The following is a 71,932-nucleotide window of genomic DNA, read 5'->3' as shown; positions in this document are numbered from 1 at the left end:
GATCGTGTAGTTCATCTGCTAAAGCTTTTCTAATGTCAAGTATCTTTTTACTTAGACCATGAGATTGTGCAACTCCCGGATACCGTAGGAGTATTTTGGGTGTGCCAAACGTCACAACGTAACTGGGTGGCTATAAAGGTACACTGCGGGTATCCCCGAAAGTATCTGTTGGGTTGGCACGAATCGAGACTGGGATTTGTCACTCCGTATGACGGAGAGGTATCTCTGGGCCCACTCGGTAGGACATCATCATAATGAGCTCAGTGTGATCAAGGAGTTGATCACGGGATGATGTGTTACGGAACGAGTAAAGAGATTTGCCGTAACGAGATTGAACAAGGTATCGGTATAACGACGATCGAATCTCGGGCAAGTGCTATACCGGTAGACAAAGGGAATCGTATACGGGATTGATTGAATCCTTGACATCGTGGTTCATCCGATGAGATCATCGTGGAGCATGTGGGAGCCAACATGGGTATCCAGATCCCGCTGTTGGCTATTGGCCGGAGAGATGTCTCAGTCATGTCTGCATGCCTCCCGAACACGTAGGGTCTGCACACTTAAGGTTCGATGACGCTAGGGTTATAGGGAATAGATGTACGTGGTCACCGAATGTTGTTCGGAGTCTCGGATGAGATCCCGGACATCACGAGGAGTTCCGGAATGGTCCGGAGGTAAAGATTTATATATGGGAAGTCCAATTTCAGTCACCGGAAAGGTTTCGGGCTTTATCGATATTGTATCGGGACCACCGAAGGGGTTCCGGGGGTCCACCGGGAGGGTCCACCTGCCCCGAAGGACCGAATGGGCTGTAGTTGGGTGGGAACCAGCCCCTTAGTGGGCTGGTGCGCCCCCCCCCCCAAGGACCCAAGGCGCCTAGGGTTGGAAACCCTAGGGGCCGCTGCCCCCCCGAGGGCCCCCCCCCTCTAGATGGATCTAGGGGGGTGGCCCCCTCTCCACTTCCCCCTATAAATAGTGGGGGGTGGGAGGGCAACCGCACCCCTTCTCCTGGTGCAGCCCTACCCCTCTCCCTCCTCATCTCTCGCAGTGCTTGGCGAAGCCCTGCTGGAGTGCCACGCTCCTCCACCACCACCACGCCGTCGTGCTGCTGCTGGACGGAGTCTTCCCCAACCTCTCCCTCTCTCCTTGCTGGATCAAGGCGCGGGAGACGTCACCGGGATGCACGTGTGTTGAACACGGAGGCACCGTTGTTCGGTGCTTAGATCGGAATCGGCCGCGATCTGAATCGCTTCGTGTACGACTCCACCGACCGCGTTCTTGCAACGCTTCCGCATCGCGATCTTCAAAGGTATGAAGATGCACTCCCCTCTCATTGCTAGTAAACTCCATAGATTGATCTTGGTGATGCGTAGAATTTTTTAATTTCTGCAACGATCCCCAATAGTGGCATCATGAGCTAGGTCTATGCGTAGTTTCTATGCATGAGTAGAACACAAATTGTTGTGGGCGTCGATTTTGCCAATTTACTTGTCGTTACTAGTTTTATATTGATTCGGCGACATCGTGGGATGAAGCGGCCCGGACCGACCTTACACGTACGCTTACGTGAGACAGGTTCCACCGACTGACATGCACTAGTTGCATAAGGTGGCTAGCGGGTGTCTGTCTCTCCCACTTTAGTCGGATCGGATTTGATGAAAAGGGTCCTTATGAAGGGTAAATAGAAATTGGCATATCACGTTGTGGTTTTGGCATAGGTAAGAAATGTTCTTGCTAGAAACCTATAGCAGCCACGAAAAAATTTGCAACAACAATTAGAGGACGTCTAACTTGTTCTTGCAGCATATGCCGTGTGGTGTGATATGGCCAAAAGGATGTGATGAATGATATATGTGATGTATGAGATTGATCATGTTCTTGTAATAGGAATCACGACTTGCATGTCGATGAGTATGACAACCGGCAGGAGCCATAGGAGTTGTCTTGATTTATTGTATGACCTGCGTGTCAATGAAAACGCCATGTAATTACTTTACTTTATTGCTAACCGTTAGCTATAGTAGTAGAAGTAATAGTTGGCGAGACAACTTCATGAAGACACGATGATGGAGATCATGGTGTCATGCCGATGACGATGATGATCATGGCGCCCCGAAGATGGAGATCAAAAGGAGCAAAATGATATTGGCCATATCATGTCACTATTTGATTGCATGTGATGTTTATCATGTTTTTACATCTTATTTGCTTAGAACGACGGTAGCATAAATAAAATGATCCCTCATTAAAATATCAAGAATTGTGTTCCCCCTAACTGTGCACCGTTGCTAAGGTCTGTTGTTCCGAAGCACCACGTGATGATCGGGTGTGATAGGTTCTAACGTTCGCATACAACGGGTGTAAGCCAGATTTACACACGCAATACACTTAGGTTGACTTGACGAGCCTAGCATGTACAGACATGGCCTCGGAACACGGAAGACCGAATGGTCGAACATGAGTCGTATAGAAGATACGATCAACATGAAGATGTTCACCGATGATGACTAGTCCCTCTCATGTGATGATCAGACACAGCCTAGTTGACTCGGATCATGTATCACTTAGATGACTAGAGGGATGTCTATCTGAGTGGGATTTCATTAAATAATTTGATTAGATGAACTTAATTATCATGAACATAGTCTAAAACTTTGCAATATGTCTTGTACATCAAATGGCCCACGCTAATGTTGCCCTCAACTTCAACACGTTCCTAGAGAAAACCAAGCTGAAAGACGATGGTAGCAACTACACGGACTGGGTCCATAACCTGAGGATTATCCTCATAGCTGCCAAGAAAGCATATATCCGTGAAGCACCGCTAGGTGATGCACCTGTTTTACCAGCAACTGAAGACGTTATGAACGTCGGGCAGTCGCGTAGTGATGATTACTTCCTGGTTCAGTGCGGCATGCTTTACAGCTTAGAACCGGGGCTCCAAAAGTGTTTTGAGCAGCACGGAGCATATGAGATGTTCCAAGAGCTAAAAATGGTTTTCCAAGCTCATGCCCGGGTCGAGAGATATGAAGTCTCCGACAAGTTCTACAGTTGTAAGATGGAGGAGAATAGTTCTGTCAGTGAGCACATACTCAAAATGTCTGGGTTGCACAACCGCTTATCTCAGCTAGGAGTTAATCTCCCGGATGATGCGGTCGTTGAGAGAATCCTTTAGTTGCTCCCACCTAGCTACAAGAGCTTTGTGATGAACTTCAATATGCAGGGGATGGAAAAGACCATTCCTAAGGTATATTCAATGCTGAAATCAGCGGGGGTGGGGATCAAAAAGGAACATCAAGTGTTGATGGTGAATAAAACCACTAAGTTCAAGAAAGGCAATGGTAAGAAGAACTTCAAGAAGGATGGCAAGGGAGTTGCTGCGCCTCGTAAGCCAGTTGCCGGGAAGAAGCCAAAGCATGGACCCAAGCCTGAGACTGAGTGCTTTTATTGCAAGGGAAACAGTCATTGGAAGCGGAACTGCCCCAAGTACTTAGCAGATAAGAAGGCCGGCAATACCAAAGGTATATGTGATATACATGTTATTGATGTGTAACTAACCAGCGCTCGTAGTAGCTCCTGGGTATTTGATACCGGTGCGGTTGCTCATATTTGTAACTCAAAACAGGAGCTACGGAATAAGCGGAGACTGACGAAGGACGAGGTGATGATGCGCGTCGGGAATGGTTCCAAGGTCGATGTGATCGCCGTCGGCATGCTACCTCTACATTTACCTACGGGATTAGTTTTAAACCTCAATAATTGTTATTTAGTACCAGCTTTAAGCATGAACATTGTATCTGGATCTCGTTTAATGCGAGATGGCTACTCATTTAAATCTGAGAATAATGGTTGTTCTATTTATATAGGAGATATGTTTTATGGTCATGCCCCGCTGGTCAATTGTTTATTCTTATTGAATCTCGAACGTGATGTTACACATATTCATAGTGTGAATGCCAAAAGATGTAAGGTTGATAATGATATTCCCACATACTTGTGGCACTGCCGCCTTGGTCACATTGGTGTCAAACGCATGAAGGAACTCCATGCAGATGGACTTTTGGAGTCTCTTGATTATGAATCATTTGACACGTGTGAACCATGCCTCATGGGCAAAATGACCAAGACTCCGTTCTCTGGAACAATGGAGCGAGCAACCAATTTATTGGAAATCATACATACTGATGTGTGCGGTCCAATGAGCGTTGAGGCTCGCGGTGGATATCATTATGTTCTCACTCTCACTGATGACTTAAGTAGATATGGGTATATCCACTTAATGAAACACAAGTCTGAGACCTTTGAAAAGTTCAAGGAATTTCAGAGTGAGGTTGAGAATCAACGTGACAGGAAAAATCAAGTTCTTACGATCAGATCGTGGGGGAGAATATTTGAGTCACGAATTTGGCACGCACTTAAGGAAATGTGTAATTGTTTCACAACTCACGCCGCCTGGAACACCTCAGCGTAATGTTGTGTCCGAACGTCGAAATCACACTCTATTGGATATGGTGCGATCCATGATGTCTCTTACCGACCTACCGCTATCATTTTGGGGTTATGCTTTAGAGACTGCCGCATTCACTTTAAATAGGGTTCCGTCGAAATCCGTTGATAGGACACCGTATGAATTATGGTTTGGGAAGAAACCTAAGCTGTCGTTTCTAAAAGTTTGGGGATGCGATGCTTATGTCAAGAAACTTCAACCTAAAAATCTTGAACCCAAATCGGAAAAATGCGTCTTCATAGGATACCCTAAGGAAACTATTGGGTATACCTTCTACCTCAGATCCGAAGGCAAGATCTTTGTTGCCAAGAATGGATCCTTTCTATAGAAAGAGTTTCTCTCGAAAGAAGTAAGTGGGAGGAAAGTAGAACTTGCTGAAGTATTGCCTCTTGAACCGGAGAGTAGCGCAGCTAAAGAAAATGTTTCTGTGGTGCCTGCACCGACTAGAGAAGAAGTTAATGATGATGATCATGAAACTTCAGATCAAGTTGCTACTGAACTTCGTAGGTCCACCAGGACACGTTCCGCACCAGAGTGGTACGACAACCCTGTCTTGGAAATCATGTTGTTAGACAATGGTGAACCATCGAACTATGAAGAAGCGATGGCGGGCCCGGATTCCGACAAATGGCTTGAATCCATGAAATCCGAGATAGGATCCATGTATGAAAACGAAGTATGGAATTTGACTGACTTGCCCGATGATCGGTGAGCCATAGAAAATAAATGAATCTTTAAGAAGAAGATAGACACGGATGGTAATGTAACCATCTATAAGGCTCGGCTTGTCGCTAAGGGTTATCGACAAGTTCAAGGGGTTGACTACGATGAGACCTTCTCACCCGTAGCGAAGCTGAAGTCTGTCCGAATCATGTTAGCAATTGCCGCATTCTATGATTATGAGATATGGCAAATGGATGTCAAAATGGCATTCCTTAATGGTTTCCTTAAGGAAGAATTGTATATGATGCAGTCGGAAGGTTTTGTCGATCCTAAGAATGCTGACAAGGTATGCAAGCTCCAACGCTCGATCTATGGGCTGGTGCAAGCATCTCGGAGTTGGAACATTCGTTTTGATGAGATGATCAAAGCGTTTGGGTTTACGCAGGTCTATGGAGAAGCATGTGTTTACAAGAAAGTGAGTGGGAGCTCTCTGGCATTTCTCATATTATATGAGGATGACATACTATTGATGGGAAATGATATAGAACTCTTGGAAAGCATAAAGGCCTACTTGAATAAGTGTTTTTCAATGAAGGACCTTGGAGAAGCTGCTTACATATTAGGCATCAAGATCTATAGAGATAGATCGAGACGCCTCATTGGTCTTTCACAAAGCACGTACCTTGACAAGATATTGAAGAAGTTCAATATGGAAGTTCAATATGGATCAGTCCAAGAAGGGGTTCTTGCATGTATTGCAAGGTGTGAGATTGAGCACGGCTCAATGTCCGACCACGGCAGAAGATAGAGAAAAGATGAGTGTCATCCCCTATGCCTCGGCCATAGGGTCTATTATGCATGCCATGCTGTGTTACGTCGATGCTAGTTTCGACACAGATCTGGATGTCTCCAAGTCACAAACCGGATACGTGTATATTTTGAATGGTGGGGCAGTCAGCTGGTGCAGTTGCAAGCAAAGTGTCGTGGCGGGATCCACATGTGAAGCGGAGTACATGGCAGCCTCGGAGGCAGCACATGAAGCAATCTGGATGAAGGAGTTCATTACCGACCTAGGAGTTATTCCCAATGTGTCGGGCCCGATGACTCTCTTCTGTGACAACACTGGAGCTATTGCCCTTGCCAAGGAGCCCAGGTTTCACAAGAAGACCAGGCATATCAAGCGTTGCTTCAACTCCATTCGTGAAAATGTTCAAGATGGAGACATAGAGATTTGTAAAGTGCATACGGACCTGAATGTCGCAGATCCGTTGACTAAACCTCTTCCACGTGCAAAACATGATCAACACCAGAACTCTATGGGTGTTCGATTCATCACAATGTAACTAGGTTATTGACTCTAGTGCAAGTGGGAGACTGTTGGAAATATGCCCTAGAGGCAATAATAAAATGGTTATTATTATATTTCCTTGTTCATGATAATTGTCTATTGTTCATGCTATAATTGTGTTATCCGGAAATCGTAATACATGTGTGAATACATACACCACAACATGTCCCTAGTGAGCCTCTAGTTGACTAGCTCGTTTATCAATAGATGGTTACAGTTTCCTAACCATGGACATTGGATGTCATTGATAACGGGATCACATCATTAGGAGAAAGATGTGATGGACAAGACCCAATCCTAAGCATAGCACAAGATCGTGTAGTTCGTCTGCTAAAGCTTTTCTAATGTCAAGTATCTTTTTCCTTAGACCATGAGATTATGCAACTCCCGGATACCGTAGGAGTACTTTGGGTGTGCCAAATGTCACAACGTAACTGGGTGGCTATAAAGGTACACTGCGGGTATCCCCGAAAGTATCTATTGGGTTGGCACGAATCGAGACTGGGATTTGTCACTCCGTATGACGGAGAGGTATCACTGGGCCCACTCGGTGGGACATCATCATAACGAGCTCAGTGTGATCAAGTAGTTGATCACGGGATGATGTGTTACGGAACGAGTAAAGAGATTTGCCGTAACGAGATAGAACAATGTATCGGTATACCGATGATCGAATCTCGGGCAAGTGCTATACCGGTAGACAAAGGGAATCGTATACGGGATTGATTGAATCCTCGACATCGTGGTTCATCCGATGAGATCATCGTGGAGCATGTGGGAGCCAACATGGGTATCCAGATCCCGTTGTTGGCTATTGGCCGGAGAGATGTCTCAGTCATGTCTGCATGCCTCCCGAACCCGTAGGGTCTGCACACTTAAGGTTCAATGACGCTAGGGTTACAGGGAATAGATGTACGTGGTTACCAAATGTTGTTCGGAGTCCCGGATGAGATCCCAGACGTCACGAGGAGTTCCGGAATGGTCCGGAGGTAAAGATTTATATATGGGAAGTCCAATTTCAGTCATCGGAAAGGTTTCGGGGTTTATCGGTGTTGTACCGGGACCACCGAAGGGGTTCTGGGGGTCCACCTGCCCCGAAGGACCTAATGGGCTGTAGTTGGGTGGGAACCAGCCCCTTAGTGGGCTGGTGCGCCCCTCCCCCCCAAGGGCCCAAGGCGCCTAGGGTTGGAAACCCTAGGGGGGCGCTGCCCCTCCCCGGGGGGCGGGCGCCCCCCTAGTTGGAAAACCTAAGGGGTCCGCTGCCCCCCCCCCGAGGGGCCGCCGCCTTCCCCCTCCCTATATGGATCTAGGGGGCCAGCCGCCTCTCCCGTTCCCCCTATAAATAGTGGGGGGTGGGAGGGCAATCGCACCCCTTCCCCTGGCGCAGCCCTACCCCTCTCCCTCCGCGTCTCTCGCAGTGCTTGGCGAAGCCCTGCTGGAGTGTCACGCTCCTCCACCACCACCACGCCGTCGTGCTGCTGCTGGACGGAGTCTTCCCCAACCTCTCCCTCTCTCCTTGCTGGATCAAGGCGCGGGAGACGTCACCGGGCTGCACGTGTGTTGAACGCGGAGGCACCGTTGTTCGGTGCTTAGATCGGAATCGACCGCGATCTGAATCGCTTCGTGTACGACTCCACCGACTGCGTTCTTGAAACGCTTCCGCATGGCGATTTTCAAAGGTATGAAGATGCACTCCCCTCTCATTGCTAGTAAACTCCATAGATTGATCTTGGTGATGCGTAGAATTTTTTTAATTTCTGCAACGATCCCCAACAGCCGCGGCGCCTAACAGCGAGTAGAGCGTGCTGTGGCACCTAACGGCGGGATAGACCTTCATTCAACCAATCAAAATAAGACTGGAACGGACATGTCTGTATTGAGCAAAGGGATCGCACATGTCTGGATTGACTGGAACGAGAATGCAGTAGCAAAATAAGAATTAAGGCCACGATGATGCGATTGCAGTGGTGATTACAGGAGGCAAGAAGAAAGATGCATCCATCAACGTACGACCTCCTCCTCCTCAACTCAGTGCACCGGCCGGGCTACCGACCGGCGGCTAAGGAGCGGCGGCTTTTGTGGCGAGGTCAAGGTGCTTCTCAACAAAGGCATCCAAGGCTTCCAGCCGGTTAAAGAAGGCCAACGTCGTAGCGTCCTCACTGGCCTTGTAGATACCTATGCACACGATTCGCTCATACACATGGATGTGTAGGTCGACGGTTTCTTGCAGGGCGAGGCTCCTCGCGGCTAGCGCGACCTCCAGGTGGATATTCTTCATGGCGTCGGCGAGCAGTCGCAGGGCCACCAGTGCTTGAAAGAGGTTCCGACCACGGAGGCCGATTAGGGTGGTAGGCAATGAGGAGCCCGGGCGCGCGGGCTAGAGGAGTATGGGGAGGTCGTCCGCGAGCTTCTTGATGACGGCGAACCTGTTGGTGGTGTGAACGATTATCTGGTCCAACTTAGAGTCGTAGCTGGCGTCGACGGTGGCCATCCACCAGCCGGTCGCCAACACCGTATGGAGACGATCCACGGTGCCATGCCGCAGGCCGGCATCGTGGACCATCTGGCACAACTGTTGTCTGCTCGCGCGCATCGCCGCCATGGGTCTGGAGTGGGCACTTTTGCCCTTATTAGTGTAGGTGCTTAGGCAAATGCTTAGGCGCGTACGATGTGGTAGATGCATTGGAATGGAGGGGCACCTTTATATGAGTGCAAACTATGTTGCATTCACATCGTGTTGCCTCTCCTTTCCCGGTCCTCCCATTACTTCCCTCATGCATTTACACGATGCTAATTGAAGGAGGATGCATCATTGGCCGTTCAACATTTTGGGAACAGCTACCCTCTCCCTCGTATGCATTAAAGCCGTATCGAGTACTGCATCGCCCGCTGTCAAATCGAATAGTACTGCGCCGTCTGCTGCACGCCTGGTTGAACACGCCTCCTCGCCTCCATCTATGCTTAATTACTGAATTTTAGTTGCAAAAATTAGATACTGGTAGTGATTTTTAGCTTCATATTTTGACAAACGCAGTGTTACAAGGTTGGCAAATGGCAATGTTACTAGATCAACAAATGTCAATCTTTCTAGTTTGACAAATGGCAACATACCCAATATGACAGATGCAAATCGCACCAAATTTTTTGTAAGTGGTTCACACGGGTCATCCAAAAGAACCATTAGTGTTTAAGAGATGCACAAATCCTGCTCTCACTTTGCATACGGGTGTTCTATCTGAAACCATCATGCTTGTTGTGAGAAGCTCTGCATTGTGAGAAGCATAGACCCAAACCTGCCCCAAATGGGACAAAAAATTTACTATGGCATGTTGATGCCGCTCCATGATAGCATGCCAAGTTTCATGAATTTCAGACGAGTTTTGGATTTACTAGAATTTAAAAACCAGGCATCTCAATGTTTGCGGCTGAGTGACGATGGTAGGGTGTTTGACATTCATTCTCATTTCTTGCATGGGATCTAAGCATGCACCCAAAGAAAAAGATTTGATTTTTCAACCAATTTATATGCACCGCAGCATATGCATGTAGTTCAAATTTGAATTATGCACATAAATGCATTGAAAACTCACTTAATGCATAAAAATGTCCAAACGAACCCCGAAAAATCACAAAAAATAACACAACACTCCAGTTGTTCTATGTTGACACGACAAAAATTTTGAAAGCAATAAGAGGCAATGGATATCGTTTCGCCCTCAAAGTTGGGGCGTTCCCTACCGAAACCATCATGCTTGTTGTGAGAAGCTCTGGATTGTGAGAAGCATATACCCAAACCTGCCCCAAATGGGACAAAAAAATTACCATGGCATGTTGATGCCGCTCCATGATAGCATGCCAAGTTTCATGAATTTCAGACGAGTTTTGGATTTACTAGAATTTAAAAACCAGGCATCTCAATGTTTGCGGCCGAGTGACGGTGGCAGGGTGTTTGACATTCATTCTCATTTCTTGCATGGGACCTAAGCATGCACCCAAGGACAAAACATTTGATTTTTCAACAAATTTATATGCACCGGAGCATGTGCATGTAGTTCAAATTGGAATTATGCACATAAATGCATTGAAAACTCACTTAATGCATAAAAATGTCCAAACGAACCGCGAAAAACCACAAAAAATAACACAACACTCCTGTTGTTCTATGTGGACACCAGAAAAAATTTGAAAGCAATAAGAGGCAATGGATATCGTTTCGCCCCCAAAGTTGAGGCGTTCCCTACCGAAACCATCATGCTTGTTGTGAGAAGGTCTGGATTGTGAGAACCATATACCCAAACCAACCCCAAATGGGACAAAAAAATTACCACGACATGTTGATGCCGCTCCATGATAGCATGCCAAGTTTCATGAATTTCAGACGAGATTTGGATTTACTAGAATTTAAAAACCAGGCATCTCAATGTTTGCGGCCGAGTGACGGTGGTAGGGTATTTGACATTCATTCCCATTTCTTGCATGGGACCTAAGCATGCATCCAAGGACAAAAGATTTGATTTTTCAACCAATTTATATGCGTCGGAGCATGTGCATGTAGTTCAAATTGGAATTATGCACATAAATGCATTGAAAACTCACATAATGCATAAAAATGTCCAAACGAACCCCGAAAAATCACAAAAAATAACACAACACTCCTGTTGTTCTATGTTGAGACGAGAAAAAAAATTGAAAGTAATAAGAGGCAATGGATATCGTTTCGCCCCCAAAGCTCGGGCGTTCCCTACCGAAACCATCGTGCTTGTTGTGAGAAGCATATACCCAAACCTGCCCCAAATGGGACAAAAAATTTACAACGGCATATTGATGCCACTCCATGATAGCATGCCAAGTTTCATGAATTTCAGACGAGTTTTGGATTTACTAGAATTGAAAAACCAAGCATCTCAATGTTTTGCCGACAATCAACGGTGCCCTGGTGTTTGAAATTCATTCCCATTTCTTGCATGGGACCTAAGCATGCACCCAAGGACAAAGATTTGATTTTGCAACCAATTTATATGCATCGGAGCATGTGCATGTAGTTCAAATTTGAATTATGCACATAAATGCATTGAAAACTCACTTAATGCATACAAATGTCCAAACGAACCCCGAAAAATCACAAAAAATTAACACAACACTCCTGTTGTTCTATGTTAACACGAGAATTTTTTTGAAAGCAATAAGAGGCAATGGATATTGTTTCGTCCCCAAAGGTGGGGCGTTCCCTGCCGAAACCATCATGCTTGTCGTGAGAAGCTCTGGTTTGTGAGAAGCATATACCCAAACCTGCCCCAAATGGGACAAAAAATTTACCACGGCATGTTGATGCCCCTCCATGATAGCATGCCAAATTTCATGAATTTCAAACGAGTTTTGGATTTACTAGGATTTAAAAACCAGGTATCTCAAATTTCTCAATGTTTGGCCGGCAATAAATGGTGCCTGGTGTTTGAAATTCATTCCCATTTCTTGCATGGGACCTAAGCATGCACCCAAGGACAAAGATTTGATTTTTCAACCAATTTATATGCACCAGAGCATTTGCATGTAGTTCAAATTTGAATTATGCACATAGATGCATTGAAAACTCACTTAATGCATAAAAATGTCCAAATGAACCTTGAATAATTCCTATTCTTTTATGACACACATATACTTGCATGATCACTACAGATAAAAGGTCTAGCCATTCAAACACCGTCCATGGGTGTTGTGACCCCATTATGTAATTCAAATCAAGACGAAAAATCAAGTAGATCCCACACAATTTATTATGACCAACCATGTGAGATGCAGCACAAAATATCTTCGGACCGTGTCTGAATAAGGGACCGTGTCTGATGACACATTGCGCGCCAGTTTTTGGCTGAAGCGATTCCAAATTTTCGGCTTCCGCGGAAATATCTACCTCCCCGCCCCCTCCCCCTTAATAAAAGCCACATTTCCCCTGTTTCCGCCTTCCTTTCCAAGTTGAAACCTTCACTCCTTGCTTGCAGTGCCTTCGCCTCCTCGCCGGCGACCCTCCTTCATGCTGCTCGGCCTCGCCTATCCAGGCAGGTAATCCACACCCGACCCCCATCCTCCTCCTCCTTCCACATCCCACATGCCCCAACCGCCGGCGCGAGTGCAACACCTTCCACCCAAATCCCCAACCCCTCCACCAAATAAGCGTCGGCCTAAGTCATGGTGCACGTAGTATAGCCAGGACCTCAAGGAGCATTTGGCAGCGGAGAAGCAAATCGCGTCCGCACGCGCGGATGAGGTCGTGATGGCTTCCATTCGTGCCGACCCCTAGATCTGAGAGGAGCACCTCGCCATCGAGGCCATCGTTGATGCCTCGCGCGCCGACATCACGATGTGGTTGGCTGCTTTAAATGATAGTTTGGGCGTTTTCTCGAGGCCACCGTTGGTGCCTTCGACGAAGACTACGAGGTGTTTTCTCAGCGTGCACGTGCTTACCTCATCTCAAGAGCCAGCAGGTTGGTGCCCGGAGCGGCTCAGGCAACTCACCACTATAACGAGGGCACCCATGATGCGGAGGCCTAGCCCTCTTCCATGTCCAAGGAGCCAATCATCATCGACATCTCCGACAATGAGGAGCAGCTTGTCTTATTAGCTCACTATAAGGACCCATGTTTAGTTTGCTAGCTACTGCCTTTCCTTAACAAATTCTAATGAATTGTGCTATCTACTTTTACCATGCAATCTTATGCTATAGTGTATATGTTCTATATGTCGTGCAATGTGGTGTTCAATTAATTGTTTGGTTCAATTCTGCAAATGTGATGTTCAATTCTTCAGGGTGCAATATTTCCAAGTTGTTAAGCATGCTTGGTTTGGTTAATTGTCTAATCTTCTATTAGGAGTATGTTATATTGTTCAATTGGTGTTTAGTTAACTGCTTGGTTCATTTGTTGTGGCTTGGTTCACTTGTTGTGGTGTTTAGTTAACTTCTTGGTTCAATTCTGCAATGCGATGTTCAATTGTTGTGGCCGCATTCTTTTATTGTATACCATGTGAGGAATAAATCGAATTTGGCTATACTAAATACATGAGAAAAAAATACAATTGCTATATTTCCAAGTTGTTAAGCATGCTTGGTTTGGTTAACTGTCTGATCTTCTATTAGGAGTATGTTATATTGTGCAATGTGGTGCTCAGTTAACGTTTGGTTCATTTGTTGTGGTGTTTAGTTAACTGCTTGGTTCAATTCTGCAATGCGATGTTCAATTGTTGTGGCTGCATTCTGTTATTGTATATCATGTGAGGAATAAATCGAATTGGGCTGCACTTAATACATGAGAAACATATACAAGTGCTATATTTCCTAACTCTTAATCATGCTTGGTTTGGATGAATGGGTTTTCCACGTGGCTTGAATTAATCTGATGAATCTGCAATGTGCTTATTTATCATCAACATATTTTAGTGATAGCATGCGAACCCTTACTTAACCTGATTACTAACTACCTTATATGTGTTGCAGGGAAACAATGGGAAGCACTGAGGTTTACAAGATGGTACTAACTATTATACCTTGCATTTTTGTATTCCTTTGCCTCATTTCCAATATAGAGAAGATATTTATGCGCATCCTTGTTTTCAGGCTTCACTGATGATTACCTCTCAAACCACCTCTGTGGTCAGGAGGCGAGGAAAGTTTTCATACAACACCCATGGTTCAATATTTAAGTGTTCCTGAAGAGGTTGAAGGATGGACGGTCAATCATCCACAGACACTGGCCTAAAGTTGCAAAGTCCTTCAACATGAATGAAGGCTCAATATTCGCCTTCCACTTCAACAGTTTTCCAGATGCGATGCATCTCTCTATGTACCGTCTATGATGCTAATTTTGAAAGGTTCTAGATGTTGCATGTGAAACTTGCTGCTGGTGCAGTTGTGTAATGGGGTAGCTGAGTGCTGAAGCTATATCATGTTGTACTCCGATGTATTTCAATTATGAAATCATGCTTCCTTAATATGGAAATGGAATATGTTATGTGCTTAATATGAATGTCAATTAGATTAGTAAATGGATTATTAATAATAGGGCAATTAGCCAGCTAATTGGATTTTTCTATTGCAAATGGTTAATGAGAAAACACCGTGAGCGATGACCTCAGGCAACGCACACAGTTTCTAGGAATAAACCGTGTTGGATCAATGAACAATCACACACGACATTCTTTTTAAAACTGTTTGTGTTACGCCACCTTGCGCAAACGTTTTCCTTGTAGCGACTGTGTGGGATGTATATACGAATAGAAACGTTTAGCGGGGACTGACTGTGGGATGTACTTGCGACCGGAAACAATTTTGCCGTATAATTGTATTTTTTAGCACTATTGTACGTATTTCCATATTTGAGCGCTCGCCGGTCGCACACGACCTCATTTTGTCAAGCGTGTGTGCCAGGAGGGCATATCCCCAACGGTTTCTGGGTCGTGTGGGAAGGACCCCCCTATCGCCCACACTCACTTGGCGAAGGTTCCGAATGCCGTTGGGGAAAGGCATTAAAAACCGTTTGTTTAGGACCGACGAAGTGGTTAGTTATAATGTTGGCTGAAAACATCGGTGTTGTTTAAGCTTATTTATGCAAACAAGAGCAAAAGAGTTCGTAAAAGTTTTTCTTTTTCACTTTTAGTTTATCAACTGAATTGCTTGAGGACAAGCAAAGGTTTGAGCTTGGGGGAGTTGATACGTCTCCAACGTATCTACTTTTCCTAACGCTTTTCCTCTTGTTTTGGACTCTAATTTGCATGATTTGAATGAAACTAACCCCGGACTGATGTTGTTTTCAGCAGAACTACCATGGTGTTGTTTTTGTGCAGATATAAAAGTTCTCAAAATGGAGCGAAACTTTGTGAGGAATTTTTATGCAATAAATAAAAATTTCTAGAGCCAAGATCCACCGGAGAGGGGCACCTGGGTGGGCACAACCCACCAGGGCGCACCCCCCTCTCCTGGCGTGCCCAGGTGGGTTGTCCCCACCTGGTGGCCCCGCAGACCCTGAAACTGACACTATAAAATCCTATTTTCCCAGAAAAAATCAGGGAGAAAGAATTATCGCGATCCATGAGACGGAGCTGCCGTCACCTCATGTTCTTCACCCAGAGGCCAGATCTGGAGTCCGTTTGGGGCTCCGGAGAGGGGGATCTTCGTTCTTCGTCATCACCAACCCTTCTCCATCGCCAATTTCATGCTGCTCCCCACCGGGAGTGAGTAATTCCTTCGTAGGCTCGCTGGTCAAAGATGAGTTGGATGAGATTCGTCATGTAATCGAGTTAGTTTTGTTAGGGCTTGATCCCTAGTATCCACTATGTTCTTAGATTGATGTTGCTATGACTTTGCCATGCTTAATGCTTGTCACTTTGTGCCCGGGTGCCATGATTTCAAATCTGAACCGTTTATGTTATCACCATTATATCCATGTTCTAGATCCGATCTTGCAAGTTATAGTCACCTACTACGTGTTATGATCCGGCAACCCCGGAGTGACAATAGTCGGGACCACTCCCGGTGATGACCGTAGTTTGAGGAGTTCATGTATTCACTATGTGTTAATGATTTGTTCCGGTTCTCTATTAAAAGGAGGCCTTAATATCCATTAGTTTTCAATATGGACCCCGCTGCCACGGGAGGGTAAGACAAAAGATGTCATGCAAGTTCTTTCCATAAGCGCATATGACTATTTATGGAATACATGCCTACATTATATTGACGAACTGGAGCTAGTGTCATATCGCCCTAGGTTACAACTGTCTCATGGTGAATATCATCCAACAAGTCACCGATCCAATGCCTACGAATTTATCTTATATTGTTCTTGCTAAGTTACTACTGTTATCATCACTGTTACACTTGCTACAAAATTATTGTTATCACTGTTACTATCGTGGAATTGTCACGGCAGATGTCCTAGTGAAAGGACTTAGTCGTGGAGCCATCGCCTTGAGGTTAGCTTAAAGGGGTTAATCAGGACAAAGGACACGATGAGTTTATACTGGTTCGGCCCCTTACGATGAAGGTAAAAGCCTAATCTAGTTTGAGGTTGGTATTGCTAGGGTTTCGATGAGCGGGGAGCGAATACGCTTGACCCAGCTCTTGATCTGTTGTTTCTTATCCTAAGCCGCCGCTAGGTCATCCCCTTATATACACGGGTTGACGCCCTGTGGCCCTCAGAGTCCCGACCAGCTTATACAACATATACGGCTCGGTGACCTTTCACATATGCCTTACAATAGAAGTTTACTTACATGGCGGTTTATACTCATGGGCTTTAAGCTGCCTTCGGGTCTGGGCCCTCTACTAAGCCTATCTATGAATCGCCATGTGACTTTGGGCTTCATTGTGTTGAGTCTTCATAGGGATGACCCGGCCCCTCCTGGGCGGGTCATACCTAATAGTTATATCCCCAACATTAGGCCCCAGGTTGATTTGGAGTTGCTCATGTCAACCTTCAAGACTTAGAAAAATCCTTCCATGTCCGCTGTAAAAAATTTTGTAACCCGCCATGACGTCATCTCCAGGAATTTTGGAAACCCGCCACGACGTCATCTTTAACGGATCTTTATCTTAATCTCTTCCCAAAAATCGAGGCGTCCAATTAGCTGGATAACCATCATTTGGCCTCCTCGTCTTTCGCGCATGCCTGTTTCCTATCTCCTTATAAATAGGACCCGAAAGCCATCTTCCATTCTTCTCCTTCTCCTTCCTTCCTCACAAAGCCTCATCCCTGTACAAACCCTGCCACCGTCGACCTCCGTCCTCGTCCTCGACTCCGGCCTCTGCATCGCCCTGAGAAGACCAGAGAACTGCGGTGCTGCTCCACTTCTCTTACAGCTCCAGTAAGTCTTCCTTTGTTCGTTACTAATCTACCATTAGGGTTTCATCGGTGTTCTTCGGTGTTCATCCGCATTCATCATCGTACTTCTTTTCCTCTGTTTAGATCCACGTATCAGATCCAAAAGATATGGGAATCTTGCGTGGCCGTAGTTTTAGCACCTGTTTTAATACTAGGTCACATCCCCACCGTGACAGATCTCCTCTAGGGCTTCTCTATTTTTCTACTGTCGCCTTTTGTAGATGAATTTATCCCTTTTTCTAAACAGCGGTAGATCCAAATTTTTAACCTCCATTTGCAGAACTTGTTTGTCCCAGTACTTAGCCAATGTTGCTTCTGGCAATTCTTTGAACATCTTAGTCATGGCGGCTTACCCTGCCGACTTATCCTTTCTTCATGTATCATTAGCCCTTGATTAAGCCGCCATCATAAATATACACTCTAATTGTTTAATTTGCAATCCCATCAACTGATTTGAACCAGCCAATTATTTTCTTTTTAGACTGTCCTTTCACCATGCCGCCAAAGACGATGACAACTTGCAACTGGGTTCCTTCCACAGTCGCCGAGAGTACTTTGAAGGATTTTGTCACTGTGGGATTCTTACCAGAGAAGAGTGTCATGCATTATCGTGTTCCTGACCTTGAAGAGAAACCTCAGCCAAAAGATGGTGAAATCATTGTTTTTACTGACCATATGACCCGGGGCTTCTCACCGCACGGCTCAAAAATTCTTCAGGGATGTTCTACACTTTTTCAAACTCCATCCGCAAGATATTGGACCCAATTTCGTATCTAATATCTGTAACTTCCAAGTTTTTTGTGAAGTTTGCCTTCAAGAAGAACCTACCGTTGAACTCTTCACGGAATACTTCTACCTGAACTGCCAGAATGAGTACACCAATGGTCCCAGTTTGGAACATGGCGGGATTTCAATTCAACGCAGACGAGATGTCGTCTTCCCTCTAGTAGTCCTGCCAAGCCATCCCAAGGACTGGAATCAAACATGGTTCTACTGCAAAGATACCTCGCTGTCTGATGAAAATCCGATGTCGGGTTATCGAGCTGATCGTCTTGACACAAAGCACCCACTTCCTGATAAACTCACCACTGCCGAATGCAAGAAGCTTGTCTCCAAAATCAGAAAAGTCCAAGACTTGTTAGGAAATGGCTTGACCGAAGTTGACTTCATCCGCTGCTGGGTCGCATGGCGGATTATACCTTTAAGCCACCGATCCGGCTTGATGTGTTCATACACCGGAGGAACTGATGATCCTTTACGTCATAGCTCTGTGCGTTTGAATGAAGAGGCTATTGTTGAAATGGCAACCACTCTTGTCAATAGCAAGTATGAAGACTACAGCATAGTAGTGTTGAATCCTTTCTGCAAGGTTAACCCGGCGCTAGAGGTAAATCTTCTTGACTTCTTTTTCCTCAGTAGTTAAGTATTTGTATGAATTTCAACATGTTATCTTTCCACAGGCCAAATCTGACTTTTGGAAAGCAAAATACGACCATGAGGCTGCCCAAAAAGCCAGAGCTGCTGCAATAGCTGCCAAGAAAACCGTCAGAAAATCTAAGAAGAAACAAACTACCTCTGATTTACTCAAGCTGGATGACATCTCTGAGTCGGAGGTAGCCCTTGACTCTCTTGGCCTGTTTTTTAACAACCTCATTGACACTGACTATTGCCAGGATGACACGGGGACCAGCCAAGCAGTCAAAGAAGAGGTAAATCTTATTTCCTCCGACTTAGAACCTTTACCAAGGCAGAAACTTCGGCGGGTAACCCGGAAAGTAAGGTTTTCACACCCCTTGGCTTATTTAGATCCTTATTTTCTTTTGAAACGACAGCAACATGAGAGCCGCCGGCAGACCCGGACCGATGGAGATGACAATTTACCCTCCGGCTTACCAAAAACTCCTCGAAAACGCCAGAATGAGGTTCCTTTTGATCTTTTAACCTTTGTATTTGTTCAATAAATTACCTTCATTACTCATTTTCGATTATATCCTTGCAAGAGATTTCCCGTTCCTCCTCTGGCGATTCATCACAAACTCAATTGCCGGCCTTCAAGACCGCCCCCGGGTAAAGATAACTACCGTTCTTATATATCTTTACATATGCATCATTATACTGACTTGTCTAAATCCTTTTTTTAGCAGTCAAGCAAAGCCCAAGAAAGCAAAGGTGACAAAGCCGGCTGAGAATCCAAAAAGCCACTGAATCGGAGCAGCCAAACCTTGTACCAGAACATCCTGAGGAACCGGTGTTGGAAATATGCCCTAGAGGCAATAATAAAAGGATTATTATTATATTTCCTTGTTCATGATAATTGTCTTTTATTCATGCTATAATTGTGTTATTCGAAAATCGTAATACATGTGTGAATGCATAGACACCAACATGTCCCTAGTAAGCCTCTAGTTGACTAGCTCGTTGATCAACAGATAGTCATGGTTTCCTGACTATGGACATTGGATGTCATTGATAACGAGATCACATCATTAGGAGAATGATGTGATGGACAAGACCCAATCCTAAACATAGCACAAGATCGTACAGTTCGTTTGCTAGAGTTTTTCCAATGTCAAGTATCTTTTCCTTAGACCATGAGATCGTGTAACTCCCGGATACCGTAGGAGTGCTTTGGGTGTACCAAACGTCACAACGTAACTGGGTGACTATAAAGGTATACTACGGGTATCTCCGAAAGTGTCTGTTGGGTTGACACGGATCAAGACTGGGATTTGTCACTCCATATGACGGAGAGGTATCTCTGGGCCCACTCGGTAATGCATCATCATAATGAGCTCAAAGTGACCAAGTGTCTGGTCACGGGATCTTGCATTACGGTACGAGTAAAGTGACTTGCCGGTAACGAGATTGAACGAGGTATTGGGATACCGACGATCGAATCTCGGGCAAGTAACGTACCGATTGACAAAGGGAATTGTATACGAGATTGCTTGAATCCTCGACATCGTGGTTCGTCCGATGAGATCATCGAGGAGCATGTGGGAGCCAACATGGGTATCCAGATCCCGCTGTTGGTTATTGACCGGAGATTCGTCTCGGTCATGTCTACATGTCTCCCGAACCCGTAGGGTCTACACACTTAAGGTTCGGTGACGCTAGGGTTGTAGAGATATGAGTATGCAGTAACCCGAAAGTTGTTCGGAGTCCCGGATGAGATCCCGGACGTCACGAGGAGTTCCAGAATGGTCCGGAGGTGAAGAATTATATATAGGAAGTGCAGTTTCGGCCATCGGGAGAGTTTCGGGGGTCAACGGTATTGTACCGGGACCACCGGAAGGGTCCCGGGGGTCCACCGGGTGGGGCCACCCATCCCGGAGGGCCCCATGGGCTGAAGTGGGGAGGGAACCAGCCCATAGTGGGCTGGTGCGCCCCCCCTTGGGCCCCCCATGCACCTAGGGTTGGGAACCCTAGGGGAGGGGGCGCCTCCACTTGCCTTGGGGGGCACTCCACCCCCTTGGCCGCCGCCCCCCCTAGGAGATCCCATCTCCTAGGGCCGGCGCACCCCCCTAGAGGGCCTATATAAAGGAGGGAGGGAGGGCAGCCGCACCCTGAAGCCTTGGCGCCTCCCTCTCCCCTGCTACACCTCTCCATCTCGCAGAAGTTCGGCGAAGCCCTGCTGCGGTGACTGCTGCATCCGCCACCACGCCGTCGTGCTGCTGGATCTTCATCAACCTCTCCTTCCCCCTTGCTGGATCAAGAAGGAGGAGACGTCACGCTGACCGTATGTGTGTTGAACGCGGAGGTGCCGTCCGTTCGGCGCTAGGGTCTCCGGTGATTTGGATCACGACGAGTACGACTCCCTCATCCCCGTTCTTTGAACGCTTCCGCTCGCGATCTACAAAGGTATGTAGATGCATCCGATCACTCGTTTCTAGTGAACTCATAGATGGATCTTGGTGAAAACGTAGGAAAATTTTTTGTTTTCTGCAACGTTCCCCAACAGTGGGATCAGAGCTAGGTTTATGCGTAGTTCTCTTTGCACGAGTAGAACACAATTTGTTGTGGGCGTAGATGTTGTCAACTTTCTTGCCGCTACTAGTCTTATTTTGCTTCAGCGGTATTGTGGGATGAAGCGGCCCGGACCAACCTTACACGTACGCTTACGTGAGACCGGTTCCACCGACTGACATGCACTAGTTGCATAAGGTGGCTGGCGGGTGTCTGTCTCTCCCACTTTAGTTGGAGCGGATTCGACGAAAAGGGTCCGTATGAAGGGTAAATAGAAGTTGACAAATCACGTTGTGGCTTTAACGTAGGTAAGAAAACGTTCTTGCTAGAACCCTCTTGCAGCCACGTAAAACTTGCAACAACAATTAGAGGGCGTCTAACTTGTTTTTGCAGCAAGTGTTTTGTGATGTGATATGGCCAAAGTTGTGATGAATGATATATATGTGATGTATGAGATCATGTTCTTGTAATAGGAATCACGACTTGCATGTCGATGAGAAACGCCATGTAAATTACTTTACTTTATTGCTAAACATGTTAGCCATAGTAGTAGAAGTAATAGTTGGCGAGCAACTTCATGGAGACACGATGATGGAGATCATGATGATGGAGATCATGGTGTCATGTCGGTGACAAGATGATCATGGAGCCCCAAGATGGAGATCAAAGGAAGCTATATGATACTGGCCATATCATGTCACTATTATTTGATTGCATGTGATGTTTATCATGTTTTTGCATCTTGTTTACTTAGAACGACGGTAGTAAATAAGATGATCCCTCATAATAATTTCAAGAAAGTGTTCCCCCTAACTGTGCACCGTTGCGATAGTTCGTTGTTTCGAAGCACCACATGATGATCGGGTGTGATAGATTCCAACGTTCACATACAACGGGTGTAAGACAGATTTACACATGCAAACACTTAGGTTGACTTGACGAGCCTAGCATGTACAGACATGGCCTCGGAACACAGAAGACCGAAAGGTCGAGCATGAGTCGTATAGAAGATACGATCAACATGAAGATGTTCACCGATGTTGACTAGTCCGTCTCACGTGATGATCAGACACGGCCTAGTTAACTCGGATCATGTTATACTTAGATGACTGGAGGGATGTCTATCTGAGTGGGAGTTCATTGAATAATTTGATTAGATGAACTTAATTATCATGAAATTATTCTAAAATCTTTACAACATGTATTGTAGATCAAATGGCCAACGTTGTCCTCAACTTCAACGTGTTCCTAGAGAAAACCAAGCTGAAAGACGATGGCAGCAACTATACGGACTGGGTCCGGAACCTGAGGATCATCCTCATAGCTGCCAAGAAAGATTATGTCCTACAAGCACCACTAGGTGAAGCACCTGCTCTCCCTGCAGAACAAGACGTTATGAATGCTTGGCAGACACATGCTGATGATTACTCCCTCGTTCAGTGCGGCATGCTTTACAGCTTAGAACCGGGGCTCCAAAAGCGTTTTGAGAGACACGGAGCATATGAGATGTTCGAAGAGCTGAAAATGGTTTTTCAAGCTCATGCCCGGGTCGAGAGATATGAAGTCTCCGACAAGTTCTTCAACTGTAAGACGGAGGAAAACAGTTCTGTCAGTGAGCACATACTCACTATGTCTGGGTTACATAACCGCTTGACTCAGCTGGGAGTTAATCTCCCGGTGACGCGGTCATTGACAGAATCCTTCAGTCGCTTCCACCGAGCTATAAGAGCTTTGTGATGAACTTCAATATGCAGGGATGGAAAAGACCATTCCTGAAGTATTTGCAATGCTGAAATCAGCAGAGGTAGAAGTCAAAAAGGAACATCAAGTGTTGATGGTGAATAAAACCACTAAGTTCAAGAAAGGCAAGGGTAAGAAGAACATCAAGAAGGACGGCAAGGGAGTTGCCGCGCCCGGTAAGCAAGCTACCGGGAAGAAGCCAAAGAATGGACCCAAGCCCGAGACTAAGTGCTTTTATTGCAAGGGAAGTGGTCACTGGAAGCGGAACTGCCCCAAATACTTAGCGGACAAGAAGGCCGGCATCACAAAAGGTATATGTGATATACATGTAATTCATGTGTACCTTACCAGTACTCGTAGTAGCTCCTGGGTATTTGATACCGGTGCAGTTGCTCACATTTGTAACTCAAAGCAGGAGCTGCGGAATAAGCGGAGACTGGCGAAGGACGAGGTGACGATGCGCGTCGGGAATGGTTCCAAGGTCGATGTGATCGCCGTCGGCACGCTACCTCTACATTTACCTACGGGATTAGTTTTAAACCTCAATAATTGTTATTTAGTGCCAGCTTTGAGCATGAACATTGTATCAGGATCTCGTTTAATTCGAGATGGCTACTCATTTAAATCCGAGAATAATGGTTGTTCTATTTATATGAGAGATATGTTTTATGGTCATGCTCCGATGGTGAATGGTTTATTCTTAATGAATCTCGAGCGTAATGCTACACATATTCATAGTGTGAATACCAAAAGATGTAAGGTTGATAATGATAGTCCCACATACTTGTGGCACTGCCGCCTTGGTCACATAGGTGTCAAACGCATGAAGAAGCTCCATGCAGATGGACTTTTAGAGTCTTTTGATTACGAATCATTTGACACGTGCGAACCATGCCTCATGGGTAAAATGACCAAGACTCTGTTCTCAGGAACAATGGAGCGAGCAACCAACTTATTGGAAATCATACATACTGATGTGTGCGGTCCAATGAGTTTTGAGGCTCGCGGTGGCTATCGTTATGTTCTCACCCTCACTAATGACTTGAGTAGATATGGGTGTGTCTATTTAATGAAACACAAGTCTGAGACCTTTGAAAAGTTCAAGGAATTTCAGAGTGAGGTTGAGAATCAACGTGACAGGAAAATCAAGTTCTTGCGATCAGATCGTGGGGGAGAATACTTGAGTCACAAATTTGGCACACACTTAAGAAAATGTGGAATAGTTTCACAACTCACGCCGCCTGGAACACCTCAGCGTAATGGTGTGTCCGAACGTCGTAATCGCACTCTATTAGATATGGTGCGATCTATGATTTACCGCTATCATTTTGGGGCTATGCTTTAGAGACTGCCGCATTCACTTTAAATAGGGCTCCGTCGAAATCCGTTGAGATGACACCGCATGAATTATGGTTTGGGAAGAAACCTAAGCTGTCGTTTCTAAAAGTTTGGGGATGCGATGCTTATGTGAAGAAACTTCAATCTGAAAAGCTCGAACCCAAGTCGGAAAAATGTGTCTTCATACGATACCCTAAGGAAACTATTGGGTATACCTTCTACCTCAGATCCGAAGGCAAGATCTTTGTTGCCAAGAATGGATCCTTTCTAGAGAAAGAGTTTCTCTCGAAAGAAGTAAGTGGGAGGAAAGTGGAACTTGATGAAGTATTACCTCTTGAACCGGAAAGTGGCGCAACTCAAGAAAATGTTCCTGAGGTGCCTGCACCGACTAGAGAGGAAGTTAATGATGATGATCATGAAACTTCAGATCAAGTTGCTACTAAACTTCGTAGGTCCACAAGGACACGTTCCGCACCAGAGTGGTACGGCAACCCTATCTTGGAAATCATGTTGTTAGACAACGGTGAACCTTCGAACTATGAAGAAGAGATGGCGGGCCTGGATTCCGACAAATGGCTGGAAGCCATGAAATCCGAGATAGGATCCATGTTTGAAAACGAAGTATGGACTTTGACTGACTTGCCCGATGATCGGCGAGCCATAGAAAATAAATGGATCTTCAAGAAGAAGACAGACGCGGATGGTAATTTGACCATCTATAAAGCTCGGCTTGTCGCTAAGGGTTATCGACAAGTTCAAGGGGTTGACTACGATGAGATTTTCTCACCCGTAGCGAAGCTGAAGTCCGTCCGAATCATGTTAGCAATTGCCGCATTCTATGATTATGAGATATGGCAAATGGATGTCAAAACGGCATTCCTTAATGGTTTCCTTAAGGAAGAATTGTATATGATGCAGCCGGAAGGTTTTGTCGATCCTAAGAATGCTGACAAGGTGTGCAAGCTCCAACGCTCGATTTATGGGCTGGTGCAAGCATCTCAGAGTTGGAACATTCGCTTTGATGAGATGATCAAAGCGTTTGGGTTTATGCAGACTTATGGAGAAGCCTGCGTTTACAAGAAAGTGAGTGGGAGCTCTGTAGCATTTCTCATATTATATGTAGATGACATACTTTTGATGGGAAATGATATAGAACTTTTGGACAGCATTAAGGCCTACTTGAATAAAAGTTTTTCAATGAAGGACCTTGGAGAAGCTGCTTATATATTAGGCATCAAGATCTATAGAGATAGATCAAGACGCCTCATAGGTCTTTCACAAAGCACATACCTTGATAAGATATTGAAGAAGTTCAATATGGATCAGTCTAAGAAGGGGTTCTTGCCTGTGTTGCAAGGTGTGAAATTGAGCTCAGCTCAATGTCCGACCACGGCAGAAGATATAGAAGAGATGAGTGTCATCCCCTATGCCTCAGCCATAGGGTCTATTATGTATGCCATGCTATGTACCAGGCCTGATGTAAACCTTGCCGTAAGTTTGGTAGGAAGGTACCAAAGTAATCCCAGGAAGGAACACTGGACAGCGGTCAAGAATATCCTGAAGTACCTGAAAAGGACTAAGGACATGTTTCTCGTTTATGGAGGTGACGAAGAGCTCGCCGTAAAGGGTTACGTCGACGCTAGCTTCGACACAGATCTGGATGACTCTAAATCACAAACCAGATACGTGTATATGTTGAATGGTGGAGCAGTAAGCTGGTGCAGCTGCAAGCAGAGCGTCGTGGCAGGATCTACATGTGAAGCGAAGTACATGGCAGCCTCGGAGGCAGCGCATGAAGCAATTTGGGTGAAGGAGTTCATCACCGACCTAGGAGTCATACCCAATGCGTCGGGGCCAATCAAACTCTTCTGTGACAACACTGGAGCTATTGCACTTGCCAAGGAGCCCGGGTTTCACAAGAAGACCAGGCACGTCAAGCGTCGCTTCAACTCCATTCGTGAAAATGTTCAAGATGGAGACATAGATATTTGTAAATTACATACGGATCTGAATGTCGCATATCCGTTGACTAAACCTCTCCCTAGGGAAAAACATGATCAACACCAGAACTCTATGGGTGTTCGATTCATCACAATGTAACTAGATTATTGACTCTAGTGCAAGTGGGAGACTGTTGGAAATATGCCCTAGAGGCAATAATAAAAGGATTATTATTATATTTCCTTGTTCATGATAATTGTCTTTTATTCATGCTATAATTGTGTTATCCGGAAATCGTAATACATGTGTGAATGCATAGATACCAACATGTCCCTAGTAAGCCTCTAGTTGACTAGCTCGTTGATCAACAGATAGTCATGGTTTCCTGACTATGGACATTGGACGTCATTGATAACGAGATCACATCATTAGGAGAATGATGTGATGGACAAGACCCAATCATAAACATAGCACAAGATCGTACAGTTCGTTTGCTAGAGTTTTTCCAATGTCAAGTATCTTTTCCTTAGACCATGAGATCGTGTAACTCCCGGATACCGTAGGAGTGCTTTGGGTGTACCAAACGTCACAACGTAACTGGGTGACTATAAAGGTATACTACGGGTATCTCCGAAAGTGTCTGTTGGGTTGACACGGATCAAGACTGGGATTTGTCACTCCATATGACGGAGAGGTATCTCTGGGCCCACTTGGTAATGCATCATCATAATGAGCTCAAAGTGACCAAGTGTCTGGTCACGGGATCTTGCATTACGGTACGAGTAAAGTGACTTGCCGGTAACGAGATTGAACGAGGTATTGGGATATCGACGATCGAATCTCGGGCAAGTAACGTACCGATTGACAAAGGGAATTGTATACGGGATTGCTTGAATCCTCGACATCGTGGTTCATCTGATGAGATCATCGAGGAGCATGTGGGAGCCAACATGGGTATCCAGATCCCGCTGTTGGTTATTAACCGGAGAGTCGTCTCGGTCATATCTACATGTCTCCCGAACCCGTAGGGTCTCACACTTAAGGTTCGGTGACGCTAGGTTTGTAGAGATATGAGTATGCAGTAACCCGAAAGTTGTTCAGAGTCCCGGATGAGATCCCGGACGTCACGAGGAGTTCCGGAATGGTCCGGAGGTGAAGAATTATATATAGGAAGTGCAGTTTCGGCCATCGGGAGAGTTTCAGGGGTCAACGGTATTGTACCGGGACCACCGAAAGGGTCCCAGGGGTCCACCGGGTGGGGCCACCCATCCCGGAGGGCCCCATGGGCTGAAGTGGGGAGGGAACCAGCCCATAGTGGGCTGGTGCGCCCCCCCTTGGGCCCCCCATGCGCCTAGGGTTGGGAACCCTAGGGGAGGGGGCGCCTCCACTTGCCTTGGGGGGCACTCCACCCCCTTGGCCGCCGCCCCCCCTAGGAGATCCCATCTCCTAGGGCCGGCGCACCCCCCTAGGGGGCCTATATAAAGGGGGAGGGAGGGCAGCCGCACCCTGAAGCCTTGGCGCCTCCCTCTCCCCTGCTACACCTCTCCATCTCGCAGAAGCTCGGCGAAGCCCTACTGCGGTGACTGCTGCATCCACCACCACGCCGTCGTGCTGTTGGATCTTCATCAACCTCTCCTTCCCCCTTGCTGGATCAAGAAGGAGGAGACGTCACGCTGACCGTACGTGTGTTGAACGCGGAGGTGCCGTCCGTTCGGCGCTAGGGTCTCCGGTGATTTGGATCACGAAGAGTACGACTCCCTCATCCCCGTTCTTTGAACGCTTCCGCTCGCGATCTACAAAGGTATGTAGATGCATCCGATCACTCGTTGCTAGATGAACTCATAGATGGATCTTGGTGAAAACGTAGGAAATTTTTTTGTTTTCTGCAACGTTCCCCAACAACCGGAGCACTCAACTTTTGTGCCAGAACACGCTGAAAAACCAGAGGGCCCTGCCTTCAACGTTCAACCGGATGTACCTGAACCGTCTGCGGATGAAACTGTTATCGATCCATCAAGTATTGAGCCGTCAAGCTCAGCTAACCCGCCGGAGAAACGTAGTGATGATGTTTTAATCACTGGTACCAGATTTGTTGAACCGAGGAACCCAACTATTCTGGCCAGACACTCTGCTAAACAAGAAGTTATGGAAAGGCAGAAGGTGAGGTTTGACATCTCCCACTATGCTCACCTGAGTATTAGTGAAGTGTTATCTGGTTATCTGAGTCAAGTGCACTCCAGTCGTGATTCAGAAATTGAGATGGTCAAGCAGATGCACCAAAAAGATGAGGTACGTTCTCCAGCTTATATAAGTTATATACCCTGCCAGCCTCCAAGTCTTCTGATTACGAAAATATTGAATGATCTGTAGACTTAGAATACCTTAGAAACCTCTATCTTAGACTCCCTCCAAGTCCGGTTTGCAACTAAACCAGATGCTTATAGTATTTCAATTTGCATGTGTAGCCCCCAAGGGCCAGCTTAATCAACATGAATGAGCTGATCCTACTAATTATTGCATAGAACTGAACCGTATAGCCCTCATGAGCCGGCTGAGACTGTTGACAGCTTATCCGGTTCATTTGTAGAAAAAAGTCAAGCAATATGCATTAACCCCCAAGTGTCGAGTGTTGTTGCCTGCAAAACACTTGGGACTTTTTAGAAAGAGTTGTTTCCTTTGAAAAATTTGCGCTGACAGACATTAGCCCCCAAGTGCCAAGTGTTATTGCTTGCAAAGCACTTGGGACTTGTCTTTTATAATCTGCCATGAAACTGAACAACATTATGTTGTATGCAGGCTGCGACCGCAGAACTGGAATCCCAATTGTTTGAGGCCAAGACCCAGCTGGCGACTCAAGAGACGTAAACAAAGAAAGCTGAATCTAAATTCCAATTGAGTGTGTCTGAAGTAGAAAAACTGAAGACCAGCTTTACTGCGGAAAAAGAGGCTTGGGCCAATGAGAAGACTGCTTTGACACAGCATGTTGAGAAGGCTGAGGCAGCTTTGGAAGAGGTTACCGCTGAACTCACCGGTTTAAAGAACCGTGTGTCTCAGATGGTTTCTGCAATCTTCGGTAAATCACCTTGTTACGTACTCAAAGTGAGTATTTTTCCATTATAAGCCGCTACTTAAGTCGTTGTGTAATCTTTACAGGTCCCAGAAGCAGTAATCTGAGCCGAGATACCGTAGTAAAGCTGAAGGCGGTTTACACTCTGGTTGAACAGTTGTACACCGGAGCCCAATGGACTCTTGCCACCATCTCCCCCGTGAATCAAGGGCCGACTCTATTAAGTGACATCTTGAAGAAGTTGTCCATCTTTCCCGCTCGGTTTCAAGAAATCAAGCGATCGTGTGCTAGAGCCGGAGCTGTAACAGCTTTAAGCCGTGCTAAAGCCTGGGTGCCAGAATTACACCCGGCGGACGTAGCCAGTGGGTATCCCAGCCTTAAAGAAGATGGAACGCCTTTCGACCAAGAAGATTTTGCTGCTTGTGTCAAGGAAATTTGTCCTCATGCTACCATCATTGGTGAAGAAACCAACCTCGCCAAGTATCAGTCGGGTTTTGATGCAGACAATAAGAAGATGGCGACTCCTTCATATAAAGTGATGGACTTAATCCCGCCGATTCGTAAGCACACTTTTGCCCCTGAGATTGACCCGTCTGGTCTGATTGATGATGAGGCTGAATTCGTCGCCCTTCACGGCTTTGACTGGTCCAAACCCAACTTCCAGACGGTGGAGGAGGATGAACCGGCAAGGGATGAGGCGCAACCATCAAGTCAGCCAGGCCAAGACTCCTGAATCGGCTCCGGTTTATCGTCTGCTGTATTGGAGACTAAAAAACAGTATCATGTTAGGCTCCAAATGCCTTGTGATAGGCTAGTGTTAAACTTCTTGCTCTGCTATGCCATCGTGCATATTGTGCTGCTTATAACACTTATTTATTCGTTTATGTGAAGATGTGCTATATATATCCCTTGAATCTGTTCCTGCATACAACATTTAAAAGTGTCCTAGCAGTTTACTGCTGGACGGGTTATAATGCCCCTAACATGGACTTATCATGATTTATAACCAATGCCGGTCAAGAGAATAATCATATATGAAAATATATCATACCTGTGATATTTGATCGCGCTTGTTGATTTTACCAAGCCAGTGTAGTAAGGGTGATAACCCAAGGCTTTGGATGCTGGTAATTATCAGAGATTGCTGGCTTATGAACAAAAACCGGACCGGGTTAATAAACACCGGATATTCACCTTTATTTTATACTGGCGATTTATAATCAAAGACCAGGCCGGGTTATTAAACACCAGTGAATGTCATATATGACTCAGAAGGCATTATAAGCCTTATTGTTTTTCAACCTCATATTACTATGTCACAGAAGAAAAAACCTCAAAAAGACATTCAAATCAAAACAACAACAAAATCCGAGGCTTTCATAGGCCGCCAAGCCAAAATATCTTCTTCAATGAAACTAGCATTAGCCACTGGAAGGTACGCGCTTTCCGTGAGCCGGCCCTCATTGACCCAATCGACATTTTAACCCGGATAAGTTCAGTTCTTATTTAAAGATAGACTTATCAGGAGTACGCGGGGTTAGAGCAGCATCGTGCATCATAGGCCGATTTATCCAGGTTTCAAGGAAGGCGGCTTTACAGCTTGAGCTTCTCCTTGCTATCCGTAAAACCATGCCCTCTCATGACAAACCGGAGTTTTAACCTTAACGAGTTCAGGGTCTTGTTTAAAAGATTAACTATTAAGAGTTCAGCGGGTCAATCAGGATTACCTGATGGAGAAGCATCTGGCATACAGGCAGGATAACACGGGGTTTTAGGTGAATACACCTGGCTTCCAAGCATGGCTTTTATAGCCTATCACAAGGTTATGAACTCTTCCTTCTTTAGAACAAAAGAGCCCCCAAGTGACATTTTGAGCTGGGCTCAGGGGGTACCTATGTTTGAGTCATGCTTTCGCTACAGACTCTCTTTGGTCCCAGGTTTTTTGTATGGCCTATAAGCCGGATCAAAGGGTAATTATAACTTTGCTGTATAAAGCAAAAGCCCCCAAGTAATCGAAGACTCATTAATTTAGAGAGAACAAACGACAGAGGCCATGCTTTAGCAGGGATGCCAGCTTTATTATTTTAATCATAATATATACATCATAAAAAATATGTACATTGGATGAGATGGTGGCTCAGGTGTAGTATGGCCTAAGCTGAGCAATATTCCAGGGCCGGCAGGTCTCCTCCTCCGACGTGCGTGAGTCCTTGTGGTCTCGAACATTGATAAGGTAATATGACCCGTTGTTTAGATTCTTGCTGACTACAAAGGGTCCTTCCCAAGCTGGGGATAACTTGTGCATATCAGTCTAATCCTGGATAAGACGGAGCACCAGGTCACCTTCTTGAAAAGTTCTGGTTTTAACCCGGCGGCTATGATAACGACGTAGATTTTGCTGGTAAATCGCTGATCGAGCTGCTGCGATGTCACGCTCCTCATCCAACAGATCAAGTGCTTCTTGTCGTGCTTTTTCATTGTCAGCTTCAACATAAGCTGCCACACGAGGTGAGTCATGATGGATGTCACTAGGGAGAATTGCCTCTGCTCCATAAACCATGAAGAAAGGTGTGTATCTCGTAGATCTGTTCGGGGTGGTATTGATGCTCCATAACACGGAAGGTAACTCCTCCACCCAACAACCCGGCGTCCTCTGCAGGGGAACCATAAGCCGGGGTTTGATGCCTTTCAGGATCTCTTGGTTTGCTCTCTCAGCTTGACAATTGGATTGAGGGTGAGGTACTGATGATACATCAAGCCGGATGTGCTCACATTGACAAAATTCTTCCATAGCACCTTTAGAGAGATTAGTGCCATTGTCTGTTATAATGCTGTGTCGAAAGCCAAAACGGAAGATCACCTTCTTCATGAATTGAACCGCCATTATGGCATCACACTTACTGATCGGCTCTACCTCTACCCACTTAGTGAACTTATCAACCGCCACCAAAAGATGGGTTTTCTTATCCTTGGATCTTTTGGAAGGCCCAACCATATCGAGCCCCCAAACTGCGAACGGCCAAGTAATTGGAATCATCCTCAATTCTTGAGCCGGCACATGGGCTCGACGTGTAAATTTCTAACATCCATCACACCTACCAACGAGGTCCTCTACATCAGCATGAGTTGTTAGCCAATAAAACCCATGATGGAAAGCTTTAGCCACAAGGGACTTTGAACCGACATGATGACCACAATCTCCTTCATGAATTTCTCGTAAGATCTCACAGCCCTCTTCTGGAGAAACACAACGCTGAAACGCCCCTGTGACATTGCGATGATGTAACTCTCCATTAACAATCGTCATTGACTTAGATCACCGGGTTATCTGCCTGGCCAAAGTTTCAACCTCAGGTAACTCGCCCCAGGTCATATAGGCCAGATAAGGGACTGTCCGATCTGGGATTATATGAAGACCCGCCAACAACTGAGCCTCCGGGTCAGGAACAGCCAAATCCTCCTCTATAGGAATCTTAACCGAGGGGTTATGCAATACGTCCAGAAAGACATTAGGTGGCACCGGCTTACGTTGAGAGCCCAGCCGGCTTAAAGCGTCTTCTGCTTCGTTTTTCCTCTGATCAACGTGCTCAACTTGATAACCTTTGAAGTGACCAGCAATAACGTCCACCTCTCGCCGATAAGCCGCCATGAGTGGATCCTTAGAATCCCAAGTACTAGAGACTTGTTGAGCCACCAAATCCGAGTCGCCGAAGCATCTAACCCGGCTTAAGTTCATTTCCTTAGCCATTCGAAGACCGTGGAGTAAGGCCTCATACTCAGCTGCATTGTTAGTACAAGGAATCATCAAACGAAGAACATAGCAAAATTTATCACCTCGAGGGAAGCAAGAATAACTCCAGTCCCCGAGCCCTCCAATTGCCTGGACCCATCAAAGTGAATAGTCCAATATGTGTTATCTGGCTTTTCCTCAGGCATCTGCAGCTCTGTCCAATCGTTGACGAAGTCCACCAGCACTTGAGACTTGATGGCCATGCGAGGCACATATTTTAACCCGTGAGGCCCAAGCTCAATGGCCCACTTGGCGACCCGGCCAGTTGCTTCCCTGTTTTGGATGATATCTCCCAAAGGAGCAGAGCTGACCACGGTAATGGGATGGCCCATGAAATAATGTTTAAGCTTCCGGTTGGCCAAGAACACCCCATATACAAGCTTATGCCAGTGTGGATACCTCTGCTTGGACTCAATAAGAACTTCACTGATATAGTAAACCGGCCTTTGAACCGGATGTTCCTTTCCTGCCTCCTTTCTTTCTACCACAATAGCAACACTGACAGCCCGGCTATTAGCAGCCACATATAACGACGAAGGATCCTTATCAATAGGGGTTGCGAGTATTGGCGACTCAACCAGCTGCTTTTTTAAATCCTCAAACACTGCATCGGCAGCCTCACTCCAGACAAAGTTATCTGTCTTTTTCATCATCTGATACAGAGGGATAGCCTTCTCCCCCAACCGGCTTATGAACCGGCTTAACGCTATGATACGACCCGCCAGACGTTGTACATCATTAATACATGCCGGCTTAGCCAGAGAGGTAATAGCTTTGATCTTCTCCGGATTAGCTTGAATTCCTCTGTTAGACACCAAAAATCCCAGGAGTTTGCCTGCCGGCACACCAAAAACACACTTGGCCGGGTTAAGCATCATTTTGTATACCCGGAGATTGTCAAAGGTTTCCTTCAAATCATCTATCAGTGTCTGTCTCTCTCTGGATTTCACCACAATATCATCCACATAGGCATGAACATTACGCCCAATTTGGTTATGAAGGCAATTTTGCACACACCTCTGATAAGTTGCCTGGGCACTCTTGAGCCCAAAAGGCATAGACACATAGCAGAAGGTCCCAAAGAGAGTTATGAAAGTCGTCTTCTCCTGGTCCTTAACTGCCATCTTGATCTGATGATAACCAGAATAAGCATCGAAAAAAGTCAAATGCTCACAACCTGTTGTAGCATCAATAATCTGATCAATACGAGGGAGAGCAAAAGGATCAGCCGGACAAGCCTTATTTAAATCTGTGTAGTCTACACACATACGCCAAGTGCCATTTTTCTTAAGTACCAGCACCGGATTAGCCAACCACTCAGGAGGAAAACTTCAATGATAAACCCAGCTGCCAGGAGCCGGGCTACTTCCTCTCCAATGGCCTTCCGTCTCTCCTCATTAAAATGGCGAAGAAACTGTTTGACCGGTTTAAACTTTGGATCAATATTAAGAGTGTGCTCAGCGAGTTCTCTCAGTACACCCGACATGTCTAAAGGCTTCCATGCAAAGATGTCTCGGTTCTCACGGATGAACTCAATGAGCGCGCTTTCCTATTTCGGATCCAAATTAGCACTGATGCTGAACTGCTTGGATAAGTCGCCAGAAACAAAATCAACCATCTTGGTATCATCTGTTGATTTAAACTTTAACACCGGATCATGCTCTGTGGTTGGCTTTTTTAAGGACGTCATATCTGCCGGGTCAACATTGTCCTTGTAAAATTTTAACTCCTCCGTTGCACAAACTGACTCAGCATAAGCCGCATCCCCCTCTTCACACTCCAGAGCTATCCCACGGCTCCCATGCACTGTAATGGTTCCTCTGTGACCCGGCATCTTGGCATAAGCCGGCCGTCCAAACGGAGCGTGATATGGGCTGTGAATCTTGACCATTTCAAAGGTCAATGTTTCTGACCTAGAATATGATCATCTCCAAAAACAACTTCCAGAGCTATCTTACCGACTGGATATGTCGACTTACCAGGCACCACGCCATGGAAAATAGTGTTTGATGGCTTAAGATTTTTATCAGTCAACCCTATGTGACGGAAAGTTTCATAATAAAGGATATTGATGCTGCTCCCTCCGTCCATGAGTACCTTGGTAAACTTATACCCTCCGACCTGCGGTGCAACCACCAAAGCCAAATGACCCAGATTATCAACCCGGGGTGGATGATCTTCCCGACTCCACACGATGGGCTGCTCGGACCAACGTAGATGGCGAGGAACTGCCGGCTCAACAGCATTGTCTAATCTCTTATGAAGCTTCTGGTCACGCTTACACAAGCTAGTGGTAAACACATGATATTGCCCACTATTCAATTGCTTCGGGTTGCTCTGCTAACCATATTGTTGTTGTTGCTGAACCCCTTGATTACTCTACTGGTTGTAACCACCCTGGTTGTTGTGATTACCTTGATTTCCCTGAAAACCAGAGTTAGAACCGCCACCACCATAACCCGGACCGTGAGAGCCGGGCCCAGAACCGCCACCTAGCCCATGGCTGTCATGGAAAAGATTTGAATTTTTGTACTCCTTCATGATGTGACAATCCTTCCATAGATGCTCAGATGGTCTTTCTTTCGTACCATGTCGTGGGCAGGGCTGATTCAACATACGCTCAAGATTGATACCGGATCCGCCAGTTTGTGGGGGCGGTTTACCCTTACGATGCTGACCATTACTCTACGCATTTGTGTTAGCCACAAAGTCAAAACTATTATCAGCTTTGCGCTTACCGTTGCCTCCCGGGTTATACTGCTGCCCCTTAGCGTTGATGCTCCTCTTCCCCTTCCCCGCCTTATCATCATCAGACTCGGGGTCTTTGCCTCTTTGGTACTATCAGAGTTAGCATATTTAACCAGAGCCGCCATGAGCGTTCCCATGTCATTACAGTGGCGTTTGAGCCGCCCTAATTCCTGCTTCAAGGGCGTGAAACGGCAGTTGTTCTCCAACATCAACACCGCTGAGTCGGCATTGATGCGATCTGACGAGTGTAAGATTGTTAAGACCCGGCGGACCCAATGGGTTGTTGATTCGCCTTCTTCCTGAACACAAGCAGCCAGATCCACAATCGACATGGGCTGTTTACACGTATCTTTGAAGTTCTGGATAAACCGGGTTTTCAACTCGGCCCATGACCCGATGGAATTGGCAGGAAGCCCCTTTCAACCAGGTGTGGGTCGCTCCTTCTAACATCAGGGGAAAATACTTAGCACACGCAGCCTCACTGACGTCCAGCAACTCCATAGCCATCTCATAACTCTCTATCCATGCCTCAGGACTTAAATCCGTTGTATAGTTTGGCACTTTGCGAGGTCCTTTGAAATCTGTGGGCAAACGCTCATTACGTAGATCCGGCGCCAAGCATGGCACGCCCAAGTTTCTAAAGGTTAAACCTGGCTCCACAGAGGTGGTCAGACGAACCGGAGTTGGCTGACGAGCTGCATATTGAGCCGCCAGCTCAGCCTCTCGACGAGCTCTACCTTGATCCACCACATCCTGAGCATTTGCACCACCGCCCGTCGGGTCATGCCCACGGGGCGGGTTACGGTTCTGCCCACTGCTTGATACGGCCGGCTCATCGAGATGCATGCTGTAACTCCGGCTCGGACGAGGGGTAGAATGAACTTGATTGCGGCTGTAAGAATAAGCCTGCTGTTGAACCAGCGCTGTCTGAAGAAGATCTCTAGCCCTCCGTGTCTCAACTGTCGTTGGCGATTCACCTTCAATCGAGATAGCTGCCAATCGAGATGTTGCAGCGATCATGTTATCCAAAGGGTTGGAATAATGAACCGGTGGCGTCGCCACGTGCTGTGGCGGGTTATTGTTCTGACGAGGTGGATCCACCATGCGCGGCTGAACCGGCGTCCCCATCCTAGGTGCCTCGGCCCGGTTTACCCCCGCCGGGTTACTGGTTCCTGCCCCTGGCGTGTTAAAAAGATTTCTTGCCTCGTAAACCGACGGCAAACGGGCCTGATGCCTCATCCTCATGACATCGTTTGAAGTATTCTGATCCAACATGAGCCGGTAAGACTCCGCCTGAATCCGTTGTGACTGGGCATCCAAAGCGGTCCGCTCTTCGGCCATCATGGCACTTTCAGCGTTTAACTCCTCCTTGGCCTGTGTTATCTCATTACGCAGTTTTGTGATCGCCGCATTGTGCTGATCTTGATCCGCCGGGCTAACCACCGTTGTTAACAGCATCGTCAATTTATCCAGCAAATCAGTTAAAGCCTGAGCCGGCGGGCGCTCAGGGCCTCCTGCCCCGGTAGCCGCTGCCGCCCCTGACCCGGAAACCAGCTCCGCCGCGGTTGATGAGCGATGTACGGGCTGTGTACCAGTCATGAAAATTGCAACCCGATTCGGCGGCTCACGAGGGTCCGGAATACTGCCGCCATCAGAACAGCCCCCAAGCCGGCCGTCTGGCAGTTGATACAAAGACTTTGTCTCACCGGTGGATGACTCGCCATCAGAATAAACGAAGGTTTCATCACCAGATGCCCGCCTATCTTCAGATTCCACTCCATGGATAAATCCCACGAAGGCACGCTTCATGGCAGGCCGAACCCGGGCGGGTCTCGCACGCTAAGCCGTCTCGATGATGTCGGTGTAGATATCCGGCTCAGGGCCCGGTTCGCCGATCTTGCCGATGAAGACGTGGATTCCACCAAAGGGGACCCGGTACCCGTACTCAATTGAGCCGGCCTCGGGGCCCCAACCTGCGTCGTCAATGTAGAGCTTGCCGCGGCGACTCTTGGTCATCCGGCCCACGGCGTATCCCTTGATCCCTTCGAAGCTACCCTTTAAGAACTCGAAACCATCAGGTGATAGCCCCACGATGAGCGCCAACTGTCGTGGAATTGTCACGGCAGATGTCCTAGTGAAAGGACTTAGTCGTGGAGACATCGCGTTGAGGTTAGCTTAAAGGGGTTAATCATGACAAAGGACACGAGGAGTTTATACTGGTTGGTCCCCTTACGATGAAGGTAAAAGCCTAATCCAGTTTGAGGTTGGTATTGCTAGGGTTTCGATGAGCGAGGAGCGAATACGCTTGACCCGGCTCTCGATCTGTTGTTTCTTGTCCTAAGTCGCCGCTAGGTCGTCCCCTTATATACACGGGTTGACGCCCTGCGGCCCTCAAAGTCCCGGCCGGCTTATACAACGTATCCGGCTCGGTGACCTTTCACATATGCCTTACAATACAAGTTTACTTACATGGCGGTTTATACTCATGGGCTTTAAGCCGCCTTCGGGTCTGGGCCCTCTACTAAGGCTATCTATGAATCGCCATGTGCCTTTGGGCTTCATTGTGTTGAGTCTTCATAGGGATGACCCGGCCCCTCCTGGGCGGGTCATACCTAATAGTTATATCCCCAACAGTTACCGTTACTATTATCAAAACTTTCATATTACTTTGCTACTGACCACTTTGTTGCAAATAATTAATCTCCAGGTGTGGTTGAATTGACAACTCAACTGCTAATACCTTCAAATATTCTTTGGCTCCCCTTGTGTCGAATCTATAAATTTGGGTTGAATACTCTACCCTCGAAAGCTGTTGCGATCCCCTATACTTGTGGGTTATCACCTCACCATCAACTTCTCAAAAACCACTCTAGCCACTCTCCACACAAATGATACCATGGCCACTGCCACTACCCTTGCCATGGGCTCCTTGTTGGGGAACGTAGCAGAAATTCAAAATTTTCCTACGTGTCACCAAGATCTATCTATGGAGAAACCAGCAATGAGGGAAGGAGAGTGCATCTACATACCCTTGTAGATCGCTAAGCGGAAGCGTTCAAGAGAACGGGGTTGAGGGAGTCGTACTCGTCGTGATCCAAATCACCGGAGATCCTAGTGCCGAACGGACGGCACCTCCGCGTTCAACACACGTACAGCCCGGTGACGTCTCCCATGCCTTGATCCAGCAAGGAGAGAGGGAGAGGTTGAGGAAGACTCCATCCAGCAGCAGCACAACGGCATGGTGGTGGTGGAGGAGCGTGGTACTCCAGCAGGGCTTCGCCAAGCATCGCAAGAGACGAGGAGGGAGAGGGGTAGGGCTGCGCCAAGAAGGAGAGGAACTCGTGTGTCTTAGGCAGCCCAAACCTCAAGTATATATAGGGGGAGGGGAGGGGATGCGCCCCCACCTAGGGTTCCCTCCCTAGGGGTGGCGGCAGCCCCCAGATCCCATCTGGGTGGCAGCCACAAGGGGAGGGGGAAAGGCGCACCTGGGGTGGGCCTTAGGGCCCATCTGCCCTAGGGTTTGCCCCCCTTCCCTCTTGGAGGCGCCTTGGGCCTTGGTGGGGGGCGCACCAGCCCACCTGGGGCTGGTCCCCTCCCACACTTGGCCCATGCAGCCCTCCGGGGCTGGTGGCCCCACTTGGTGGACCCCCGGACCCCTCCGGTGGTCCCGGTACACTACCGGTAAAACCCGAAACTTTTCCGGTGACCAAAACAGGACTTCCCATATATAAATCTTTACCTCCGGACCATTCCGGAACTCCTCGTGACGTCCGGGATCTCATCCAGGACTCCGAACAACATTCGATAACCACGTATATCTATTCCTTATAACCCTAGCGTCATCAAACCTTAAGTGTGTAGACCCTACGGGTTCGGGAACCATGCAGACATGACCGAGACGTTCTTCGGTCAATAACCAACAGCGGGATCTGGATACCCATGTTGGTTCCTACATGTTCCACGATGATCTCATCGGATGAACCACGATGTCGAGGATTCGATCAATCCCGTATACAATTCCCTTTGTCTAGCGGTACGATACTTGCCCGAGATTCGATCGTCGGTATCCCGATACCTTGTTCAATCTCGTTACTGGCAAGTCTCTTTACTCGTTCCGTAACACATCATCCCGTGATCAACTCCTTGGTCACATTGTGCACATTATGATGATGTCCTACCGAGTGGGCCCAGAGATACCTCTCCGTTTACACGGAGTGACAAATCCCAGTCTCGATTCGTGCCAACCCAACAGACACTTTCGGAGATACCCGTAGTGCACCTTTATAGCCACCCAGTTATGTTGTGATGTTTGGCACACCCAAAGTATTCCTACGGTATCCGGGAGTTGCACAATCTCATGGTCTAAGGAAATGATACTTGACATTAGAAAAGTTTTAGCATGCGAACTACACGATCTTGTGCTATGCTTAGGATTGGGTCTTGTCCATCACATCATTCTCCTAATGATGTGATCCCGTCATCAACGACATCCAATGTCCATGGTCAGGAAACCGTAACCATCTATTGATCAACGAGCTAGTCAACTAGAGGCTTACTAGGGACATGGTGTTGTCTATGTATCCACACATGTAACTGAGTTTCCTATCAATACAATTCTAGCATGGATAATAAACGATTATCATGAACAAGGAAATATAATAATAATCAATTTATTATTGCCTCTAGGGCATATTTCCAACACTCCTCCCGCGCACCCTTCCCTCAAACATACCTCGGCCTACCTCTTGCCCCAACTAAACCTCCTCCCAATGCCTTCGCTTCGTTGATAGAATGATCTCGCAAATTAATGACGGGCTGGCATGCTAAACTGCTTGACAAAGGTGATCGTCTCATTCTCATCTTCGCGGTTCTAGACTCCCTCCTTACCTACTTCATGTCGGTGTTTCGCATTCAAAAAAAACTTGAAACCATCGACTCCCTAAGAAGGGCTTTCTTTTGGGCGGGGGAAGATGCTTGCTCAGGAGCTCAATGCCTCATTGCATGGAAAATTTCTGCTTACCTAAAAAATTTGGTGGTTTAGGGCTAAAAAACCTGCATGTCCAAAACAATTGTTTACTCGTGAAATTTGCAGCCAAAGCCCTCTCTTCTGCACCGGCACCTTGGCTAGAATGGCTAGACCTTCAACACCCAAACGCGCTCTAGTCTCCTCGTCCCCATAAACCTGTTTTCTTTGCCGCACAATTTCACAGCAAATCCCCACCCTTTAGACAATTTCTTTTGTTCTGACAAACAGTGGCTCTCATACGTATTTCTGGCTTGACACTTGGTTGACCCCAAAACCTCTAGCTACCACCTTTCCCCACCTCTTCTCACAGTCCAACCTAGAGCTGGTTAACGTGGCTAATATCTTGCGTTCCGGTATCGAAGCTAACCTCCGTAATCATCTCTCCCTTACGGCAGAACAAGAGCTTGTTTCGCTTTTGGCTATTTTGCAGGACTTCGTGCCTTCGGCGAAGGAAGATCAAAGGTTCCTACATCGAGGTCATGACTTCACCAAGCACGCGTACGGCGCCCTCATGGCTAGGCCAGAAAACGATCCCATTGCCCCTCTCATCTGGTGCTCCAAGGCTCCTCGCAAGCTAATTTTTTTTGCTTGGCTACTCTTCAAGGACCGCCTCAACACTAGGGTTAACCTTGCCCACAAGCATATCATCTCCTCTGACATATGCCCCCGGTGTGATAGGCTACCCAAAGACTCCATGCACCTCTTCGTCACATGCCCACTTGCCAATAGGATATGGCAACGAATCGGTGTCCTGCCACAGACCGACGACATCACTGAGCTTTGGGATACTCCTCTACCCCATCACCTCCCCCAAAAAGCATGCTCCCTGGTCCTCATGTCACTACTATGGAAGATCTGGGAAGCATGTAATGATATGTTGTTTAGGAGTGTTGATCAATGTTCTGTAATAACCCTTAGGCCCTTATTGCTGATTTGGATCTTTGGTCACACCGTCTCATGGAGACAAGTGACAAGGAGGACGTCTTCTCGTGGCGTTCCTACCTCTTTGCACGCTGCATCATGCCTATGTAATTCTGTACTTGCTGCTTCGGCGGCCTTTGAGTAATATATTCAGGTGGGGAGCTCCCCCCTGTGATTCTCAACAAAAAAAAATGCAGCGTAGTATTTATTTGGGTCAGATAAGTATAGTTCTTTAGTTTATTTAGATCTGACTTGCCAGATCTCGGAAATCAACATAAGAAAATAAGGGAAGTTATGAACACTAACAAATCCATGTTGTAAGGATGAAGGTCATGCACCCTATCCAATCTAACACTCCTCTAACCCAACGCTTCAACACCGAATGGTTGCCGGCGTCATACCGCTACAACAATGACGCCCGCCGCCAGACCGCGCTGCCTCACCACAAGGTCAATCCAGCAATTTCTCGCGCCGCCGAGTCAACCTGACAATCAGTCTTTATAGGCTCCCGCAGTGCTGGTTCCCGCCATGGTGGCCTCCTTCTCCATGATGTGTGTGTGGGGGGGGGGGGGGGGGGGCAGTAATCACACTGTGTCTGAACATTGGCCCGAACTTGGACATGGACACCCTACGCGAGTACTTGGGTCTGTGCCACGTAATTGCGGTAGTGGAGCTTGACCCGGACACTCCGAACAGACTATGCTGCGCCTGTGAAAGAGAAGGTGAGTTCTTAGTGAGATCGGCGTACGCGGGAAAGTATGTGGGTAGGGAGATTAATCCATCTACGGTGTTCACGTGGAAATCTAGAGTACCATTGTAGTGCTGTTTCTTGATCTGGTTGGCGTTGAAGAACCGATGCTGGACCACCGATCGGCTGGCGAGACGAGGTTTGCCACACCAGGACTCTTGCCCCTTCTGCAACCAGTGCGATGAAATGATTAGCCACCTACTATCGGGATGTGTGTTTGCAAGAAAGGTCTGGCGTAAGGTATGTCAAGCTCTTGGCAGGTGCTGGACGATGTCATCAAAAGGCTTGGCGCCATGCTTCAGCAGCTCACACATCAGGTCGGCCTCATTGGTGATACACACTTGAAACCAACGTTTTGCATTAGTCAAAAGACCATAGAAAGAATCAAAGAAAATACCCTATGGTTCTACCCAAAACAACAACTAATGCTCACAGTTTAAGACTTCCAGGGTAACCATTGTTTTAAAAGCAACAGATCACGAACTCAGGTTCATGGTGTATTGCTAGATATGTTGCTTGTCAACTTGCAAAAAAAATCAACATATATTGGCCATGAAATGTGTCAGATGGACAAGGATTTCAACTACGATAAAACAGAAGTGTGGAGCCAAAGACGGGAAACCTTGAAACATGCAATTAACTCTTACAACTACTCCCTCCGTTCCAAAATAGATGACTCAACTTTGAATTAACTTTAGTACAAAGCTAGTACAAAGTTGGTTCATCTATTTTGGAACGGAAGGAGTAGCAGTTACCAAAATTTGTTGCGTAGCTGCCAAAATACAAACACCATCCGGGAAGTAGTATTTTCAAGATTACATGAGAGACGAGATGGATTGCCCTAAACTTGTGACGAGTGAGTATACGTCACCATGATAACAGGACAGTGGGATGAAAAAAGTTATTTCAGCACCCCCACTCCCACCCTCACCCTTTCTCATTTGACATTATTTTCTTAATAGCAGAAAGCAGCACACATTCGGCCACTAGCATTCAGAGAGGAATACCACTCCAGTGGTACAATACATAAAAAATATATTTATTTGGTTAGTTCAGGCAAGGGAAGGCACATACCACAATATCAACTGCAGAAGGAAGAGACAATTCACTCCCGGTGCCACAGATTGAAAGTGCAAACTCCTTGATAAGGCTACTCTGAATGATAGTGCTGACTTGTAAGGTGTCATCCACACTCCATTGCACTCGAGTTTTCCACTCGGATAGGAGATCATCCTCCATCTTGAGACACTACATGGAAAAAAAGCGAGTTTGAAATATGTTAGTGCAAGCAGTTTCAGTTAGATAATCGATGGTTTAGTAAGGAAGCAAGAGGGTTACTTACAAATTTGACAACAGCAGCACCCATGTCGGCAGCAGTGGCAATTTGCGATCCCACATGATTTAGGTTGGAAGAAGCATCGGCAACAAAGTCATAAGCATTGTGTTTGTAATACTCCTCAAGATGGCTGCAGTAGTCCGGCCACTTAGCGGAACCATACGGTGGTAGCAGCCCTTCCCACCCCAATAGTTTCACCCTAAGATCTTCTGAAACAAAACAATACCCGAAAACATTACATATAAAGCATATTGCAAGGGTAATATGAAGAGCCCATAGTAACCACAATTTTGGTGATTAGCTTCTCTGTTACCTTCTTTCCTCTTACTCTTTTCACCACCTTTAATCTTTCTCTGATACTGAGAATTCAATACATCTGCAATGCCAGCCCTGCTGATAATAATACAGTGAAATGGTACAGTATATCACAATGCTTATCAGCAAGTAACAAACTAATTTTCTTAAACATCATATAGCTGCATCAAGAAAGGAGAAAAAAAGGGTGGAAAATCCATACCCGGTGGTGTTTGCTGCTGCATCAGCAGCAACATCGTCCCCATCACCACCAGAACCATTACTATTAGCAGGTTCTTCCTTATCAATCTTGTGCCTAGAAGCAGCAGCAGCAGCAGCAGAACACTCTTATAGTATGTTGATCATAAGACTCAAGGTACTGTAACGGACCATGCGGCTGTCCACAAACTCCTCAGGTTCAACATCATCAGAGAAATTAACAGGCTTATTTTCAATCAACCAAGCAGACATCATTTCAGCCTCCTTTGCCATACCCTTAAAATTGAAGAAACCCATCAGTTTGCAGATGGTGCCTACAAGCTACTAGTAAGAACAAAATTACGGAAAGCGCAGTTCATAAGGCTCGAGAATTGATGGGTAATAATATTAAGTTTGACAGATAGCTCGTAAGGTTCATAGGTCATTGCCATTTTGAAAGATGGATATATAGATGATAATATAAGGTGTTTATTTAAGGAGGGCACATACCAACATGGCAGCGGAGGCAGCAACAGAATTTTCCTAAGTGCAGTTCATAAGGCCCAAGGCACACATGCGTATCTCTATGCACTGATCGACTAAGTAATCATCACTGGGATCAGCGCCACACCCATTCAGCAACTCATGCAACAGGTCAGCCACCTTGGCAATACACTTGAAAATCATTGTTTTGCGTTAGTATGATGACCATTAAAAATCCAAGCAAAACAACCAGTATGACATCTAACTCGTCAAAGCGAATTTGGGTGCCAATTTAACCTTTATATATAAACAAAAAACCGCCAAGTACCTCCTATCATGGTTTTCACTTTCAGTGAGATTTCAATGAAATTTACTGAATTTCATTCATTTCAGCAGACACTGAAATATTTACGTTTCAGCCAAAATATTTCGGCAATTTTAGTAGTATACTGGAGTTCGAATATTTTTCAAAATATTTTTTGAAAATTTCAAATATCTAATTGAATTCAAGTGAATATTTCGGCCCTTTGGCCGAAATGCAAATTGAAATCACTGGATTTTCGGTGATTCCGGTTGGTGCTGAAATTTTCCGAAAACTGAAATTGAAAACCATGCCTCCTCTATAATGTACCCAAATATCTCAAGTATTAGTTTAATTAAGGTCTATGCACCATGTTGGATAGTGCCAGTCCAACCTACCCACATGAATCACAAAGGAAACAATAAGAATTGACGAACCAGGATACATTTACTGTCTTGCAGCTACTCCCTACTCCAACACAGTAAACAAATACTTTAGCAATGTTTTGACTAAAATGAAACCAGATAGGATGTTTTCCCTCTTTTCACTGAAGCTAGTTGTCTGTGTCAGTAACATTAGGTAATTAGGATGCAGAGAAAGGACCACATAACATTTCATGGTCAAATGCAAGCAAAAAAGTTTGGGGCATTGCTGCCAGGTGAGGAACTTACAAATAAAGCAGCTTTGGAAACATCAGAAATGCTGCAAAGTGCGTGTGCACGCTTGTGGATCAGGCAACTCAGGATGATTGCTTTCCTCGTCGGTAAGATCATCGGCTTTTGAGATTTCGTCCGGTACGTCCACTCAGACACAAGTTGCTTTTCCTTGCTGATACACTGCTTCAAACCATCAGACAATCATCAAAATTTACGTTAGCATACAACACAGCCCAAGTAAAAATTAAAAGGAGCAGGATGTGATTGGTGGTTTGGTAAACGGGTTGCCAGAGAGAGGGGGGGGGGGGGGGGGGGTACTTACAGTCTCAGTGAGAGCAGCCATGCTTCCAACTGCGGCAATGTTGCGACGGTTATACTCCTCAAGGTAGGTGCTATATAGTCAGAGCACAAAATGGAACGATCTTTTGCTAGCAGTCTGTCCCATCCCCATAATTTCTCCAAGAAAACTTTCAGACAAGTAGAAATCATCGTCAGATATGGTGGCATAAACTTGATTTATGTTTGTCGAACAGATGAAAAAATAACAAGGAAGGAAATAAAATAATCACTACAATAGCAAGCAAGGAGAGTGAAGGTCGAAGGAATGCTAAACTTCAATTACCATGGTACTTGATAATACTTGACGGCGGCCTCTCCTTCCTGTATCTACCGTCCTTCTTATCCTCCTCCATCTCCTTGATCATACTAGTAAAATAGTTCGTATCTGCCTCTTCTTTCCTGCGCTTGGCCTCCATCTGCTTCTTCGAGAAGTCGTCCAAACGCCTGCGCTTGGCCTCCATCTACTTCTTCCCCGTGTCGTCCAAACGCAAGGAGCGCTCTGATCGTGCCTCGGCTTCAAAGTTCTCGCAGAGATGACCCCGGTCTGACTGATCTAGGGTTTCCTTCCCGTGGACAGGGATGGAAAAGGATGGGGAGGAAGAAGAGGCAGATACGGACTACAGTATTTTACTTGATCGGCCACGGCCGTCGGATGCTATTAAACAGACAAGATCGAATACGTTTGCGTCCCTGATTTTACTTTCGCCGGCGATTAGTCTGCTTTCTTGCGCCGGCCGGCCTAATTAAGCAGAGGAGGAGGAGGGATTCGAACAGGGGCAGATCCAGTAAGGTCGATCCAAATAGTGCAGTGCAGCCGGATCATCAAGAAGCCTAGTTGTTGGTCCGATCAGCCATGACAAAGAAAAGACGTCGTCGCAGACGTCGCAATGTAAGTACTGTTATTACTGTTGTGCCTGATTGGTATTTGTACATACGTACTTCACACGAAAGGAAAGGTTCTTCCTAAAAGGGCCGATTATCCGTTGTTCCGGGTAAACGCAGCACAGCAAGCAACTCGCAACAAAGACGCCGCCGGCAGTGCGGAAGAAGACGGAGACAGGCTTAGCGAGCTGCCCAACGACCTTCTGCTCAACATTCTGGAGAGGGCGGACACGCTGGACGCAGTAAGGGCCTGCGTCCTCTCGAGGCGAATGATGAAGCTCATCACCATGCTCTCGCGGTTCTTCCTGAGCTGCAGTTCCGTTCCAGGCCACCATGACAGTGCTCGTATTTTCGACCCCGCTGAATTTTTCAGAATCAACAGTGCCATGGCTCATGTGACGGATAACATCTTGCGCACAAGGAGCCCGGAGATCACCATCAGCAAGCTCCAAATCAGATTCATCCTGACGCAACGTGATTCTTACATGATTGGCGAATCCGTCGCCCGCGCCATGGCAACGCAGAAGGTTGATGCGGCTGAGTTTCAGATCTTGACAGAGAAGGCTTATTTGGAGTGCTCTCCTGCCGATCTTCTCGACCATGCCAAGAAGTTCAATGGTTTTCTCGGTGCTTGCCCGGATGCGTTCGCTGGCCTCAGGCGCCTGCGTCTGCGCAACATGAGGTTTGCTGAACCGGACATACCCAATATCCTCAGCGCTTGCAAGCTCTTGGAGTCTTTGCATCTGACCCACTGCGACTCGGGGAAGAATTCCGTGCTGCGGGTAGAACATGATCAGCTTACTGAGCTCAAGGTCGAGGTTGGGAAATTTGAGATAGTTGAGCTGGCATGTCTACCAAAACTCCAACAGGTGAGCTATAACAATTGGTTCAACTCTCATAAAGATCCCCTGTATTTTGGTTTTGTACCACAGCTTTCAAAGTTGTGGCTTGCTAAAACGGGCCGCCGATCGACTAGGACTCTTCAGTTAAGCCAGCTCCTTGGTAATGTTCCTTCCATAAGCGATCTGCATCTGGATTTTCAAAGTGAAAAGGTACTGATTAATCATTTGAATTATATATATGTAAATGACAATAGTAGCTTAAGTTGGTCTTCTCCGCCGCTTGAGAATGTGATTTATGCAACTTGCACTCACAGTTTGTAAATTGTTTCTTGTTTCCCAGATTTGGGTTCTGCCAGAAAGCCCGAAGCTGCTCAAGCCTGTGCTCAACAAACTACAGCGTTTCAATCTGGATAATCTTCCTGAAGGATGTGATTTAGCTTGGACAATGTTTATTCTTGAAGCTGCACTGTCCCTAAAAGAGATGTGCATCACGGTATGGGAACATTGGTGCAATAGGGTGATGAGAAACAAAGAGTATCAGGAGAGAAATGGTTACTGTGAAAAGGCAGACATGGAGTGGAAGCCACATGCCCCTGATTTCAAGCACAAGAACCTGGTTAAGCTCACCATCTACGGCTTCCAAGCAGACGACATCTTTGTGCGATTCATCAGGTGTGTCATAAAACATGCAGTTAATATGGCAGAGATATCCCTGCATGACAGGAAGGTGTGTCTGCACTGTGGTGACTTGGATCCCAAGATGAAGTGCCCATCGAGATATCCATGGAACGCTGATGAGCACGTGCAGATCATTGAAGAATTGGGGATGTCTTTGCCTGCTATGGTTCGCTTCCTGTCGTAATTGGAAAAAAAAAATGCTGTTTGTAAGCCCTCTGAACTCAGTAATTTCAGTAGTTATTGCGCTTGTACTCTTGCTTCCTCTTAAATTGAAGCTATGTGAACTGTTGGCTAATGGAGGAAATATTTAGTAAATTTTCTGAGTATTCTGGCATTTGTGAATGCTTCCTTTAGGATAAGTTCATAGATACGCGGCTCCGTTTAGAGGTTAGAACCAAGTGCGCTTGATGTGTTGGAACAAGCTGACATGGTCACCTGTCTTTATGCGTACCAGTGTGGAAATAATAGTGGGGTAATGCATTGCGTTCTTACGTTGATGGTAAGGGAAAGCAACATGGTTGCCTTCTTACAAAAGAAACCTACTAGTAGATTTTGTGTTTTGGAATTATGGAGCCTCAGGTCGGGCAGATTATTACAGCAGCTATTCTTTAAATATCCAAACTTAACTGAAGCAAAAGCTAGAAAACCTCGCCATACAGCAAGATGAAAACTATCGTGGCCACGTAGTTGTTATAGCAATAGCTCAAATCACTAGTGTCATTGCTCTGTACGTCAAAGATAACACATATAGCCAGGAGGATCCACAAAGCATAATTTGTTTGGGAACTCAACGCTAGTGTCATTGAAACTTGTTTGTGATAGATTGGTGGTGTTTATCTGTAGCCAAGTGATCTAGGTATAATTTCAAGAGTTCTGACTGGGGCACTCATTTGCCTACAGAATCATGAGTGTGGGCAAATTCAAGTGAACCTGCATCACCTGGGCAACCACCAGTACTACGTCGCCAAGCTCTTCAGGATGACGAACCGCCGCCAAGGCAGGGGCTGCTGCGGCTGCCGCTGCTGCAATGATCCCAAGGAGAAGTGTTTCGCAACGCTCACCGGCATGGAGGTTGCGGGCGGCGACCACGCCGGCAAATGGCATCACATGATGAAGCACAGATCTCTCCAGTACTACTTGGGTGAACACTTCTCTGGGTTGTTACTGGCTTGAGAATTTGGAAATTTATCACTGTCTATTTTTTTGAGTTTGATCACTGTCGACTAAGGTTGGTTAAGAATGGTCAGTTTTGGAGACTATGCTAACTCAAACCTCTCCTGTACTTTGAAACAGAGAGAATGTTAATGATTAATTGAAATTCGTTTTTGTTGTGTATAGTTTTTCTTTCCAAATTTCATCTCTTTGGTTTTCCACATATGTGTAAAGTAACAAGAGCATGTAGAGGATTCTGATGGAGCAAGAATAAATGCACACATTCATGTAGTGCCAAGGCAAGCAAATGCAGCAATGTATGGATAGATAAATAAAATGCACAAACATAGAAGTGACAAAATTAAGAGTGAAAAGGGAAACATACAAGCCAAGAAGGGTGAAAATTGAGAACCTGAGAAAAATGGCATAAATGTAGTAGAAGTGTAGAACAGTTTGGCTGGGAGTCTACCATTCTATCAAAATCTAAAGCACCTGCTAAGTGTGTTCGTGCAATTTGGAAATCTAAAGCAACCTTATTACCTTTAATGGGCTCCACTGCAGTGACTTGGAGGCGTTTGTATTGATGACAGTTCAGGGTTAACCTAATCCTTCTTACTGGTTCAGCCAACATCTCATTTCTTGTGCAAACAGGCAACAAGCACACACACGCAACTTTTTGGAATGCTCAAGGTCCTGACGACACAATTTTCAGTACTGACAAAATATAAATAGCACCAGTAACATCTTTACATACTGCCCAATTTAACTTAGAAAAAAAAACATACTACCCAACTGGAAACTGTTTCCTGAGTTGTACCAGCTGCCAGCACAGGGCCACTGTTAAAAAGGTTTGGACAAAACAACACAAGGCTTGAAACAATTTTTATCACTGGTTCAACACACCAATTTAGTCTTCACCGGACCAGTAGGGATCAAAGGCCCTAGGTGATACACACACAAGATGATAGACTGCACAAAATTGAAAACAAAACATCAGTTTGATTTTATGATTGATACCTTCATTAATTCAATAGGAATTTCTGGTTGACTGGACAGGATTATTTTTTTTGAAACAGAGAGAACTAACATAACATGAATGTATTTATCAGAGAACATAGACCAGGAGGTTAGCTGAAACTTTTGTTTAATTATCCAAGTACATAGACTTCCAAGTGTACCATTGACAGACCTCAATACTAAAAAGACTCAGCTTTCAGTTAAGAGTTGCGGCTGACATGTTGGTTTGCCCAGTTTTATTATGCGAGAACAAGAGATTCTCTGATAAGCAAATTGGTCACAAATTCCATACAAAACTAAAACAGTCAACAATAGGAGATTCATATTAAAATGGAAGCCAGTAATAGGAGCATAAAAGCAAAGCAGAGAGCAACTGATGTACAAAAGCAAGGAGTATGAAGCATGAAGAACACCAATAAGTTAGCTTACAACCTTCTGGCCTTGGGATCTTCTTGAAACTGATGTTCTCAGTAAGTACGCCATTTCTAGTCATGATCTTCACAATTTGGTTGACCTTATCCTTGACCCTTAGTTTCTCTTCACATTCAATGCTGACTTCCTGAAGATGCACACATGAAAATGATTGCTCTATTCGAACATGTTTTCTTTCACCTCGGGCTGCACTTAACAAATTCTGCAGGACACAAGCCATTTTAGTAAGATCAATAAAATACACATGATCTATTCATTAGTAGAGTGGTCCAGAGAATCTACCCAGTCGCTACGAAGCTGGAGAGTGAGCTTTTCAAGAACTGGCGTGTGCTGCAGAATGCAAACTAGTGCATGCAGGTCAGTAGCCCTGCACCACATGTCGAGTAAAAGAGTCTTCAATCTGCCAAATATGGGGCAACATTCCAAATCCCTTTTGTAGATATACTGGACAAATTGCACAAGTACAAGAAATCAGAAATTAAGTTTTCAAGATTTTAAAGGAAAATAATTGAGTTTACTAGAAACTCTGGGCAGATATTTTAAATTCACAAATAAAAAGAAAGATCACAGAATTACACCTCAAGTCTCTAAACTATCCAATTTGTATAATCATGCATCCATTTAATTAAACCCAATGATCTAAAGGTGCACTTCAATAAAAATAATTAGTTGAGGGATCGTATCAAGAAAACAACACTATAAGGGCTTGACTGGACAAAGTACTACAACAGTTAGTGCCTTAAAAGTGTAGTTTTGACATGCAATGAGAAGTGTTCATAACCCATTATGTCTAAGTTTTTCTGCATCTAAACATGGATATAAGAAATTGACAAGTACTCAGCCTAACATTTCAAAACTGCAATGCTGTAAGAAAATGCAGGTATAATCAGCAGTGTAAGATAATTTATCCTAATCAACAGAAACTAATAAAAATGTATGTCATTAGAAACTAATTAAAGGAAGTACCAGGTTATTTAAGTACGCGTTTATGCATGTCTAACAATCAATAGAGATATTGGTTTATAAGAGAAACTGTGGGTTGCAAATGACAGGAAAAGAAGATACAGAAGAAGTGAAAGCAAAGCATACCACTTCAGGTTGATCTTTCAACTCCAAATTTACAGCATTGGACAAAGTATTCAAAAGGACACTATGATAACTCCCAGCAGGATAACCATGACAACCTTCACAGCTTGGATCACCACCACAACCCCGACACTTATCATTGCATCGACCAGAAAGGTCAAGGGACGCTGTATCAAGCAATGGCATGCTTTCAAGCAAAGGAGTCTTGCCTCCACTGTCATGCAGACGCAGTGAAACAAGACTGGGTGCAGAAATACAAACACGATACGCCTCAGGGAAGTTGCATTCAGTAAGCCACAAACGCTTTAGCGATGGAAACGACATCTTGCACACCCAAAGGCCACAGTGCTGCATCTTCAGTTCTTCTAACATTGGACAGCTTGAAAAATCAACAAAATCCTTTTCCACCAGAACATGATGAACTTCCAGGCTCCTCAGGTGCTGGGAGATGAGAGGCACGATGAGCTCAGTTTCCGCTCCCACATCATCACCGATGATTTTGAGAACCTGAACCTTGCAATAGAGCATATTGGATCCACGAATCAAAGTATATGTTTGGCAAGGGTTCATCAGGTTCACCAGCATAATCATCACTGGTTGGATAGGCTTGGATCTCGCAGCTGACAAGAGGTAAATGGCCACGGAGGGAAATGAGATGGTTCACAAACTTGTCGAAATCCTCGGCGCTGGTGAACCTCTTCTTGTTGGGACCTAGGAGGCGCAGGACAGGTATGTGCTTCCAGAGGTATCGCCACCGGCGGGCCAGCACAGATGTCTGCACGGCCTCATGCACCGGCAACAAGGAGAGCACATGGTGGAGGAGCACATCTGGGAGTTCACTGATGCGGTCCTCACTGGTCACCACAGCCTTCTTCCGCATTCCTTCAAACTGGTTGCGGTTGCGGGCAGCACAGCGGTTCTGCAGGAGCCAGAAAATAATGAGCAGGGACCAAGAGAGAGAGAGAGAGAGATGAGAGAAAATATGTGGAATTAGGGTCGCATCACCTCAACTCGACAGTCGGTTGCTACTTTGCTCCGGCCACCAACAGCAGTGAGAGAGCAAGATGACTCAGTGGTTGACTCCATTTGCCTATCAACAGGAGCAAACCATTGTTACAATAAGAGATTAACATGTCCAAAGGATTCCCAGTTCCTAGTGGAGTAATGCATTACAAAGTCTTCAACATGAGTCAAGTAAGAATAAAAAGATTCAAACATATTCTACACACAAATTCTTCAAACATGTTCTCCATGGACCAACTAAGCACATAGCTGACGTGGAGTTACTGACATGGTGCACTCCAGTGCTTAGCAAGAAGATAGCTACGGCTGGTCAGCTTCATTGGATGCATATGCCCGCTTAATACTTCGTCACTTCTCACATGGTTCAAATATGTAATGATTTTTGTGAGCAAGATAGCAGGAGAAAGTAATGATGCGATAGGAGAACATGGTACACACAGTCTGCTAGATCAAAACCAGATGCATCTGCATGGTTTATCATTTCGTACGAGCAATAAGTAATAACTGGCACAGATCAGCATCGTGTATCATTTGGTAATCTAGCTATTACTACTTGATGTTGCTAGCACAGCACAATGAACAGTCAACTAATGGTGGATGGAACGAACAATTCAGACAGCACGGATCGACAGTGGCATCTAGTACAGATGAGACGATGTTGGTTAGGCAGGCACGAGCCAAAATGAATGCAACACAACCAGCGGTTACGTTCTGATGCAGTGTTAATTTCTCTTCTCGTTAGCAGAATTTGATCAGTGGCATCTAATCCATAGTGGATTAATAACCACATCTACGGTTACTCTAACATGATCGACAGTGCCATCTATAAACAGCCATGGAATGGAGGATTGCTCAGATCCTCACCGCGGGTTCGGTGTAGAGCTGCCGCCGGGGGTAAGGTGAACCCAGTAGCTCGGCAGCATCGGGACGCGACGCGGAGGCGGCGGCGCTAGGGCTTGACGATCCGCCCTTACCGCTGCCGGTGCGGGCTTCTCCCGGTGAGACATGCTCCCGGGGGGCCGCCGGCGGCGTGGACCGAGGAGGTTCTGGGGGCTGCAGGGAGGCGAGCGGCGAGGAGGGGAGGCGAAGGGGGAGGCGCCTGGGGATTTAAGGTGGCCAGCGAGCCGCAGGTCGCGGGAGGTTTGGGCCGGGGGCGCGGGATTTGGCGGGGAAGGGGACGAATCGCGCGCGCGGGAGCGGGGAAATTTGGGGGGGGGGGGGGGGGGGGGGGGGCAGGAAGAAGCGCACGGGACCGCGATGTCTGTCAATTAACTCGCCGCCTGGTGGTGGTTACGAAGCGCACGGGCTTTGGTCCTTCGTGGGCTTCTCGTGGCCCGTGCGCCGCCGTCTCACTAGAGCAACTTTAATGAGGCGATTCAAATGGACGGTGTTTTTATCCGTTTTTTGTCTGTTTGGGTCGGCGGTCCGCCCGCCGTCTGTCCTCTTTTAGTTTTGGGTCGGCAGTGCGCCCAACGGGCCGACCCATTTCATGACCGCGTGCGCATTTTAGATTATGCCAGCTAGCGCTCCAGCGCGCGGGAAAGGTTCGCGCGCGGGGGAAAGCGGCCTAGTGTGCAGGAATGGTTTGCGCGCGCCGCGGTCGGCGCTCGTTATAAGAAGGCGCTCCCTCCAGACTCTGCCCCGCTCGTTGTCCGCCGCCCACTCGTCTCGCCTCTGCGCCACCATGCTGATCCGCCGCCTGGGCGCTTCTGATTTTCGCGGAGTCCGCGAGCGCCGCTCCGGCGCCTTCTTCTCCGAGATCTGGTTTCGCAAGAAACGTCTCATCCTCGGCACCTTCGACACCGCAGAGGAGGCGGCCCGCGCGCACGACGCAGCGGCGTGGCGCCTCCCTGAGGCCTCGTCGGGATATGAATTTTCCTGACGTGTCGAGCCAGCGGGCGCAGGATCTGATGCCTCTCCCGCGGCTTTTCACCGACGAGGATCGTCGTGTCCACCGGAGGCAGCAACGTCGCCTCGCCATCGCCGAGATGGACGTGGAAGCCATGGTGGTGTGGCGCGAACACTTCCCGCGGGACATCGTCGACGAGTGCCAGTTCTACAAGCAAAGGAGGTTGGAGAGGCACGCGAGGAGGACGGAGCAAGCCGCCTATCGGGAGGACAAGTGTTCGCGAAAGCAGGCCGTTCAATTGAAACTAAAGCTACGAGAAATGTCGGGTTGGGACTTTAAAGACAAGCAGCATGCTGACGCCTGCATTCAGACGTCGGAGGAGGACATTACCGAGTCGGAGTCAGAAAGCGACGAGTAGTGGTCTTTTCTTTTATCTGTGTACGCTAGAACTATCTATGTATCCATTTTATCGGAAAAAATGGCCGGCGGCGTTGGCAACGAACACTACTAGGGAAAAGGCTAGCAGCAACGCGGGTTTTAGGTGTATCAGTAGCGCGGTGACCGGCGCTACTAATAAGGCGTTACAGCTAACACGTAGCAGTAGCGCGTGCTCACCAGCGCTACTGCTACACAAGTGTAGCAGCAGCGCGCTTAATGGAAACTCGCTACTGATAATAGCTATAGCGCGCTTCTCCTGTGCACGCTACTGCTACTACCGCGCTGCTGCTAACTGTTCTCCACTCGGTACTGCTAATTTTAGTAGTTTTTTGTTTTTTGGCATATTTGTTCTGTATTTGAACAGACTTTATAGAAGAATCTTTAGCACATACAAATGTCTGCGAGACCACAAATGTAATCATAGCATATACATACAAATAGTCTCATCATAATCATCATCCAACACAAAGTGGTATCTTGTCATCATCTTGAAAATAGCGATACATGCAAGTCTCGAATACTTGCAACTACAACGTCATCCATCTAAACAAAGGTATACGCGAGAAGAGCTATCACTATGAGTGAGAGCGGAACTATGCAGTACATGAGGTGGCGGTTACGAGTCCTCTCTCGCGCTAGCGTGAACCTCAAGTAACTAGCTTCTCCTTCTTGTCTGCTTTTGAAGCCTTTATGGCTGGCGCCCGAGAACCCATTCACTTGCGCCTGACACTCATGCCACTCGTTGTACACCTCCGGAACCTTCCCTTTGTACACGACATAGCACTTCCATCTCGCCATCAAGAAACTAGGTACGTATTAGAGATGGATGTTCATGAAGAGGATGTACAATCTTCCGTAAGTGTCGGATTTTCCTCCAGAATCTTGGACAGGGGTTCGTCAGCCTCAATAGCTCGTTTCACCCTCCCTTTCCAGGAGGCCAAATCATTGCTAAACATGCCCATGGCGTGATTGTTAATCTTTTTCATCTTCAGATCATCCCACGGTTGTTCTATGTTATCATCCCGGTCGGGGAACTTGAATCTCTTGTGCATCTTCGTTAGGAGCAATTGCGTCAAATGTTCTTGACTCCTTAAGTCATCGTCGTTGATGCTCGCACATTCCCGTAGGATGCATCCTAATTGGTTCCCATAGCACTTGCGAGGTTCTTCCGGCTCTAATGGCTCAAACTTGCCAGGTGCCATCTTTGTGATCACAAGTCGTCCAATCCCTAGTTTGTTAGGTTTTCGTATCCTCTGCTTCTTATGCTTCCTCTTTTCGGTAGCGGCATCGGCGCCCGTACCTTCCCCGCCGGTCTCGGCGCCGCCATCGGTGCCGGCGCCGTCGGTGTCGATGTCGGCGTCAGTACCATCATCGAAGCCGACCTGCAAACCTTGCTTAGCAGTCAAATAGTCGAGGTACTCTTGTTCACCCTCATAATCCATCTCGTCTGCATCTTGGTCAGAAGGCTCAGTTTCTTCGTTGTTCGACATGTTTCCTATGATTAAGTGTCCTCGTTTATTTCTAAAATTATGAATAAATGAGAAATGACATAAAAAAGAAATCTATGTGCCAGCACTCGATATGCCAACTATGTAGCACAAATCATGCCTTTATTCACGGCAAATTTTGGCATGACCTTTGCTAAAAAAATGGACATATCGAGCGCCTGAAATTCACCGGAACGGAAATGAATCAACATTCCGGCGTAACATAGGCCACTCGGATCATTTACCAAAATTGAACCAAAACACCACATGTCCAAATGACATGTTCAAATTCCAAACATGACATGTCCAAAACATGACATATCCACATATCACATGTCCAGTTCAAATTTGCATATAAATTTAGCCTACCTAAATTTTCTTTAACAAGGGATGTTGATTTGGACAATTGCTAAATTCATAACTAAATAGATAACCTAATTAACCTACTGCCCTAACTAAAACCTAAGTAAATTAACCAAAGAACCCTAGCTAGCAGAGAGAGGGGGGTTTACAGAGGGTGCAGGGGCGAGGAGGCAGGCTCGACGACGGTCGAGGTTGGGAGGGGAGGAAGCAGAGGAGGGAGGCGAGGGCCGACGGGTCGGGGGCAAGCACGCCGGGGTCGGGGGCGAGCGCCGGCTCGGGGCCTAGCGCCGGGGTCGGGGGTGAGCGTCGGGGCGCGGCGGTGCGACGGGGGAAAGAGTGGGGATTTGGGGGGAAAAGAGGCGGGATGAAGTAGGGAGAGTGAGAATTTTGGGTTAAGTGGACGTAGCAGTAGCGCATTTAGACAAAACGCGCTGCTACTACCTTCACTAGTTGTAGCGTGTTTAGACAAAACGCGCTGCTACTACCTTCACTAGCTGTAGTGGTTTAGATAAAACACGCTGCTACTACCTTCACTAGTTGTAGCGGTTTTATAAGGAAATCGCTACTGCTAGCTTGACTGTAGCTGTTTTATAAGGAAATCGCTACTACTAGCTTGACTGTAGATGTTTCTCCCACTTTTATTTCCCGAGAGTAGTGAACGAAGGGAAGGCGATATATATTGCATCATTTGACGGTTAAATATGTATACAAAATAGGAACATATATATTACATCATTGGACACATGCATAATAATGGCTAAGTGTGTGTGTGTGTATATATATACATACATAAATATTATTCTGATCATGGGATCAGAATACTATTCTGATCACAACCTGACCTGCCCCGCTAGTATTACGTTGAACTTCCCTATGAACTAGGTTGAACTTCGGCCAACATTGCCCAAATGGGGCTTGCGATATACCGTTGGAAAGCTATGGACACCAATATCATGACCCAACTTAAATTTTTGGCAAAATAAAAGCGGTTTAGGAGTAGTTTTGAAAACCATTTTTTCTTCGCACAAAAAACATGAATCGTATTTTTGATCATATTTCTAAACCATTTATCGGAATGAGGCATATAATATGGCGTTGGAAAGCTGCTGCAAAACCGCTCCTTCCACATGTTGAAAGTTTTCTCTAATTCCCTGTGGTTAAAGAATAATTTGAAAAAATGTAAAATTTCGTAAACCGAACAGCTGAGTTCGTTTTTTCGATGTCATTTCTAAACGGCTAATCCAATGGAGGCGTATGATACGGCGTTGGAAAGCTTATGAAAATGCGCTACTTTTTCATCTTGAAAGTTTTTTTTTTCTAATTTTGAATTGTTTAAGAGTAATTTAGAAAATGGTCCAAGTCCTACCGAGTTCGTATTTTCGAGGTAATTTTTTAACCATGCATCCGAATGCAGCAAATGATATGGCGTTGGAAAGCTTGAAAAAATGCGAAACTTTTTGGTATGTATTGTTTCTCCCAATTCTTTATAGTTTTAAGTTAGTTTCGAAAATGGCGAAAAACGTATTTTCACCGTAATTTCTACAAACTTTATCGGAATGGGGCAAATAATATACCACTGAAAAGCTACGGAAAATGCGAAACTTTTTCATGTTGATGGTTTTCTCTGATTCCTAGCCGTTTTCAAGTAATTTTGAAAACGGCGGGCTCATGCGTTCTGCCTTTATCGCAAAACAGATTCTTCGAAAATGCACCGCGTGAAGAACCTGAACTTCTCGGCGCGTGTACCTGAACTTCACTCTGTTTTTCACGTGATTTTTTTGCTCGCAGGTCTCCATCCACTGCTCGTAACTCTCCATCCATTCACCGGAATTGAGCAGGTGATATACCGATGGAAAGCTGCTGTAAGCACGCAAGTTTCCTGTGTTGATCATCTTTTCATACTCGCGACGACTTTAAAAGTTTTTCATCTAAAATTCATTCAACGTAGTAGTTGAACTTCGTGCTGTTTTCACGTTGAACTTCTGTGACATATTTTCCATTTGTAATTTTCTTATCCATTTCGTTAGTGCTACACAAATGATGTTCTTTTTGTACAAACCTCTCTCACAATATTTTTTTAACTTTCTCCGACCGAGGACTTTGAACTTACACAAATGATTTTCCTGCCGTTTTGAAATAAATTAGAAAATGACGAGATCATGATTTCTGCCTTCATCGCGAATGGAAATGCACTGTGTGAAGTAGTTGAACTTCTCGGGCATGTCTGTTTGAACTTCAGTCTGTTTTTGACGTGCTGTTTTTTGCACTGCGTGAAGTGGTTGAACTTCTGGGGCATGTTTGTTTGAACTTAACTCTGTTTCACTTTATTGTAGTTTTCTTATATGAAACACACACCATGTAGTACGTGAACTTCCGGTTGTTATCACTTTTGAACTTCTCTCTAGTTTGAGAGAATTATAAAGCAACATATTTTTTATGTATTTGGACATCTAAATACACGGTGAATCTCTCTCACAAGAATTTTTTGAACTTTTCCTCGCCGAGCACTTGAACTTCTAGCAACCATTTTTTTCGTGTATGAGTTGTTTTTAAAAGTGCAAAAATGGCGTTGTGTTTTTTATTTATTGAACAGGTAAATCCTAGGTTTTAATAAACTCCGAACTTCTCTGTTATTTCAATTTGAACTTCACCTTTTTATATTTTGAGTAAAAAATTGTATTTGATTTTTATACGGAAAAAATCAAACATGGAAATACAAGGTGAACCTCTCTCGCAAGAATTTTTGAACCTCCCCAAATAGAGCACTTGAACTTCTTTCAACAAACATTTTAAGCTTTTACATTTTAATAATTTTATTCTCACCTGAAATGCATTTTTTCCGTACTTAAAATTGTCGTTGTTTTCATCTTGAACTTCTATCACATTTTTGTGTATACGTCAAATACACACAATTGAAGGTCAGACGTCATTTTTTGCCATTTTTGAAAACATGTAATTGGAGGTCGGACGTCCCGCAATATAAATTCTGAATCGTTCACGGAGGTGCACGTGAACTTCTTGCAACAAGTCTGAGTTTTTTATATACTTCGAACTTCTATGTTATTTAAAATTGAACTTCTTAGTCTTATTTCAACGAAAAAATATGTTTTTAAATAAGCATCAAATATTTTAAATCGAACCTCATACTTTTATTTTCCCTAGAAATGGAAAGAATTTTGGATTTTCCATATACATCGATTTTTTATATCTTGATTTAAATTTAACTTCATGATTTTATTTCTTTGGTAGCAAGGAAATATATTTTTTATAAATACTGAACTGCTCTATTTTTCTAAATTGGACTTCTTGGTTTCCTAGTTTTGTAATAAGTATTAAACCGGTTTGTTATTTAAATTTGAAGTTCGAAAGTTTTTTTCTTTAGAAATGGTGAAATCCTTTTTATGAATTTCGAAATGTTCTATTTTAAGATTTTGAAATACCACGTTATTTTATTTTGAACTTCTTGTTTTCATTCTTTAATAGGCAAGAAATTTTGATTTTTGTATAAACATCGTACTGCTCCATTTTTTAATCAAACTTCTAGGGTTTTTTCTAATGGAGAGTATCCCGTTTTTATTTAAAAAATGAGATGCTTTTTTTTCATTCTACGTTCTTGGGTTTCTAATAAACTTTGAACTTCTTTGTGTTTTAAATTTGAACCCCAAGGTTTTTTCTTGAAACGGGGAAATCCTTCTTTTTATAGTTTTTGAAATGATCATTTTTTTATTCGAAATTCTAGGTTTTTCACTCGTGTGCGCACATTTTTTAGAGAGAATAAAGTATGCGTACATTTTTGTGAAGTAAATAGCTAGAGAGAAAAATATAAGGATATGGTGTTGAGAGCAATCCTATTGCTTAGGCCAACACACGTCCAGCAATCCTACAAGCACACACACACACGCACACACATGTCCTGTAACCACACAGGAGTTATGTGAACCATTGTGACGGCCCGTGTATAACTGTAGTACAACTTGGCATACATTTGTAGTAGAAGTTTCATGGTCGCTGACATACAACTGTAGTAGAACGTAGCGTATAGACGTAGTAGAACTTCACCACCACCGGCGTTTAGTCGTAGTAGAACATATAGGTGTAGTAGAATGTCTTGTGGTGATAACAGGTGCAGGTGGCGCGACTTGCTACTGCAGAAGCAGTCAGCAGAAGGAGGGCTACTGACTCCGCAACGGAAGGCTTGCGCGTGCGGATTCAGATTTGCTTGCGCTGGATACTGAACGAAAGGATTCTTCCTGTGACCGCGGTGGTCCAGCGACACGAGGTGAGTGGCATGGCGAAGGGAGTCAGAGCAGCCAATCAAACACCTGCCAATTCAGATCAATAATTTTTTGTCACTTCAAAATTAAGAGTAGATAAGCAGCAAGACTAGCATATTTCCCCTTTTTGTTTGTTTGTAGAAGATGTACATTGGTATTGTTGTTTGAAAACGAACTCTGCTGATGTTTGAAGACTAACAAATCTAGTTGAGTATTCAACAAACCTGTCCATCCGCTTCAATAATTCATAGCATTGACCATACAATTTAGAGTGCATTTAATAGTAGGAACGACATGACACCATCAACTATTGACTAAATCTAACAGCCTACCATCAAATTATAAACAAGTGAGGTCGCGATGTAAAACATTGTTGATCTAGAATTCTTTTTTCAACTGCTAGTACCTTTTGCCTGCAGCTGCTTGTTGCTACTTGTTTGCCCGCCAAAACCAACACCCACGTGCCAAGAAATGTTGCTGCCGCCGGCCAAATTGTCAGCTGCACAGGTATGTTCGCTTGGCAGTGCACCGGTTTCATTCGACAGACTGTCACTGGCTTTCCTTTAAGATGCCGCGGTCTACATCAACTGTCCATTTGAGGAAAGGATTCACATATGTAGTGAAGAAACAGAAAATGGCGCCCATCATGGATGGTGCGCTGGCGAGAATAGCATGGTTGCAACGGGATCCGATGGACATTGCGCCTATGAACTTACCTGGGCTTTGTCATTGAACAGCCTAGGCACCGCGGTGGAAGAGCCCCACCGGGATGAGGCGATGCGGTGGCTGTGAAGCCTCACCGGGGGAAGTCAGGAAGAGCCGGAGGGTGGGAGACACAGTTGTGCGTTTCTGGCGTGCGGCACCTCGGGGAGGCCTGCATCGCATGGGGGAGGAGACTTGGCGGAGGAACCGGAGGCACTCGCTCGATCTCGTCAACGGGGAAGAACGCGGGCACGCCGACGAGCACAGGCACCGGTGACGTGTGGAGGTGCATGGATCCCGTGGTGGCGCTGGTGGGAAGGTGGCGGTGCGGGGAGGTGGGTCGCGACGGCGGTTGTGCGCAGGCGGTGGCGCAGGGAAGTGGCAGGGCGGCGCACGGGGCTGCTAGGTCGGCGCCCAAGCTTGGGCACGGCGGCGAGGATCTGGGGAGGTCGCGCCGTCAGAGGATCACTACTAGGGAAAACCCTAGCAGTAGCGCTGGTTTTGTGCTCACTAGTAGCGCGGGTAGGCGCGCTACTAATAAGGCGCTACAGCTATTGCTTAGCAGTAATGCGTGCCGCACGCGCTACTGCTAGGACAAATAGCTGCAACGCTTGTTCACTCCCACGCTACTGCTAATGTAACTACTGGCAGCGTGTTTTCTTTCCATCGCTACTAGTATTTTTTTTTATTTTTTTATTTTTAGTGTATTTATGCGCCATCGTACAAATATTGGTACAATACCAGTTATGAGGTTTACATCATTATGTCCATAACAGTGTGTCAAATGAAGGTGGATTAGGTTCAAGTGGAGGCAATATGTGGTGCATGTCAAAAGTATACTACTAATCCAAACTTGATCTAGTTTGGACTAGTAGTACTTTCGATGTGCACCACATGTTGCCTCCACTTGAATCTAATCCGCCAGCACAAGCTATTTAATCATCATCATAATCATTAGCACCAACAATATTTATTTAATCACCACTAACACTAGCTAATAATAATCATCAGTCATTACCACCAACACTAGCTATTTTATCATCATAATAATAGTGTAGCACATCATCATCCTCAAACTCATTTCTAGCTAATCACTCCTGCTGCTCTCTCTTAGGTAAAACAACATAAAACATGTGTAGCTCTCCTCCTTGATCAAGTTGGAGCATGCAGATGAACCTGTCTCCTAATTTTGGGTAGCACATCTGTTTGCTGCCCCCTAGTACTTGTATGCGCTCCCCCATCACATATCTGGTCCAATCTTGCACTATTAAGCATTCATCGCTGATCTTGAATGCACTAAAGTAACATGTAGGATATCTTGGTCGTAAGCTAATAATACTCATGGTACCTTTAGTCTCGATCCCATAAGGCACAACATTCATCGGGAGTCCCTATTGAAGAACATCGTATGGTCACATACTTAGCAATGAAGTTTAGCTTCACAAATAATGTATGGAAAAGATGCACTGAGGACAAATAGTAAAAATCTTACCATCCTTCCTAAATAGATGTGACCGTAGTTCATGACGAACACTATTGGTCGCACGTTTTCAGTACTAAGATTTCTAAGTCCAGGAAGAAAATTTGTCTTGACAGTATCAAGATCCTCAAGCCTTGAAACATAATGACTTAGCTCCTCGCAGTTTAGTTCAGCCCCGGGACAGTAGTAGGTCCTGTCTACCAAGCGCTGGACATGTTTGCTTGCACCGAAATAAGCTGACAATACAAATTAGTTGTCAACTGTGTTTGAATAAACAATATCAAAGACATAAATATGGTTGAGAAACTTACATTTTGGTGTAACTGGAGGCGTCTGCACATCGACCCAGATGTCGGTATTACCTTCAATATCATCTTCCGGACGAATATCAAAGGTGATAACCATATCAGGCTGAAATGCATAAGTCTTGCATAGTGCTCGCCATGTTTTGCATCCAAAATAGGTGTAATCGTCTGAATTGTATAATTTTGCGTGTAAAATATAACCATGCTCGGTCTTCAAAAAAAACTTTCTTTACCTCCATAGTATGACTGAAACCTATCTTATCCAATACAAAAACTCTTGCATGGCAGGGGATACGCTAGTAGAATAGTAAAAAAAATATAAGTTGAAGCAAATGAAGCAGATGTCATGCTTAATTACGAAAAAAGACTTGTTGTTGTGACTTACTGTATCCACTTCGAAGTTCTCGTCCAACTTGATGCTGAAGCGCCTATCATCATCTAGGAAGATTCCGTCGCACAGGCCGCGCTCGTCTTTGCAGTATTTGCAAATACCGAAATCCTTTTTGTCGTCAGACATTTCCTATGTTCATAGTTAAAACATTAATTGAAAATCGATAGAAGACAACTACCAGGATACTCAACACACAAATCCGGGGCACTTGATATTTCCTACATATTCTGGCAAAAGTCATGCCAAAATTCATGGAAAAATCCGGCATGACCTTTGCTAAAATAGGATATAGCGAGCGCCTGAAATTTGCCGGAACGGAAATGAATCAACACTCCGGCAAAACATAGGCCACTCGGAGGTGTAACCTGCAAACATGATCGGCCACTTGGATATTGAGCAACACAAGATATACATTTCAAAATATCTTATAAGACTCAAATTAGCATGCATTCAATAAGCAAAAGTAAATCATCTCATGCGTCCGTACATCGTCAAATATTATCACTAATACATCCCGAATAGTGTCATACATATAACATCACTAGTACAACTAAAACCCTAGCACACGACGGGTATCGACGTGGGCGGTGGACACCCACAGAGAAGGAACCATCACGGGATCATAGCTCTAGTGAGATCCCTGGAGAACCTGCCAGGTATTGGAGAACCTGTGCTCCAACGCAAACAAGTAGCGACGGACGTGCACGTCCTCCTCACTGACATGGTGACGCACCACCTCCGCGGAGTCCTCGAGCCTCTGGACCGTCACTGGCCCACGCGACCACCACCAAAGAAGGTTCGGGTCAACGACAGGCTGGCTCCTCACCAACCTGCGCCCCCCGGTAGGTAGCGCCTCCTAGTACCACCCCGTCGGAGCCCAGTCCCGGACATGGCCCATCTGGTCAAGCAGGTGTCGTCCTCCGCCGACTCGACGACGAGGATGTGGGATAGGCATCGTCCACGTCGATGCGGGAAAATTGCTTTAACTAAAAAAATAGCAACAAGTTCTTACTAACTAGTTCTATTAATTCAACTAGTTCTTACTAAAAATAAACTTACTATAAATAAAAATATTCTAGTACCTAATTAGTACCTAGTTCTTACTAACTAATTAGTACCTAAGAACTACTGCCCTAATTATCATCTAATTTGATGAACCTATAGGGGTGGAAAGTGGTAGCGGATATTCCAATTATCCAACTATAAAGTGAAATAAGTGGTCAAATTTTACTCGTTTTATGATTCATCTTAGAAATTTGATTCGTTTCCACCCTTACATGAACCCTAACTCATTTGAGCCGCATCCGCATCCGATTCGTTTCCACCCTAACTAATTTGATGGAGGTAGAAACCCTAGGCAGAGGTAGGGGAGAGGAAGGAGCAGGCGTGCTCACCTCGGGTGCCTGCGACGAGGGAGGGGCAGGCGGTGTCGAGGTCGTGGTCGGGGCTCCGGGGCGGCGTTGAGGCCAGGGGGCGGGGGCGGCGTCCGGGGCGGCGTTGAGGTCGGGGTCGGGGGCGGCGTTTCGGGCGGCGTTGAGGTCGGGGGCGGGGCCGGTGTTGAATCTGGGGTCAGGGGCGGCGTGGGGAGAGCGCGCGGCGGCCGAGGGGCGACGGCGGCGGCGAGAGTGGAGTTGATTTGGGGGATGAAGTGGCCGTGGGGAAGGACGAACCGCGCGCGTGGTTAAGTCAGAAGTACCAGTAGCGCGTTCCAGAAAGGGCGCTACTGCTACGTTAGCTACAGCGCATTCTGGAATACACGCTGCAGCTATAGCGATTTTCTGCAGAACCCGCTACTGCTGTTCCTTTCTCCTTTTTTCCTTTTTTCCTTTTATTTTTCTTTACATTTTATTTTTTCCCTTTCTCCTTTTTCTATTTCTTTCATTTTCATTTACTTTTCTACTTGTTTTTCACTTTATTTTATTTCCGTTAGCAGCAGCGCTTTACACGTAAGCGCGCTGCAGCTAAGGAGATTAGCAGTAGCGCTGGGCCATTATACGCACTACTGCTAGGTTGGGCTAGCCATGTGCGCCCAGTTCAAACGTAGCAGCAGCGCTTTTCGCTAGTACGCGCTACTGCTAAAGTCATAGCAGTAGCGCGGTTTATTTACGCGCGCTGCTACTAAGTAGCAGCAGCGCTTGATTTTGTACAGCGTTACTGGTAAAATTCTGTGTATAGGCTTTTCCCTAGTAGTGGATCTAGGGAGGTCGCGCCGCCGGCGGAGGGGGTGGGATTTTTTATTTTTTTAGCAGTTGGTTCGGAAGTTCGAGAGCATCTCGATCGCGGCCTTATAGGGGTGCTGTGATCAGAATAACTATTCTAATACCATGATTAGAATAGTGTTATCCTATATATATATATTACATCATTTGACCGATAACATACAAAATAGGAACATATATTCCTCAGCGCTGACGTTTTCGTTTTTGAGTCAGCTTCTTTCCCTCTTGTTCATCGAACAATAATTGAGCCCCTCATTGTGACTTTGCCTTTTCCATGGAGTACGATTTTTCTTAGGTAATGTAGTATTGATTCTTCTCTTGACGTATACTTCATCATCATCGTCATCTTCCCTCATTGGGTTGCCGTACTGATCATAGTCTTCCTCGTTGGCGACTCCATCCATTCCAATGATGTTCCTTTTGCCTCTCCTCACGACAACACGACTGGGATTGCATGGGTTGTTTATGAAGAAGCATCGTGTCACATGCTTAGCGTGTACCCATGGCTCGTTTTTGGCGATAGCGTTCACGGTAGCGCTCTTGGCGTCGGGTATAGTCACGGTAGTGAAAATCCGGTTTTCTCTTTCGACATTCTTAGCCCATCTGACACGGAACATCGTCGTGTTGTGCAGTCCAGAGTAGTCAAGCTCCCAGATCTCCTCGACCCTTCCATAAAATCGTTCAGTTGCGCCGTTGTCGCTGCCGGTCATGCATTCCATCGTCACCCCTGATTTCTGATCATCACTATCCATATCTTTGGCCTCCGTGTAGAACGTGTATCCATTGATATCATATGCCTGATAGGTTACAAGGTTGGGCGAGGGGCCATGTGCTAAGGCGTATATGAGCAATCCGTCCTTAGAGCCCTCCTCCGGGGGATTAGCAATAATATGCTCTTTGAACCAATGCAGGAAAGTGGAGTTGTGCTCTCTAGTAACTTCAGCGTCCGTCCTGCATACCCCCCGGTCACGATACTTCTTTGCGATAATTTCTTTGTGCAGTGCCACGAAAGGATCTACCTTGTCTAGGTGTTGTAGCACTACCAAGTTTGCTCTGTCAAAGTCGCTGTGTCGATCTGAGTATGCCACGTGCAGTTCCCTGCGACCGTTGCAGTGACCTTCTCCTTCGAGCCTCCCATCGTGCTTGTTAACAGGCAAACCAACACTAAAACCAGGCGGCTGGTCTGCGCCATATAGAAAATTCTCACAAAAAGAGATGCACTCTTGTGTCACATAGCCCTGGACGATGCTTCCATCCGGACGGGACATGTTACTAACGAATACTTTGATGATCCCATTCATCCTCTCAAACGACATCATGTTGTGCAGGAATGACGACCCCAGGTCTATTATGTCATCCACAATATGGACACACAGATGCACCATCACGTCAAAGAACGCGGGCGGGAAGTACATCTCAAGCTCATTCAGTATCACAACGATCTCTTCCTGTAGACTTCGGAGCTGCTTCACACTGATTGACTTTTGAGAGATGACGTCGAAAAAGTTACAGAGACCAATAAGCGTGTCACGGACGTGCTTGTCCATTATCCCTCTAAGGGCAACAGGTAGTATCTGCGTCATCATCACATGACAGTCATGGGACTTCATCCCGCTGAACTTTTTCTTGTCTGTGTCTAGATATCTGTTTATCTTGCCACAGTAACCGGAACTAACTTTGACTCCGGTAAGGCACTTAAAGAATTGATGGATCTCAGCCTGACTTAAGGTGAAGCAAGAAGGGGGGCAATAATCCTCTTTCTTTATTTTCTTGCCCTTCTTCTCCCGTGCCTCTGTCTCCGTCTCTGTCTCGTCTGACATTTTACGGGGCGACATGTGCAGATCTTCCCTGATTTTCAAATCTTGCAAGTCTTTTCTTGCCTTCGGCCCATCCTTGGTCTTATCCGGCATGTTCATCAGTGTTGCGAGCAAGCTCTCAAGGACATTCTTACAGATATGCATTTGATCAAGGCAATGAGGTGTATCGAGTTTGTGCCAGTACTCCAAGTCCCAGAATACAGACCTTGTCTTCCATACCTTCAGCAGCGGCTCCGGCGCCTTTCTCATCGTCTTTCCCGCGCGTGGGGCACTCCTTCCAGTTTTTCAACAGCTCATCGATTTCGGCACTGCTCCGCTTACGTGGAGGTCCTCGATGCTCAGCGTGACCATTGAATAGATCTCCACGGTTTCTCCACGGGTCGTCCTGTTCAAGCCATCTTCGATGCCCCATGTACACGATTTTCCCAGACCCGCCATCTTTCCTTGATGTTAGCTGCTGAGACGTCGTATCATCCATGCACCGCGTGCATCCGCAATATCCATGGCACACCTGGCCTGCCACATATCTGTAACCAAGATAGTCCCGCACTGTCGTGATCAGCCCGACTCTCATGTTGAAATACTCGCCTTTGCTGGCGTCCCATGTCTTAGCCGGTGTTTTCCATAACGTGTCTAACTCCTCTTGAAGTAGCCCCAGATACAAATTAATATTATTTCCTGGTTGTTTCGGCCCTTGAATAAGCATGCTCATGTGAATGTACTTCGATTTCATGCACAACCAGGGGGGAGGTTGTACATCCATACAAACACGGGCCATGTGCTATGGTTGGTGTTCTGGTTGCCAAACGGGTTCATGCCATCGGTACACGCGCCAAGCACGATGTTCCTTGCATCACATTCAAAATACCGATAGAAACTGTTCAACGCTCTCCATTGGCTTCCATCCTTGACGTGTCTTAGCTTCGGATCATCTCCATCATCGGGCTTCTTCCTCTCCGCATGCCAGCGCATTAGCTTTGCTTCCTTGGGATCTACAAAATATCTCTGGAGACAGGGAGTGATCGGTAAGTACCATACCACTTTCTGGGGACATTTCTTCCTGGCCTTCTTGTATCGAGAAGCATTGCACACTGGAGAACTTGTTTTTTCCGCGTGCTCCTTCCGATAAATTATGCAATCGTTGATGCATGCATGGTATCTAACGTGTGGCAGATCAATAGGGCACCCAATCTTCTTGGCCCCATCAACACTACTAGGATATAGATTACCCGCGGGAAGAACATCCTTTAGGTACTTGAGATGCTCATCGAGGCTAGTGTTGGTCCATTTGTTTTTAGCCTTCGTCTTCAGAAGTTGGAGCGTGAAACTCAAGCGGGTCACCTCAGGATTGCAACCATCATACAATGGAGTGTTCGAGTCTACCACCAGTTGCTCCAGCTTAGCCTCCTCTCTAGAAGCAGCTCTCTCAGTACTCATCTCCTTGCGAAGCAATGCTTGAACATGAGGGTCCCGCATGATTGAACTTAGTACTGACGAACTCTGCTGCGTGGAGTCAATGTCGTTCTCTCCGCCGCCATGTCCGACCCCTTCTCCGCCGCCATGTCTGGCCTCTTCCCCGCCGCCATTATCGATCATCTCTTCGTCTTGCCCCGTGTCATCATTGCATGCCCCGTCGGCATCCTCAACATCGTCATCCTCATCTTCAATTATCCACTGAGTATAGCCATCCATGAAACCAGTCATGAGCAGGTGCGCTTCGACATGACCATCGTCATAGGGGTCGAGCCAAACTATTCCTTTGCATTTTCGACACGGACATAAAACCTCTGTCCGGTTATTTTCTTTCATGTCCTGCACCACCGACCGCAACCACCTGTCCACCATCGTTCCACTGACCATCGTCAACTCTGCATGGTAGTATAATAAACAAATTGATTATAAAAATGCGTGCATGCATCAAAGTCATACAAAAATTCGGCATGACCTTCCTTAAAAATAGGACATATATAGATCTAGAGTTTGCCCGGAATTCACCGAAACGGAAATAAATCGACATTTTGGCAAAACATAGGCAACTCAAAAGCACAATTTGGCATCAACTCATGCCACACACACAATTTCCATAAACATATCACACACACATAAACATATTTCCATTTTTCAAAAGCATGAAATTTTAATCACCTATATCTCGAGATCGAGCACACGGTGGAGATGATGATGTAGGGAGATCAAAAGTGCACAAAGCTCTTCTTAACAAAGATAGATCTAGTTAGGGGGCAAATAGGTCACTGAACTAAATACTACATCTACCTAGCTACCTAATTTGGGAGGAGACAACTTCAACTAGTGGAGGGGAAAGGAAAAAGAGAAATGAGATGCATTAATGGAGGTGGTGTAGTTAGGTAGGAGTAATGAAGAGAGAGAAAGGTAGGTAGAAGAGGGAGAGTAATGGGGGAGAAGTATTGAGGAAGAAGAAGAGTGAGAGTGGGAGAGGTAGGGGAAAGGGAGAGTATGGGGAGGGGGAGGGTGGGTGGGGAGAAAAGGTGGTGGGTGCGGGTTAGCAGTAGCGCGGGACGTAAACCGCGCTGCTGCTAAGAAAGTAGCAGCAGCGTGCTTTAGGTACAAGCGCTACTGCTAACCAGGACCAAAAGTGTGCCAAATTTGAAAATTAGCAGCAGCGCCCTAAAAAAACCGCGCTACTGCTACAGCTATAGCAGTAGCATGGCACACAGCACAGCGCTGCTGCTAAATGGAGTTGGGTGGGCACTATCGGTCCATATTTGTAGCAGCGCGGGTTACGCCGAGTGCGCTACTGCTAAGCACTTGTCAGTAGCAGGTTTTCCACACCCGCGCTACTGCTAATTAGCAGCAGCGCTCCTTTTTGAGCCGCGTTGCTGCTAAGATTCTGTGTATAGGGTTTTCTCTAGTAGTGGAAGCAGGCGGGCGAGGGGTGTGATGTTTGATGTGGAGAGGCCAATCCAATGTGCCACTGACCAGCGGGGCCGGTGAGGAAAGAGGGCGAGCGCGCGCACGTCCGTCCTGTGTCCGCGCCGACGCAAGTCCGGCTCAAAAATGGGTCGGGAATGGGTCGGCAGGAGGATGAAAGCGGATGCGCGTCCGTTTGGGTCGGCGCGTTGGGCCGACTTTTTTGTCCACGCCGACCCCAACGGACGGCCGCGGACGAAATGGGTCACTCCATTGGAGTTGCTCTTAGCGCCGTTTCCAAAAGATTTCATCGTAATTCTTAGTC

At 46.0% G+C, this 71,932-nt stretch overlaps 3 protein-coding genes and 1 pseudogene across 4 annotated transcripts; 2 read left to right on the top strand and 2 right to left on the bottom strand.

The window, feature by feature from the left end:
• Positions 1 to 18,416: 18,416 nt before the first annotated feature.
• LOC147964165 (uncharacterized) lies at positions 18,417 to 19,350 on the top strand. Its single transcript, XM_087529865.1, has 2 exons — positions 18,417 to 18,776; positions 18,850 to 19,350. The coding sequence occupies exons 1-2, from the start codon at positions 18,417 to 18,419 to the stop codon at positions 19,348 to 19,350; spliced, it is 861 nt and encodes a 286-aa protein (XP_087385991.1).
• Positions 19,351 to 42,130: 22,780 nt separating this feature from the next.
• On the bottom strand, positions 42,131 to 46,742 carry LOC147964164 (uncharacterized). Its single transcript, XM_087529864.1, has 7 exons — positions 46,565 to 46,742; positions 44,528 to 44,651; positions 44,324 to 44,400; positions 44,017 to 44,219; positions 43,749 to 43,922; positions 42,739 to 43,014; positions 42,131 to 42,634 (listed from the first exon to the last, which is right to left on the bottom strand). The coding sequence occupies exons 1-6, from the start codon at positions 46,740 to 46,742 to the stop codon at positions 42,988 to 42,990; spliced, it is 783 nt and encodes a 260-aa protein (XP_087385990.1). The 3' UTR covers positions 42,131 to 42,634; positions 42,739 to 42,987.
• Positions 46,743 to 46,860: 118 nt separating this feature from the next.
• On the top strand, positions 46,861 to 50,167 carry LOC125516583 (uncharacterized). The gene is made up of 3 exons (XM_048681970.2): positions 46,861 to 46,903; positions 47,176 to 48,215; positions 48,346 to 50,167. The coding sequence occupies exons 1-3, from the start codon at positions 46,861 to 46,863 to the stop codon at positions 48,865 to 48,867; spliced, it is 1,605 nt and encodes a 534-aa protein (XP_048537927.1). The 3' UTR covers positions 48,868 to 50,167.
• Positions 50,168 to 50,529: 362 nt separating this feature from the next.
• Positions 50,530 to 54,603, bottom strand: LOC125513912 (MEIOTIC F-BOX protein MOF-like; annotated as a pseudogene). The gene is made up of 6 exons (XR_015607425.1): positions 54,258 to 54,603; positions 53,376 to 53,460; positions 52,374 to 53,289; positions 51,567 to 51,728; positions 51,285 to 51,486; positions 50,530 to 50,804 (listed from the first exon to the last, which is right to left on the bottom strand). The product of XR_015607425.1 is annotated as an MEIOTIC F-BOX protein MOF-like (transcript).
• Between the last annotated feature and the right edge of the window lie 17,329 nt (positions 54,604 to 71,932).

Source organism: Triticum urartu, chromosome 6A (assembly GCF_056163025.1).
Source record: "Triticum urartu cultivar PI428250 chromosome 6A, HENAU_Tu73, whole genome shotgun sequence".
Classification (NCBI taxonomy): domain Eukaryota; kingdom Viridiplantae; phylum Streptophyta; class Magnoliopsida; order Poales; family Poaceae; genus Triticum; species Triticum urartu.
The sequence above is the reverse complement of the archived record's forward strand: the minus strand, read 5'-3'. Positions and strand labels throughout refer to the sequence as shown.

What these genes read in the sequence shown, in the direction of transcription:
- LOC147964165 (XM_087529865.1), top strand. Translation starts at nt 18,417, where the DNA reads ATGTCGGGTTATCGAGCTGATCGTCTTGACACAAAGCACCCACTTCCT. An exon ending in AGGTTAACCCGGCGCTAGAG is followed by an intron (nt 18,777 to 18,849) that starts GTAAATCTTCTT and finishes ATCTTTCCACAG; the next exon opens with GCCAAATCTGACTTTTGGAA.
- LOC147964164 (XM_087529864.1), bottom strand. Translation starts at nt 46,742, where the DNA reads ATGGAGGCCAAGCGCAGGCGTTTGGACGACTTCTCGAAGAAGCAGATG. An exon ending in GCAGCAGCAAACACCACCGG is followed by an intron (nt 44,401 to 44,527) that starts GTATGGATTTTC and finishes TATTATCAGCAG; the next exon opens with GGCTGGCATTGCAGATGTAT. An exon ending in GTGCTGCTGTTGTCAAATTT is followed by an intron (nt 43,923 to 44,016) that starts GTAAGTAACCCT and finishes TTTTCCATGTAG; the next exon opens with TGTCTCAAGATGGAGGATGA.
- LOC125516583 (XM_048681970.2), top strand. Translation starts at nt 46,861, where the DNA reads ATGGAAAAGGATGGGGAGGAAGAAGAGGCAGATACGGACTACA. An exon ending in AGAGGCAGATACGGACTACA is followed by an intron (nt 46,904 to 47,175) that starts GTATTTTACTTG and finishes TCGCAATGTAAG; the next exon opens with TACTGTTATTACTGTTGTGC. An exon ending in TGGATTTTCAAAGTGAAAAG is followed by an intron (nt 48,216 to 48,345) that starts GTACTGATTAAT and finishes CTTGTTTCCCAG; the next exon opens with ATTTGGGTTCTGCCAGAAAG.